The following is a 72,089-nucleotide window of genomic DNA, read 5'->3' as shown; positions in this document are numbered from 1 at the left end:
TGCATCATGAAAAGCACTAAGTTTGGCAGGAGGCAAGAAGTGCCAGGTCCACAAACTCATGCATATTTGGGTCTGTGAGCATCTGCCAGCACAAATAATTTACAGCACCCCCCCCCCCCCACCCCCCCCGTCTTTTCTTCTCCAAGCCCCCCCAGCCCTTCCCCTTTTGTTTAAAAGGCCTCCTTGACAAGTTGGTTCCAAGATGTGAGAGGAGGCTTGCCACTTGTCCTCACGGACACACACACACACATTAAAGGACTATACATCCACATTTATACAAACAAAATCATATCTTCAAAAAAACAGAAATTTGAAACACATACACCCACCCGTGCGCGCGCGCGTTCGCACACACGCACACACACACACACACACACATTAAAAACACTCCTGTACATAAAACCATAAATAGCAATAGCATGCAGAAGAGCCTACTATTCCATCCAAACGGGTGCTGACACATGTTCCCATGGCAGATGTGTCTTTGAGGTGATGGATTGTCGTCTGGGAAGCTCCCAGTCAGTTCCTCTTCTCTCCCATAGGCCCCTGACTTCCTGCTCTACATGCTAGGAGAGGTTGGCACAGTGCGTCAGGTCACATACATTCTGCAGAACAAATGGGATTTGAGACTAGAGAATGAATGCTATTGCAGACCAGGTAGTCCACAGAGGCACAGAAACCTATTCACCTCAGAACCCATGTACAAAACAACGAGATGAAGAGGGAAATATAAAAACACCCTCAGGGACTGTAGGTATCTCAGTTCTTTTTATGCAAAGGTATCAGAGGATTAAATGTTTTGGGGTGTACAAGTTATCCCTGGGTTTGGGGGGTGGGGGGATGGTGTTGAGTGCGATTCTGCGGGTTTCGGCTAACAGATGGTACTTATAAATCATTAATGCTCTCTATCCAAATACACACTGGTTCATTCAGATCACACTCTGCCAGCACAGGAACATCATAAGAACCGCTCTGACGCACGTGCAGCGTGGTAGTGTGCAGCATGGCTTACTGATTAGCAAACGCTAATGGGAACATACCAGAACAATACCTTTTAAAAACCACCAACCTTATGATCCGTTTTTAAAGCAGGCTAGTTATTCTCCATGTTCATTTAAATCTGGATACCTGGGCGAGTCTCGAAGGTGATAGGCCGTACCAGAGGAACAGTGTACTCAAGGGCACCTTCTCTGCCGCGGCTACGCCTGGGTCTGTTATTAGAAACATCTGGACGATCCAATCCAATCCAATCCATCTGCTGAATTTACTGCTGATTTTTCAGCAATAAATTCAGCAGATGTTGCCGACAAGAGTAAATATTTGTAAAGATATTGGTGTGTTTTCCAATACACTCATCTCATGATCCGTGGGGAGGAGGGAACATTCCGGATTATTGGCCTCTTGCTTACGAGCCTCCAATCCAGCTGAAAACTATTCAGTGAATCCACTGACTATAACTATTCCACAGCTTGTAAGCACATATCCATGGAATTTAAATGTAACGTTGTGGAACAAAAAAGATAAAGATAAAAAAGGGGGGAAGGCGAGAGCGAAACACTTTTAATTTAATATCCTTGAATATAAAAGTACTTGTAATACTTGGAGTCCGACAGATGTTTGCTCTCTCTTTGCCAACCACACGCTTATTAATTTGTTCTTATGCAGAGAACATATTCATTAGATCCCAGCTGTAACCTTTAAGAGGCTCGGTGGAAATGTGTGGGAGGAAAACCTCGGAGTCTCTCTCTCTCTTTCTCTCTCTCTCTGCAATATGGAGCGCTTGGCTAACACACACTTCTATCCACACCACATGGTTAGCCAGCTCGCTAACTCTGTTTCCCCTGTACACCCCCCAGGCGATGGGTCAAATCCAGGCCACCTTCAGCTAAAGCCATCGTCAAGCGCTAGCCTGTCGAAGTGCAAACTGACAGCGCTGAGGTCTGCGGTTTAAAGCAAGGTCATTCTACTCACTTATTCCCCCAGATTCCCAGTCTCAACCGAATCTCGGCCACTTTGACCATATTACAAACTCAATTGTGCTCGCAAGGCCATGGAATCGTGGGCTAGTCATGCGAGAAATTGTTTTTAGGACTATTGCATTTTAATCAACGTGTTTTGAATGATTGTAATGCCCACATTCTGGCCTGTGCATGAGTCTTCCTGACAGTTATGCCTAATTTGTCATGTCTTTTTTTTTGCTGTGCATGACAGATCGCTGTGATATAATGAAGAAATTCATCTTATCTTTTCCAAGTTCAGTAAACTGCTTTATAGACTGAATATTATTTTCTCTATATACAAATATGATTAAGCTTCTGTATGTCATTTTAAACTGGGTCTTTGTTAAGAGCAGCCTCTGCAAGGCACCATCTGTCCTAGTCATGAGTCTCACTCCGTTCATAATCGAACGCCTGTAATGGATTCTAATGCTATGCAAGGCTGCCCTCTGCAGGACACTATGTGTAAAAGTGCCATGCAGTAGCTGTGAAGTTATGAAAGCAGCATGTTTCCAAAGCATTCAGGTGTACTGAAGGAGAAAAGCACAGATTTTGATTCTCTAAAATAATCACTTCTACAAACATGTTACGAGAGCAAGACCCAGCCAAATATCATCTGTCTATCACTCACAATACGGAATTAACATATCACATTAAACAGTACTCTTTTAAGTAGTTCACTGCAATATGCACTAACCCCCCCGCCCCCTCCCCACCCCCTCCCAACCTCTGGAGGCAGTTATGGAAAATGTATTACAATAAAGCTTGTTTCACTTCTGTGGCGCCAATGAACAGTAAACAAATCAAAAATAAAATGTTCCTACTGTTGTCATAATTAATAATTCTCTTCCAAGCCACAGTTACTCTGTTATTATCTGGATTATTTCATTCAGACATTGTGAGCAAATGGAATTCCACTTACATCCTAAGTCCTGATTGCAACACAGAGCATGTGACAAAACATGCTTAGTGCTTTAAGAAAAAACTTTTTGAGTCATTCTTACTTCACTGTAGTCAGCATTTGCACCCTATAAATATGGTGCGTTTCTTTCTGCCTTTAACCCAGTGAAGGATACACAGACGCACGCACACACACACACACACGCACACACGCACACACGCATACACACACAAACACCTAGTACGTCCAACTGAAGATCATTCCAAGCTGATGGATAATCACAAATCCATTTTTCCCCCTCAAGGTATGTTTTAGGATGTTCCTGATCAGGGAATCTGCATTTGAATTCACACACAAATTTGAAGCACAAAGGTGCAATCAGAGACAGAGGTTTGGAGGGAAAGGATCAAAGTGATGAAAACCTGTGGAAGAGAGTGGATGAAAGAGGGCAGATGAGCCTGCCTCCAAAAGACACATTACTGGCTATTTTAACTCTCTATTCACACTAATGAGGAAGAGAGAGAGAGAGAGAGAGAGAGAGAGAGAGAGAGACCCAGCAGAGTTTTTCTTTCTCTTCAGATATTCACACCTCCCTTCACACATCAAAAGGCGCAATCCCTTGTTCAGATAAAGAGGAGAGCATGCTTATTTTTAGCACCAGCCTCAATGGGTTCAATTAAACGGCCGTGACGTTTCATCCAACCTGCCCTTTCAGGGTGCTTTTCACTGTGGAGCAGACTTTCCCTTACACAGACAAGCCGCCCAATAGGCACTGGGTCTCTGAGCCTCCCAAACACAACATAGCCACTCGTTACTCTACATGGCTGCCGTTTTGTTAACCTGGGTGGGGGCCCACTCCGAAAAGTGTCCCGGAGCATTCTGCGGACGTTTGTTTCATTTGAATCCGAGTCAAATTCAGTGTCAAATATACATGATCCATCCAAGAGTATAGGCCAAGTGGTTTTATGCCTGTTCTCACATTTAATTCTTAGTATCACTACATTATTTTTTCCCCTATAGATGTTTGGAATAACCGTTGAATCGTGTGTATTCTGTTATTTTTGGCGGGACTGGTGCATTTAACATATGGATGTGTTAAAGAATGGACTGATTAAGTGTTGAATCTTGAACCAGTATTCCTGGTTACTCTGTGGATCTTACATTTCACGCTGCTGTCTTTTACATAATAATTCCCCCTTTCATGGAGTAAGTCCTGGGAACATATGGTTTGAAGAGAAGATTGCAGTGGCTGCCACTGAGTTCCAGTACAACATACTTGGTGCTGACAGGAATGCAGAATTCAAGCAAGGCCAGTTTGAGCCTACTGAGAGTAAATTTTACTTATATACTCAGGAGGAATGGACCACAGTGGACCAGTGAATCATGACATCATCAGCTTTCTTATGGACATAAGTAAAATAAATGAATAAATTAATAAATAAAAAGTCTGTCTGACAGTGAGCACAGTTACCAAGGCCAAAGTCAGGGAGAAAAAAAACCCACTGTTATTTTCACTTTAGTCTAATTTGTCCGTGTTCCGTGCGTCTTTTGTTTGGATACCCCGAGATACTGAGTGAAAGAATAATGTGTCCAACACTGAAAAATCTGTATGGATTTGGTCCAGTCCACAGGCACTTCTCAAAATACATTATAAAAACACGAAGGGAAGAGAGAAGTGATGGTAAGCTGATGAGAGCTTAAACATATATGAAGTGCAAGGGGCCTCAACTTCCACTTCTCAACACCCTCCCACTGTGGATGGATCCTCTGCTCCTAACCACTACTGAGGACTGCAGGAAACAGATGGGTGAAACTGCTCCTTTTTTTTCTCTCTCTCTCTCTCTCTCTCTCTCTCTCTCTCTCCACTTGCTGACTGATCTCCACGATTGGAAGGAATTTTCAGTAAGGATTACCAAATGTGGCCATCTCTCGCAGAAACAAATGAACACAGATGTAGTTTTCCACTTAACAGGCTGTTTATGTCTTGTGAATTCCTCTCTGCAGAAAAAGAGGGTATGTTCTTTCAAGTTTTAATGGATGGGAGAGACCGCAGACCGATGGATTTTCCAATACTAATGATCAACAGTCTCACACACACACACACACACACACACACACACACACTAATAAAAACACAGAACTCTAAGCTGGCTGAAAAACTTGGGCTGAGTGCCCACTGAATAATTACACTTCCACTAAGTCCTGCTCTGGGGAAACATTGACAACCACATTAAATCTGCTAACGCTTTTCTAACCCCAGTGTGGCCTACCAGCTGCCACTCCTCTTGAGAAGGCGTTTAAAGGAAGTGTACAAACTGGGGTGATCAGAGAACTGGGTGTGTTCAACAGTTGAGGCCCTGCTCAATCTTTCCTGTAGGGTGGGGTGAGGTGGGGTGGGGGGTCAGGGAGGAAGGAGTGGATGTTTTGAATGAGCCTGACAGGTTTTGAGGTTTGGATTGTTCTAGAGAATGTGTCAAGACATCTCACATGCTCTCTGTTCGTACGACCCCTATGGTCCGTCTGTTTGGCACCACATTGTTTTGTTTTATTCAAGTTCACTTTGTCTGATGGAGGTGTTAAACATCTACTGTTTAATTTTCCATTTTACCCTCCTGTTTAATTTGTATCCAGACATTGAACTGAATTAAGTTGTGGAGTGGTAGAAGAGTACTCAGAGGGGACAGCTAGTTTTTTGGCAGTCTTTAAATGAAGAGACATCTTGGGGAATGAGAGGTTCCCAGTTAGTTAACGGCTGTGTGGTCAACGTTAGGAAAGCGCCCCAGACACAACAGCCTTGAGACTCGTGATCATGGTGCTAAAACTACTGTTGTTTCCACACAAGAGGAGAAAGTGTAACTGTGGCTCAGAGTCAAACAGCCACTTACATTAGCTGCTATTGAATCAAAACACTTAAACTAAAACCACTTCAATCCAAGCAAACAACACAATCACTGTTTAAAAAAAAATACACAAAAATTATACGTCAAGTACATCAAAATTGATTTACTTCTTGGGCAGAAATGTTGTGTGATGGAAAAAGCATGTGCTAGTGTTTTTTTTAATAGAATTGCAACATAAATAGCAGTTCTGTGGCAATATGATTAAGAAAGGCCCTAAGCATCAAAGCATTTTTTAGAAAGACATTGCAAGAAAGATGAGTTCCTCTAATAGCGCTGTACATCCAGCACCACTTGACTATGTGGTTTTATGAGTCTCCATGGGTTAAATGAGAAGGAGAAGTAACACCAAGTGACTGAAATAAACTGCAAATCATATTGTGATGTTAAAAGCCTCTATGATATTCCATTGTCTCAAAAGAGCACAGACAGTGTGGAATAGGCAAGGAAACGAAAAATACGTCTGAAATCCTGAGGAAGCTTTTTCCACGATAGCAGAAGGTGAGTATGGTCCCATCAGATCCATTTCATAAAAGACACACCACAGCATGTCAATGCTATTAAAGGCCTTTGTTTAAGCACTTGTCATTTGCGTTGGGCGGAGACGGGATGGAGAAACGGATGAATGGGAACCTGATGTAGTGGTGGTTAACCACATCCTAATGAGGGAGAAAAACAGTAATACAACTCTGCACTAGTATTACCACAAAAGCTTTTTAACTGACATTTCAGACAAGCTATGAAATCCCCATTGAAAAAACAGCTCCCGCCATAGATGACATCACAACGGAGGGAGAATTCCGAACAAATCCGACATTCCGGTTACTACGCTGACCCTGCATTTGCTGGTGTGTGGGAGCTGCCGTGTGATTGGATTAGTGAATTAAGGTGAATGAAGTGGTTTTCCTGCAGGCTTGCAGATTACAAAAGACTTGGATTTATGTAGAGTAAGATAATGGCTTTTCCTCCTGTTTTCTCTATGCTGGACAGTGCGTTACGCATCTCTAGGGAGTGAGAAGCTGTTTCAAGTGTGCAGGAGTCACAAGGCCATTTCTAACATTCTCAGAGAGAGAGAGAGAGAGAGAGAGGAAAGGAGACATGAGGAAGCCATCCAATTCAAACCATGTGTTCAAACTCTACTCACTCCAAAATAACGCTCTCAGAAAAACATCCAATCCCTAAGCTACTGATGACAATTCCTCTGTTTGGCATTAAATTGTCACCTGGAAAAAATGCAGTTCCAAGAGCCAAAAGATAAAACAAAGACAGGGATTTAAAAAGAGAAAAAAATCTCCAATTTCATGTGTTTCAAATCAGAGCACAGAGTCAATTTAATGCTGCTCAAGTGAATTTGACCTGTGTGAGAGACATAGGCGGAGTTACAGCCAAGTGAGGTCACCGCGCCTCAAAATCTTTGGGGAGAAGGAAAAGGGGGCCGTGGACAGGCGGTATTTGTTGGAAGGCGTTTTAAACATGATCATGGTGTTGTGATCTTTACGCACGCTTGGTAATTCGAGCGAAACCAAAGCAAAAGCAGACATCTGGTACTGGTTACCGCACTGGAAATCTGATTAAAGGCAAGTCTCCAGGCACAGTGAAATGCATTCACCATAATTACCGAGAACAGCTTAGACAGATCAGACCACAAATAACTAAACTCAAAACCAATGTTGTGGTTTGCTCTCCTATTAAATATGAGACAAGCACTACAATAATGGCAAAGTGGGGAAGTGGGACCGAACAGAACAAATTGAGGCGAATGGCGCAGAGTGAACAGAGAGGGAGAATGTGGTTGGACGGGCTTCAAAGTTAATGGCGTATTAAGTTTCTTTCCAGTTCAAAATCCCCAGACTTCACTAAACAGAGCCCAAAATGTGACATAAAACATGTCGTCTCTCTGCCAACGAACTCTACTCAATATCGCACGCTTTGATGGAGTCCAACTGCACTGGAACCGCCCAGGCCAAAACAAAGAGTAAAACCCACAATGACCACAATAACTCTGTTACCCAAGACATTAGAACACACACAAGTATATGCGTGTTTGTATAACTGCCGGGCTTAGTACAACCCACTGCAGAGTTGAATATGAATCTTAGGTGCAGAAATGAAGTCTCTGATGAGGATCTGGGTTGAGGGTAAAGAAAGCCAGTGGGTTTTGGTCTTTCCTGTGCATGTGTTTAAATTAAAGCCATGTGTCAAGAGTTTTATGGGCGCTCTGTCAGAGGGTTAAATAAGACAGCTCTAAGTGAAAAATACACGCTTATCTGATCAGAACTTTCGAGACATTTTTTTTCTGAGGCGGTGACAGAATTCAGTGACTCTGCAAATTTAGTGTTCCTCCTTGTGCAGATTAATTCTTCTGTGCCGTTATAATACAAACACAGAGAAAGCCCAGTGGGTTATTTCATAGAAATTAGGTTTCTGAACCACCCCCTGGATAAAATGAGTAAACATGCTGTCAAACTTCCGCCCAATCGAGGAAAAACAAAAATAATGTTAAAGTCTCCACAGATTTTAAATATTATCCTTCATCAAATCAGAGACAGTAACAGTCAAACTGTTGAAGCAACACATTTACGTAAAAGGCAAAAAAAACAAAAACCCTTATGTCAGACATACTCATGTTAAACTTGCCACACACTCATGAAAAAGCAACTGATTTGAACACACCACTAGGGGGCAGCCAAACCCCAGCAATTTTACAGAACACATCCTCGAGCAATTGGATTGCTGAAATGAATGGAAAGACCTGTTGATTGGATAACAGAAGAACCTTACGAGATAGATTTCAAAGAGGCCTTTGAGGTCAGTAAAACATGACTGGCTTGTGAGCAGTGGCTGTAATGAACTGACTCTGTGAAATTTCCAGGCTGGCTGGGAGTGGCATTAAGGGACAGCACCCACATAGCTATATCCATAATGACTGCGACACATATCAGTAGAGATTTATTAAGTTCTTATACAATTCATATAACACTGATTATTTAACATTGTTATGTTGTACAAATGAAAGCCTTATTGAGTGTTAATGTCTCTTTTTCATAAATATTATTAAAAGCACTTCATTTTACACGTCATTCACTTTTTGATGAAAAGGACATTCTGTTCTTTGAGCATTTGTTCGGGAGGAAATGAGTAGAGGCATGGAAATGTCCGCCAAGAGTCCCAGTCAGGCTGGCTAACGTAAGCTTAAAGAATGAACCAAGTCAAATCCGACTCGTTAGTCAAATCTGACAGGGTGTTGAGGTGAAGTGTGTGCTGCAGTCCTATCCGACGTTCAGCACCAGTCTTCTGAAGCACCTCACTCTCAGGTCCATATCAGTCAAGTGAAGCACATGTAAAGAGCACAGGCCGTTCCAAACGGGCGTGTGTGATCAGTACACGTACTCTTGTCGCATCTGGGCAATCTGAAGCAGAGCCACTCTGGCCTCTTCATCCATGTAGCCCTGTAAAACGAACACTTATCAGCACTACACTGCATTGACACTTTAGTGCCTTTAGGGCCTGGCTTTAGCCGTCAGCACCTGCTCTCCTCTCAGATGCTTTCAGCTTGAACCACTCAACATCTTGTCCCAACTATAGCACATAAACAAGACTAACGCGACCCCAAAAACACATGGATAACTTAACTACCGACAAAGTTACCCACAGCACGAAGACAAAAAGCCATACTAATTAGTGTAAAACCTCTTCAAACTTGCTCTATTTCATTTACTGACTTTGGTTTTGGTTATATACTATACACCAATCTTTCACTTAGTACACGAGTCTGGCATGTTAATTTATCATTTCAAGCTTGTCTGGAAAAAAAAGCTGCATATATCCAACTACAAGTGACAGAGAAAGCAGTACCTGGGCAGCGTTGAGAAGACGTGTCCTATACATGGAAACAATTTCTTTGTAGTGCTTTTCGGTGTCCTGCCAATGATAGAAAAGTCACAATCAACCAATAAATCAATCAGTAAATCAAGAAAGAAAGAAAGAAAGAAAGAAAGAAGAAAAAAAGAGGTTTGTATCAGCCATGGCAAAATAAATTAAAAATGTATCTGTTCCAAAAGCAACAAAAAAAAAAGTTCAGCAAATGGCAAATCGTAAGAGATGAATGTATGCTTTGAGAAAGTGAAAAGAGAGGTAATATTTTGTACAGAATACAGTAGGAGAAATAAGAAATCTCCAAGGAGGTCAGAGGAGGTCTTTTTTGCCCCAGTCTGAGTAATTTCATCTCAACAGGCACTTCAGAATGTAATTTGCCATCCGCCGTCTCATGTCGTTTGCTGCCTCTCACCACACTACGAGGCAATTTCACGCTTCACACCAACAGGTGGCTTAAACGTCGGCCTGGCACACCTCCACATTGTCTGTGTTAAATGAACTCAGGTGAGGGTGTCGCTGCTGCTATTACCATCTCACGTGTTACATGCATGTGTGGAGCAGTCAAGTAATTCTGCTCATGCCCTCATGTGTCATGGTGCAGAGCAACGTGCACTCTCATAACACAGCACAGAACAACATGCACACTCATAGACTACAGCACAGAGCAACGTGCACGCTCATAGACTACAGCACGGAGCAATGTGCACGCTCATGTACTACAGCACAGAGCAACGTGCACGCTCATGTACTACAGCACAGAGCAAAGTGTATTCTCATATACCACAGCACAGAGCAACGTGCACGCTCACATACTATAGCACAGAGCAACGTGCACTCTCATAACACAGCACAGAGCAACGTGGACTCTCATAACACAGCACAGAGCAATGTGGACTCTCATAACACAGCACAGAACAACGTGGACTCTCATAACACAGCACAGAGCAATGTGGACTCTCATAACACAGCACAGAGCAACGTGGACTCTCATAACACAGCACAGAGCAACGTGCACTCTCATAACACAGCACAGAGCAATGTGCACTCTCATAACACAGCACAGAACAACGTGCACTCTCATAACACAGCACAGAACGATGTGCACTCTCATAACACAGCACAGAGCAATGTGAACGCTCATACACTACAGCACAGAACAACGTGAACGCTCATACACTACAGCACAGAACAACGTGAACGCTCATACACTACAGCACAGAACAACGTGAACCCTCATACACTACAGCACAGAACAACATGAACGCTCATACACTACAGCACAGAGCAACATGAACGCTCATACACTACAGCACAGAGCAACATGAACGCTCATACACTACAGCACAAAGCAACATGAACGCTCATACACTACAGCACAGAACAACATGAACGCTCATACACCACAGCACAGAACAACATGAACGCTCATACACTACAGCACAGAACAACATGAACGCTCATACACTACAGCACAGAGCAACATGAACGCTCATACACTACAGCACAAAGCAACATGAACGCTCATACACTACAGCACAGAACAACATGAACGCTCATACACCACAGCACAGAACAACATGAACGCTCATACACCACAGCACAGAACAACATGAACGCTCATACACCACAGCACAGAACAACATGAACGCTCATACACTACAGCACAGAACAACATGAATGCTCATACACCACAGCACAGAACAACATGAACGCTCATATACTACAGCACAGAACAACATGAACGCTCATACACTACAGCACAGAGCAACATGAACGCTCATACACTACAGCACAGAACAACATGAACGCTCATACACCACAGCACAGAACAACATGAACGCTCATACACTACAGCACAGAGCAACATGAACGCTCATACACTACAGCACAGAACAACATGAACGCTCATATACTACAGCACAGAACAACATGAACGCTCATACACTACAGCACAGAGCAACATGAACGCTCATACACTACAGCACAGAGCAACATGAACGCTCATACACTACAGCACAGAACAACATGAACGCTCATATACTACAGCACAGAACAACATGAACGCTCATACACTACAGCACAGAGCAACATGAACGCTCATACACTACAGCACAGAGCAACATGAACGCTCATACACTACAGCACAGAACAACATGAACGCTCATACACTACAGCACAGAGCAACATGAACGCTCATATCCTCTGGCATAGAGTGAAACAAAACAGTGCAGGATCCCAAGTCCTCATCAACAAACAGCCTTAGAGTGGCCTTTCCGTTTCCTTCAACTCTCTCTGCTTGGGAGTGAAACGTTCAGACTTCCACAAAGAAATGTTCAATATCCATTTGATGAAAAGGGCAATTTTCACAGATGCCAAAGAAGACCCATGAACAATAACTACAGATGCAGACTGGTGTAGGAAGGAACTGATTGTCTTTTTGTGTATGAGAGAATGGCTCAAACTGTAGCCTGCTGCACTATAAATCAGCTTTGACTTAAGAAGGCTATTAATTATAAATTTAATAAAGACAAATGTTCAAAAAAATACACATGAAAGTTCATTTCCAAAATTCAGTCTGCTTCGTTTAGACTATGAGATTCTGTGGATACAAATAATTGACGCATATATTTAGAGAAGAGGAATGCTGAAACAGTTGCCCAGTGCCATGGCCATAGAAAGTAGCACCATAAGAACTGAGAGAATTATCCAGTGAGTTTTGACCATATAAGGTAAACAGTGCCATATAAAGCAGTGTTTAACAGATATGGGGCACTCACGTGCTGCTAACCTTGAGTTGCTGCTGCAGGTTTTGGATGTGAGCCTGGAGAGAGCTGTCTGTTTGGAGCGGTCCACAAATCACCTCAGACTCAGCTGCCACCAGCGGGGACCCACTACCCTTGACCTGTGTCCCTAACACCTGGTCGGTAAAACACAGTGGATAAGACATACAAAGCCCTGGACACATCTGAAAGGGGAGCTGATGTTGATGTCATGGCTGTGGGCTGCTTTACAGTACAATATTATTAAGTAGACACACCTGAGGGAGATTGATATACTAGTATAGTGTTGATATACTAGTCTAGTGTTTCGAAGGCGGCCATTGTGAGGTTATGTGGGACAGCATCTGACCTTATGTAAAAGGACATGAAAGAGAACATGAAACTACATTTTCCATATTTATGCTGAGAAGGGGCTTCTGTCATATTGTGTTTATTGAACTGTCACTTCAAACACTTTCACTGCAGTTCAGTCTTGTTCCTGTATCAAATATATTGTCACTATGTAATGATCCCCAGTAAAATAGTCCTGAACCCATTGGGAAATATTCTTCCCATCATTTTCATATGTGGCTCGTTTCTCACTGTTGAATTTGCACCTGCCTATAGAACTCTCTCTCTCTCTCTTTTTTGAAAGATTGGGACTGTCACGCCCCTTGTCTATTTCCATCTTTCCTTTCTGCAGCACTAGCCGTGGAGTAAGCTCTGGTCTGCTGAGTTTAAAACACAGGTATACACAAGGTGCATTTTGTGAAAGCTCCTTTTATTTTAGGCATTTTATATGGTCTATTGATGAAGTAGCATTAATCTACAATGGAGCATTAATAATTTTTAGGAAAATATATTACCAGCAATCAACAAACGGGCGACAGTCAATGGCAACCTGAGCCTGCTTTTGGCAACTGCTGTCTGTCTGATACTTAAGATAATGTGGTGCTGATGTGCCAAAAGATTAAATATTTCATTATTTGTCAAACCTATACTAAAATATAACTTCACAAGAGGCTCCATGTTCCTCATTTTAACGCGGGAGGCAGGCTGCTCTTCTGATACTTTGCCTCTAAAATAACAAGTAGGCTAAAATTACGACTTTGTTCTCCTAACATTATGATTTTTCTTGTAAAATTATGAATTTATTCTCGTAATATTACGCTGCCTTTTTACAACACAATTACGACTATATTCTCGAAATCTCAGAATTTATTTTCCCTCAATGTGGCCCTTATACTCCATAGCATTAATCACCATGAGAGGGGATAAATTATGTTCCCACCGGGGATAAAAATAATTCAGCAAGGGCAGGAATACATAGACCAGAGGAGGGAAATCCCCTCCCCCAGGCAAATCGCACAGTGGGTTTACAGGTTTGGGTCTTGAGGCGACAGGGAAACAGATGGTGATGCAGAATCACTGACCTCAACTGAATGTTCCTCTGAGACTCCTCTAGAGTCATGTCTGGTCTGTAGCTTTGATTCCTCTGTCTCCCCAGCCTGGGCTACGTCACTGGATTGTAACTCACTCAGACTTTGGGGACCGGATGTCTGGTTCTCCCGTGGTTTGAGCTGTAGAGCGCCTTCCTCACTGACACACGTCTTGTCCAGGTGGGACAGGGCTTGAAGATCTGCGTTCTTCTGCTCCATCTCCACCAGTGCTAGCCTGAGCTGGGCCAGCTCTTTCTCTTTTTCTTCCACCTCAGCCACGGGGACAAACTTGGCGTGAAGGGCTTTCTGGATGGTGTCCAGCTCAGTCTTTTGCTCCCGGAGCTCTCTCAGTAAATTTTCATTTTCCTCCTGAATGTACTGGTGCTTCATCAATGCTTCTTGGGCTTTGGCTTCGGCTTGCCTGAGTGCACTGCTCAATGAGGTCTTCAGCGCCTCGTGATCTGCGATGCTGATATAATTCCCTTTCTCCACGCTCTGCTGACGACCGTTGGCTCTGAGGCCTGGCTCTGTGCCTTTGATTTTCAGGCTTGGGCTCTCAGAGGTGGTCTGGGTTTCTTGGCTGACCGTCTGAACCTCTTTATCTTTTGGACTGGTCTCTAGAGCTGTCAGCTTCTCCCTCATCGTTTTCTTCTCCAGCTTTGTGTTGATTAGCTCCTCATTTAGCCTTTGCACCTCCTGTATCAGTATGCCCTGACCTTCTTTGTGCTCCTGGACCTCCCTCCTGCTGTGACTCAGGTCTCTCTGCAGCCGGCTCAGCTCCATCACAGCTGCTTCACGCTGCCCTTTGGCCTCCTGGAGCTGAGCTCGCAGCTCCTCCACCAAGTGCTCCCTGACAGCCATCAGGTGAGCCTGCATCTGCCGAACCCGAGTCTCCGAATCAGCCATCCTCCTCTGCACCTCCCCCAGGGCCTCCTCGAGCTCCCAGGACCGAGCATGGGACTCGTGGAGGGCTCTCTCGCTGTTTCTCCTCAGCTCCTCATACTCCCTCACTCGTAGGACTAACTCTGCCTCTAGTCTATGCACCTCCCCCTCCGCAGCCTCCTGCCTCCTCCGAACTTCTCTAAGCTCCCTCCTCAGGGCATCCATTTCTCCTGAGCATGGCTCGACTGGTCTGGGGACAGCTCTGGCAACAGGAGCTGACGGAGAGGAGAGCTGCTGGGCCTGATGGAGGGCAATCAACACAAACTGAGCTGGGATGAGCTCAGACATTTAAGTGTGCTCAGTCACACACACACACACACACACACGCACACACACACCTCTGGTATTTCTGACGAAGTCAGAAAATCTTACAGTGAGGGTTAAATGAAGACTAAATAGACAGCTCAACTGAAATAGCGTGTTATGATTGCAAATGAAATTAGCTGTAATAAAAAAGCTTAAATGTCTTTATAATGTGCCCATGGGCAGAAATGAAGGGGAGGATTTAAATGCCAATCTTTTGTCAGGAGCTGTGAGCTTAGAGCAAGCCTGCAAAGACTGTGCTTACAGAGAAAAAGTTTATTTACAGACCTTCATATGAAGGTGTCATACATATAGTGATGCCCTTACAAACTACATTTGTAATATAATACAAATATGTGTTCAAACTTTTCAAAATACCAAAAAGTCTATGGAGGCCAGGGAAAATTCTTTCAAATAAAAAACCTGAAACATAACTTCGGTATTGATCTTACAAAATCAATATCACAATTAAAACCAGCACATATGAAAGAAAAAGTATCAGGCAGGCATTTGAAACTACAAAAGAAGAAGAAGAAGGAGGAGAAGAACAAGAACAAGAAGAAAAAGGACTACCTGGATGGAATCCAAGTTATGTGTCAGATTCAGAGGGGGGGCATCTTTACCTTGGGAAAAGAATAATGTATTACACAATCAGAACAATGCATCCACCCACCAAACCTTAAAAAGACCATTCTTATTCCATTCAGCTGATTGTGATACTCAAACCTGACCATTTTTAACCTGGGGAAAAAAAAAAAAAACTAAACAAGAAATTCCTCTCTTACCTTCTGCAGGGCGGCTTCCGTGCTCCCTCTGTGATACAGACAAAAACCATTACAACATCAGTGAGAGCCTGGCAATCAGAGTCACATCCCGTTTGTATGAATAAAATGATGGCCATGCTGAAGTCACCTCATTTAAACTCCCCACCATCTGAGCACGCTCCCCGCTCCTTCCACTAAGACTCACTGATTCACTGCTCAGAACGTGCCCTCGCTGTTGTGAAGCTGGTGTCGGCACGGCCGATCAACAGGCTTCTCATTAAACACATCAGACGAGCTGAGGCTAAGCCAGGCCACGGGTCATTGGCCCTGGTGATGTAGATTTTATTTGTTTATTTCGTTTTGTTTTGTTGCTCCAGCTCTCATCCAGCTCAAACCTGACTTCTCAGGGTCTGGACTGGCAGGCTGGAGTAAAAGCTATCTTACACAGCGGAAATAAAGGTTACCTGCCCACGGTCTTCTGAGAGCATGCCCGGGGTACAGGGAACAGACAGACGTGCTCTGTCCCAATCCACTGATCAGTCGTGCTCACATTCTGTTCAGTCTCTCTAATGTCTCTGGTCATGCAGTATATACTGCTACACTGACAGAGAAAACAGATGGGCTATATATATCCAGAAATACTGAGGTAAACTGTTGGGGGAGAGACTTACCATATGCTGCTCCGTTTGAACTTTATCCATCTTTGACACCCCCCGGCCCCCACCCAGCATCAAGGATTTTGCCTGTGTCGTACGTCAAAAAAGAGAGGGAAAAAAACCACGAATTATGAGAAAGTTCAGTCAAGACCTTCTGATGTTTCATCAGAAAAACCAAAAAACCAAAAAAACGAAGCCAAAGACTTAAAAAAAAAAAAGATTTTGAAATTCACATGCACGTCTGCTTCTTTCTCCAGACTCTGGTTAATGAATCATGAATCGGGGCTTGTTTCTTTGGACATGAAACTCAGTGTTGAAAGCACAGACATTATCAAGTCTGCTAGATACAAGATTATCATTAAACATCGTCAATGATACACAAGCACACGAACTGTGGCAATGGCTTTCCCTGTAATCATATCTGACAGATCATTTCAGACCAAAAAATGAGTCTGTGACAAACAGACAGTGGACATCTCTTCCAGGTCTAATCTGTATGTATGAGTGAGCCCCAGTAACAGATCCACGTGAGCGTTCCAATAAGACATTAACATTTATGAACGTGCACACACATTATCATGCAAAATCCATAACTCTCAAGGACCAACGTGAAGCCTGGTCTTTTTTTGTGAAATTGGGCAAACCATCACGTACGATTCAACTTGCGTACATAACCAAGTCTATATATTAGTGCCCATTGATCTGTGCAGAAGAGATTTCATTTTCATTATTGATTTGAAGTAAGTGCACCAGCTGGGGAATTGGGGAAGACTGATCAGACCTTGGGATTATTAACAGTCTGGCCCCTAGATGGCAGTAAGACAAAGGAGGGGTTTTGTCTGGGGACTGATGCAAAAACAGCATGCAAGATCCGTGTTTCAGTCAACACTCATTATGTACTGACAAACGCTGACTTTAAATGCAGCAGACACAAATCAATGCCTTTGGCGGAGTAAATATTTGTTGTGTGTTTACCTGTTGTGATTTCTGTCCAGCCCTGGCAGCTTCCTTTGCTGTTAGCAGTAAGGGAAAGAAGGAAAGGATTACACAATTGTCACCTTATATTTAATGGTTTGCAGCAGATACAAGTAACTGTCAAAATACTAAACATCCACATAATTGCGGTGCTTGAGTTTACGAATCAGTTAAAATGCCACCCCTTTCATTGGCTCATGTATTAAAATGTTAGGCTGGGATGCCAACTGCCCCTTGTTTTGGCTATAGGAGGAGAGCTCAGTGACTTTGAGACTGCAGTTTTGTCTTTTACTCAAAGAATAGCCTGTACATGTTTGCTCTGGCTTTCAATGAGCTGCAATGCAGTCTGAAAGCTCACATGAAAGCTCTATTGCAGCAGTGAATGTAAGAAACCACACAGATATTGAATGCAACAAGCGAAAGAGTCTTTTCACGCATTTCATCAGGATCCTGAGCAAGGGGCGTGGGGGGGGGCTGAGAAAGACAAATAACACTGCACTGGTAAAACTGTAATCAGAATGAACCTGGTCTCAGCTTATATGAGCGCCTGTCTCATGTTTTACAATTCCCAGCAGTCTATGTGTTTCTGCTTTTCCAATGTAAGGTAATTCTCAAAGGTAGGAACAGAAGCCTGCTTTCATATGAGCGTATGACGCACGTCATAAAAAAAAAAGGCAGCGAAAATAGATCAAGCAGTGAAGACGTAGTGTGCAAATCACTTCTCTGGGACCGGAGTGTTCCATCCATCCCCTGCCACAAAACACTCCTGAATTTCCAGGCTTTTTCCTCACGTTGAGAGGGAGCTAGGAGTGAAGCCACAGTCTTCCTCTAATAGTCCATTTGTTGCTATTTTTGTCTTTTTTGTTAGTGTAGTAATGTCTCTTCTTTGTTTTCCTCACGTTTTACATCTTACTGTGATGGGGTAAAGGAGGAATTTTACATAAGGGATGTTGCAGTTAGAGAAAGCGAGAGCCAGGAAGTGTGATGTCATTTTTAGGTACCTACTAGAGACAGCTGAAAAGAAAGGGCTGTTTTGTTCAACACCTGTTTGCATGGGGGGTGCTCTTCACAGATTATTGCAATTCTTTCAAAGTCTCACGCATGTCCTGGGAGACTGTAAATTATGATTTTGTATTTTCTTTTGCTGTCTTTTTTTTTGTTGTTGCTGTTACTGTGGAGGTCTCTTTGCTGTGAAATACATTGCCAATCATTATTAAAAAATCCAGTGATTATTAATCAGTACATGGCTGCTAGTCTATGAAAGGCCCTGCCCAATAACAGCATTCCTTTTGTTTGATGTGTTTTGCATGGCTTAGTCCTCATTGATAGCTAACCACATGCTTAACGGGTCCATCTATCACATGTTTCCTGCTCTTTTCATCCCAATGTCAAGCTGGGGTTAAAGGTTCGAGGGTGAAGAGGCTGGGTCGCACCATCACTAAAACTGGACCGAGGTGGCACCACATGCTTACAGTTTTAAAAGTGGATCTGAGGCTCTAAGGAGTTTGGCAGCAGGTTTAGTTTCCAAGGTCTAGCAGCCTTTGCCTTGGACAGGGTTTATAAACTGACCTGACAACTGTTACATCAAATCACTGAAAACAAAGATTTCATTCTAAATAAGTATATGGGCTTAAATAGTGTGGACTGGTTGGTTCTTTTCTCTAGTGCCACTGGAAAGTGTCTGATGTTATCTCTTCTAAAGTAGCAAAGTGCACAAGTTTTATGACAGAATGTGGAGCTAAATACTGACACCTCCTCTGTTTAAATGGTAGAGAGTCTAATGCTTGTTTTTTGAGGGGCTTTACCTTTAGTGGCAGACTCAAGAGCATTTTTAACCAGTTTGATCAGCTCCGGGTCCTGACTGTGTCGAGCGTAGTGGAACGCGTCATGTCCATATATGTCCACAGCTGTGACGTCAGCCTTACTCTTCAGCAAAACATCCACTGCCCCCTTACAGCCGCGCTCACATGCCACAATAAGGGCGGTTCTGTCCGGAACACACACACACACACACACACACACACACAGAGTCATTTGGGGTCAGCAGGAACCCTGAACAATAGAGGGGATATTGAAACTGATGAACTGATAATTTCACCTCAGAGTGAATTTTTAAACCTCATATGCAGAGTTAAAGCTTCAAACTATGTACATCTCCCAAGCCCACAGCTCACATAAAAACTTCAGCACAAGTATTTCATTGTTTTAATGAGGACAAAACCAACTGCAATTACACATATAGAAGCAAGAAAGACCAAGGGCAAAATAAAAATGTGTTCAATTGAAGACACATCCTTCCAGCTCTCCAAATAACCCACGGAGAGAGCTGACATTGCTGCATTCCACACACGTGAAAGAACACTGAGAGGAAAAAAACCTTGACAAGACAATCTTGTCTTGAACTGATCTCTACATCACTGTACAGAAGGGATTTTTCTGTGAGCTAAGACACTTCATAAACTTTGTTTGAGTGGTTTATATGAGTGTGAGTGGACCTTGACTCTTTGGATGCATGTATCCAATCTGTGAAAAGGCAATGCTGTCAGGACAATGAGATGTGTCCCAGCAAACAGTCAATGTCCGGGAAACGCTATGTGAAAGTTTCGACAGCTCGAAAACACACTCTCCGTCTTTCAAACGAGTCACAGATCGTGAAATGCAAAGCAGAGGTCAGGAGTAATATCCAGCCTCATCTAGCAATGTGACAGCTTTAGTCCCAAACTGAACTTCTTATTTCAGTTATGAATAAATCCTTCACACTGTTAATTATTTATTGACAATAATTTGTAGTTCTTCTGCATATAGAAAGATCCCATTCAGTCAAGGCTTGTACTAATAAAAGATGGCATTCACTGAAAGCAACTATGAATGATTAAGCATAGGAACATTCCTGTGTAACATCCCAGCCATGAATGCAGCTACCTACCGAAATGCTAACCACTCATGACAAGGCCACTAGATGAAGATTCAGCTGAGGTTAGGGGAGGAACATAGTTACGGTAATAGATGAATTACATGAGTTAATGACAGTAATTAGCATTAGCTCCAGAATTTGGCACGCGGCCCCAAATGAAAACCAGGGTTAGACCAGCAGGCCGTGGATGTCTGGTGGGTAACATTTTTGATTCTGTCAGAAACTTCATTAAAAACTAAGACTTTTCAAAGAATGGAACAAAAATGACAACTCTCTGCAACAATTTTGCTGCCGTGTACTTTTCTGTTGTTGTCTTGACCTCCAAGAGTGAGAGTCTGAGGGATTTTGTATAAAAAGGGTAGTTGCCTCATGGTGTGTTTTTGCTGGTTATGTATCTGTGTTCACTCCGCACTGGAAACTGTGACTGCTTTCAGAAAAGTGTATCAAGGAATCCATCTCTGCAAAATGGATACTGTGATACATGACGGTTTGGCTGGGAATTTCAAAAAACACACTAAAATGCCCCGCCCTCTGTTGGGACTCACTGTTTTTCTCCCCCCACCACATGTGCTTTACCACATGTACTTAATGTAGAATACAAACAGAAACAGAATCCATAATTATATGAGAGAATAAATATGTCTGAGTGGAGAGTGAGTGTTTACTTGTTGTGTTTGTCGCGGTGAGCAGTGATGGCCCCACACAGCAGCAGCTGCTCACAGGTTCCTGCATGATCCATCTGAGCCGCCAGTATCAAAGGCGTCCGCCCCTCCTAACAACGGTCATACACAGAGTAATCACAACACAGCACACACACATAACACACCACTGAATCACTCCTTCCCTTTCTCTCTCTGTGTGTGTGTCTCTCTTGTTCACACACACACATGCACACAAGCACATTCATTCAAAAGCACACACACATACACACACACACAAGCACACACAGACACACACACACATGAAGGCATGACAAAGATATGAAAACTTGTATCAGACTACAAACACCTGTTTCTTTCTCATAATGTACTCACCATATCCATGGCAAAGACAGAGGCACCGCTGTCACACAGATATTTGACCCCTGTCGTGCAGCCTCCGTACGCTGGGAAAACACGAAAGGTCACACATATATATGTAAGAAACACACTTCCTGCTGATCACAACCAAGCCTCAGGCAGACAGAAGCATTTAACTGATTTATGACAAGAATGAAAAATGCCCTATGGAACAATGACATTCAGTTATGACACAATGAAACATACGCACAAATACAGTCCCACACAGACGCACAAACATATACACACAAAACAGATTTCTCTCCATCTGAGGTATTCTCAAGGTACCGTGAAAGGAATATAAATGAAAGTAACTACATATTTTGGTTAAGTTTTCCATTAAAGTATCTGGACTTCATATCAATTAATATAAACAGATTCAATGACAACACACACACAAAACTAGAAGTGATCTACATTTAAAGCAATCACCATATGTGTGTGTGTCAAGCAACGCCAAGTTATAAAAAAAATGGTTTGATTTGGTATGAGGATTAGATAAAACTGAGAAATCCCCTAATCACAATGAATGAACAGAATACACATATCTATTCTCAAGGAAGTAAGAACCCTTCATGAAAAATTTAAAGGGCTAAAAACACCCGTAACCATAACAACCTACATGTCACTCTCATTCCAAGTATTCCACTGACAATCCGTGACAGAAGTCCAAGTCTGTTCTCATGGTTTTAACATGAGCAGAAGGCTAATGAGCAGATGCAGTCATAGAAGAGATGATTTCCTGCTTGTCCTCTTGTACATAATGGCCATTTCAACATAAACATAACTGAAAATTATACAGTGGCCATCTCTGCAAAACTATACATGTAACCATGGTGATGTCTATACTTGCATCTGTAATGTATTTTTTAAAAATTCATTTCCTCATTGAAAGCACTCTTCCTGATCAATAAAGGAGAGTCCATGGGTATGAAAGCAACTGGAGAGGTTCTGAAGTACATCAGAAGAGCCATTTGCCCTCCCTAACAGTAATCTACAGGACGTCTGGTCTAGAGCAAGGAGGACACCACATTTAACAAACTAACAAACAAATAAAATGATATACTAATATTATGTGACTGCTTTGTGAAGGTCTCCAACTGGATCAGGTACAACAATCTAACTAATGTCTGAAAAAACAAGAACAGAAATAAAACAAACAAACAAACAAACAAAAAACAATGGCTTGTAATTTGACTATCCACTGAAGAAAAGAGGTTTGATTTGTTAAGCTAATCAAATGAAGTCATGAAAATGGTCAAAAAAGATGGTAACGTTCTATCCAAACCTATTTCACCTCAAAAGTATTTCTGTAATGTAACGTGTAAAAGCAGATAGTTAAGATCAGAAAAAACATCTGTTGCATTTATGACACGGTGCTCGGATATATATCAATTATATATGTATATATAACTTTATATATATATATATATATATATATATATAAATTACCTTCATACTCCCTATATCAGTGAAGCTACAATGAGTTGTGATGCAGTAAAAAATGACATAAGAGTGTATTACTAATACTGTCCACATTGTTATTTGAATATTCAGCAGATGGAGACGTGAATGTTGGAGATGAGCCAGAGAGTCTTGAAGAGGGAATGAGGTACAGAAGTAGAATTCTGAAGCACTCATAGTCGGAAGAAGCATTAAAATCCATCTACGCAGCAAAGTCCCCATGCGTAACTTAACATTTAAGCTCAAATGTACTCTATCAGCTCCCATTAATAATGGACTGTCCATTCAAATGGACTGGTGCTCTGAATTAAAAATGGACTGTCCATTCAAATGGACTGGTCCTCTGAATTAAAAATGGACTGTCCATTCAAATGGACTGGTCCTCTGAATTAAAAATGGACTGTCCATTCAAATGGACTGGTGCTCTGAATTAAAAACGGACTGTCCACTCAAATGGTGACTGGAATATGAATAAACAGGAGTGTTAACTAACTGATCATTTTTTCACGTATAACACTATTTACAGTGTTAATAGATGTAAAATAATTCTGGAATGACCTTTTTACAGGTCCAGGACTTTTTACACTGTCAGCACTGTCAGACAGTGCAGAATTCACAAGTCAACACATGCTGTTAAAAGAGATCTCTCCAAGGAATAACATGATGGTGAAAAGACAAAAAAAAAAACATATACTGTATGAACAGATGCTTTTAAATACACATGGTATATAAAGCACATCAAACCTGCTTCATGCAAAGGTGTCCATCCCTGATGATCTGTACAGTCAACAGGGCAATTACACTGTGAAGCAAACAGACATGTGCACACACGCACACACGCACACACACACAGACACACACACACACAGAGAGAGAGAAAAAATATTTCTTTCACTTTTAAAAGCATGTTAATCAACACTTGAATGTGGAGCTTCAATCATGATTCCACATTTCATTTGTTTTATCCATGCAAATAACCATCCATATTAAAATTCAAAACATGCTTTCTGATTATCAGTCTAGTTTGCTATCAGTCTGTTTAAACCACCATCATCAGGTGCTGAACCTGGTATTTCCTAACAACCAACCAATGCAAAAACACAAGTCAAAATAGATTTGTATCCCCATCAGAGACTGATAAATGATAAAAGGATGGTGCTGGCAGTTTTTTACATAATGTCACGGTGCTAAATATATATTTCTCACAGTCATGGTGGCTTGACTGAACAAAACCTTGAGCTTTTGGACACTCTTCATGATTCTTGACTGAGTACCTGCAGTAGTCTCTGTAAACATGAGGAGTGTCCATTTCCTACAGCGAGGTGCAGAGCGGTTTTACCTACACAGGTGGGGGGGGGGGGGGGGGGGGGGGGGAGGCAAAATACATTGAATACACCTGTGAAAGGCCATGTAACATATGGACAGGGCAGTCTTTATCTGCAGAAACACTCACTGACATTCAAGTCACTGTAAATGACTGGCTTTAATGAGTAGACGATGACTAGATGGAATATCATTTTGGCGTCACACAGGGGTCAGGCACTTTATGAAATATTTGACAGACTGTCAGTTCATGTCCTTGAGAGTCAAAGGATGGTGATCAAAGCGTGTGTCTTACCTTTGGAATCTGCTGCCTTTACATCAACACTGTGACCAAGGAAAATGTTCAGGCATTTTAGCAGCCCTTTGCTTGCAGCTAGGTGAAAGCTGCATGACAAAAAAGCAGGAGTGAGTGGTTCTGTTTGATTAATAGCAATGGGAGTCCACCTTGATCACAACACGCTGACTTTTGCTCTTTTGCTAAAAGCAAGTTTTTAAAATTGGGCATCTGCATGTAAAGAAATAGGGAAAAAAAACGAGTTTAAACAAAGAGACATAGAAATAGCCATGACTAAACTGATCGTGTACAGATGCACGTATGTTTTTTTTTAAACTTTCAGTATTTGTTTAAATAAGGAGTGGAAAAGAAAAAAGAATATGCTGATCTCTGGCTCACGAGATTAATCTGGTCTCCTATTTTATGAACCATGTAAATAAAACCCAAAGAGAGCTGCAAAGAGAGAGAATGTGTCTAGGGTCTATAGCAATCATACACTGTAAAGCTATCGTACACAATAGCATACATTAACATACACATACATGATGACATAACGCTGCCAACAAATGACATCACAGGTAAAGTTACTTTTCACAGAATCAAGCATAAGAGTAATTACCATGCAGCTTTCCATAGCACAGACTAACACCCCAACACAAGTCCTCAACACATATGTCTATGTGTCTGAAAGTTTAGCCCTATTTCACGCTTATTATTTTTTCACCCTTTTTGGACTAAATATAAGAAAGTGAGCTGAGGAAATGTTCCATTTTTTTCATGCTATTTCATTTTTAAGATCCTTCCTATATTCAGGGTATTGTGAATCTAATGTGTTTAATTCCCGCAGAGTGTGTGTCTCATATCATGTGAATAATAGTATTCTGAAGATTACAAGGCCAATCACTTATGTATCATTTACCTTATTGAGTGTCTACTATTTCTATTAATAAATTATGAAATATTTCTCCCAGGGATATATTCTGGTTCAAGTTCAACTGGAATCTGACATGATCTAATTTATCAGGGATATATCACAAGGATTTGCCTCTGGAATTTCAAATCATTTTGCAATCCTTTAAAAAAACAAACAAACAAACAAAAAAAACCCATTTGTGCAACTGTGCATTCAGGCAGGTTTTGCTGAGCTTGTGGTGTACGTGCTGTGACCTGCATGGTGTAGCATACACAGAAAAAAAAAAGAGAAGAGATATACATTGGCTCAGTAATTTCCTCCTCTCTGGCTTCCTTTATCTAATAGATGAGAGGGGGCCTTCCATCATGAATGCATGAGTTTCCTTCCCATATGTTTTTAAAGTGAGATTGTAAATGAAAGCTATTTTGAATGCAACTGGGTTGGCACGACAAGGATAGTGTGCTTATCAAAGGGCTGCATTTCATGTGCTTGTTTTCGAATTTGAGGAAAATTATAATCTTAGTTTGTTTAAGAGCTGATTGGCATGAGGACACAGAGGAGATTCTGTCCAAGGAGGAAAACACAGGGAAGACATTTAAGTACCATGAAACAGGCAAAAAGAGATGTATCTCTTCACACAAGTTTGAGTGGTGTTGTAAGGCCAGCAAATGAAATCTACAGTTTTTGATTAACAGAATGACTTGAATGTTCATTTTCAACTTCAGCAATTCAGTGGTAACTGGAAGGCAATTTAGCTCTGAGAAAACATCATTTGAATGAAAAAAAAAGAGATTAAAATGAAACTATAGTTCAAACTAAGATAGAAGCAAAGAGTATAGGGATGTCTTCAAAGGGAAAAGTCTGCTTTTTTTACCGTGTAATCTGCCCTGGAAGCTTTTCTGCATAAAACTGTGACCTGACTGCAATCAGCAGTCATTTCCTCTCTGATTTCTAAAATGGTGAGAGAACCTTGCAGTAGTATTAGAGCTTAACTGGAGTAGACACTGATTTAGCCTTGTTTTTTTTAAAACTGTAGGCTTTTTTCTCTCTAGAAATTTAGATGTCTAAAGATCAAACACGACTGTTTGATGTCAAACACTAAAAAATGTCCTAAATTTTTATCTCTCTGTAACAAACATAGATTAATGAGTCATGATACTGTTAGTACATCCAAATCAGTCAGACACTACAGTTACACAGCCATTAAGCAATATGTACATGTTTGTGCACAATGAAAAAGATAACTGACGCCACATGCTCCTTCTTGGTCACATAAGGCCGCCGCTACACGGTCGATTGACTGACAGTAAAGTTCCTATCATTGGTAACACAACAGGATCTTAACAAAATGAATAATCCTTCTATATTTTGGGCTGTAGTGCCCAGATAATCAGATAATGATGGTTGGAATCAATGTGAGTCATATGGAATTCATGAAATTCCGTAATAGTTTTATGTTCTATATCTATGTTCATATTAGTATGTTCTTCTATTAGTCATATTAAACTAGAGTTTCATATGTAAATGACTGATTGCTAATGGCCTCAGGCAAGGAAGGTAAATCAAGGGTTTGGGTTTATGCATAAAGGGTTTCCGTTTGAAGCTCCACATTAACTTGTGTCAAGAAAAAACAATGCGTTCTTCAAAAGGAGACTTTGTGACAACTGGAGCATATCCAGATATTTGTTTTATCATCCAACAGTACTGCTGAAAATGTTATAAAAAGTAGGAGTGTAATCTTGGTAACTGATGAGAAATGTCATTTTTTTTTTCTCTCAAAGTGTTTGATACAGCTGCAAAAATGCTGGAGAAATATACAATTTTTCACACTGTTTTTAAAGCTGTTTCTATATTCTTAACACTATTGTTATTGTATGAGCTTCGTTGAGACCACAGTCCAAAAATGTACCCAGAATCAATCTTCTTCTTAAGTCAGATACTTTTGAATTGTGCTTTTACAATTCATCATTCATGTTCACAATGCTTCGAAAGCTAGTCTGATAAAAAATGAAGGACAGATGAGTATCAGAAACACTAAGGCAGAAAAATCATATGGCCTGCCCAAAGACCAGCGCTTGTTTTCTGGAACACTCCACTCCGTTGGTAGAACATGCATTCACCTTAGTCAACACTGGCACACACACTGGCATTTGTCAATATGCTTAGATTAACAGGACCATACTGGAATGTTTCTTACTCAAAACCTCATTTATTGTTTGTGAAAAAGACACGATCGATGAGGTTTGCCTTTGAAAGTCACTTTACTTCTTTTTTTTACGTGGGAACTTGAACAGCTTTGCAAACTCTCTTCAATTATCTGAGCTTTTTAAGCTCAGTCAATTATCTGCCTTGATGGAACTCACTGCTGGACACAGCTGAGTTAGCATTCTGAGGGGTAGGCATTCCAAAAAGAGATAAGGGAGCAATCAGCATGCTCTCCATAACAGGCAAAAAAAAAAACCCTAAAAAAAACAGAGAGAGGGATTTAAATTGCGTGGCTGCTGAGATTACTCTTTATTTTGTTTTCCAGCGGTTCGGGCTGGGGTTTATGACAACAACTGCCAATCATCATCTCAGTGTAAGGAATACATGAGGAGAAAATTGTTGGGGAAATTGACAGCTAAGACAAACTCCCTGCTTCCTATTCCACAAGAGTTTTAGAGCTTACAGAGCTGAGTGTAAAAGGACAAGGGGACATCTGCATTGCAGGTTAAAGGATAAGGGAGAAAAAAAAACATATTTGTCTCACAGGACATTTGCACTTGTATGAAAAAGTATACTACGGTGATGGGAAGCAAATGAAAAAAATACACAGAGGGGAGATTGTGCACGAGTTAAATGGGAAACAGGGGGAAGCTTTTACAGGATCTTAATGGCAAATCAGAAGTTTCCAGACCTATGTTGACATGCAGTCTCCTAAGCATAAAATATGAATGTTCAGTCTCCACACACAGACATAATGACAATGGCATCATTTTGGTTTGTTTGGTACTGATAAATTCTAAATGGCTTTGAATGGTGTACCTTCTAGTTTTTATCCTCAAGTACTTCCAGTCCCTTCATTTTCCCCTCTCCCAACCTAGCAGCTTGGCCACTACTATTGAAGGGACTGGTAATATTTTTACAAAACCCATTAAGAACATAGTAGCCTGAACAGAGAACATACGTACAACATGAAGAGGCAGCTGTTCACATAGAGGTTTGAAAAAGAGAACATTATAGATCAAATGACTCATCTTTTCCAATGCCAGTACCTCTGTGGGACTTTATTCCAGTTTGAAATGAACAAAGTTTCAGACTCTCACAAGAACCTTCATCAGCTTGAACAACTGTGTTTGTGTAGAGATGGAGCATTAGTCTGTTTGTTCTCCTGCGTTACAGGACATGGGCTGCCATTTGCTGCTCTAGCTCATCAGCTTGAGAGAATACTATTCAGGGATGTTCTTTTGGAGACGTGGGCAGTGGCTGGACAGTAATACTCACGCAGAGTGGCCATCTGCATCCAGCTTGGTGGGGACGGCCCCTTTCTTTAGTATGGAGGTGACCTTGTCCACGTCTCCGCATTCCACAGCCTTCAACAGCTTCTCGTCATATTTGGTCCATTCAGTGCTCTAAGTAACACCAAAGGACGACAGGATGTCAAAACGACATCAACAACAACAGCAACAAAACACCCTAAATGGCATATGAATAAATCAGAAAGTGTGTTTATACAGTTCCACTCTCACATAAACAACATAAGTGTGATGATGTAAAACCAGAGTTGCTTTAACTCTGGTTAAATTTGGCACCAGTGAACTGGCCTTGTAGAATGTGCGTATATACTGTATATGCACATTCTACACAGTCAATTCACTGGTGCCAGTGTGTCCGTGTAGAGTGTGTGCATGTATGTGCATAACATTTATTTTGTTGTTTCTAATGTTTCCTCACATGACCAGAAGAAGTGACCATGAGCTTTGACAGCTAGATCCCATTTACAGTCATGCACAATTCGTTTCAACATGCAGAGTTAGAGTTGGAATCATCCAGAGAGGAGCCTTTTCTCTCCTGCATGATTTCTCAAGTGTTACAACACCAATCACACCCCAGAATAATAATAAAAAATAAAAAAAAAATCATGTGCCAGCAACTGCATAACGTGTAGAAATAACTCTCGCACCAAGACTGGCAGTGAATGCTTAAAGTACTTAAACATAACCTTATATTACCTCATACAGAAATGAATGAACTGAAACTTCGCAACCAAGGACTTTTTCATTGCAGTGTAAAACTTTCTTTTCACTGTCTACAAACACGAGGCTCTCTACCGCTCAGAGCAATCTGCCAGCCCAGTCTTTGAACAGTCAATCCTGCCCATTATAAAAACGCTCCCTGCTCTTTGGGCGGGGGTGAGGGTGCAGTGTTGTTGGTTACGTTTAAGAAATCATGACCTGCTCAACACAGTCTCTGGGCAACTCCTGTACAAAAACTGTGAGCATCTCAATCATTAATTTGCCCCAACATTTTTGGGTTCACAAAGACCACTCTGGGAGGTCATAGTTCAAATAGAGTGCAATCAATTGATGGTACTGATGAAACCATAAACCAGCAAAAAGCAGAGCAGTCAGATAACACAGATGCAGCCAATCTGTGTTCTGCTCAGTTGCTGTACAAACAGTTTAAGTGTGTTCCCAATTCATCACTGCAGCTCATCAACGTTTGGCTGGACTATATTTTCTTGTGTTCTATAGGCTTCCCGCTGAAATTTGTTTTGACTCCAAAACGAGACCAGAGTAAAATGTATGGGATATTACCGTTTGAGCAGCCAAGCCCCTCCTGTTACACTCTGGCTGCGAATGCTTAATTCTTATTCAAAGTGTTTGACTTATGTCGACATCAAACTAATTAACGTATAACCAGTAAAATTAATGTTTACTAAATACAGGTTATACAGCAGATATGACGGATTAGCCTACGTTTACGGGACAGCAGGCTCTTTGTTTTGGATTTAAGCGGATAAATGGTTCGAAGAGGTGTGAAGTGACAACAACAACCACACGCACGCACGCACATACGCGCGCACGCACACACACCACGTCTTGCACTAAACTTTCAATGTATTTACTGTATTTAAGAGTGAGAATAAACATTCGTTGAAAACTATACTTCGGGGTACTTTAACATGTTAAACTGTTTAGCTGCGTTAAAACATTTTATTACGACCCATCAGTTAAGAGGTGGAACTTACAGAAACGATTAATAGATAATTTGATAATCGTAGGTAATTTAAAGAGATTACCAAAAGCCTTAAACACCGTTAAACACTGTTCAATCCTTTCACCTCGAACTTCTGTTTACTTTTTCAAGTGCTTTTTTCAAGTGCAACTCTCTCCATTACTCTATATAAACTTTTTATAGCTTGCTCGTCTCTTCCAACCCTACAAAAACCCAGACCCACCCCTGAACTAGTTAGCAAGTAGCCTAGGCTAATAAACGTGTTATGAACTACATGACGTCCGCTGTTCAACTTAATAAGAGGTTCTAGTTTAACTTACACTAACTGAGTCGTTTCTCTTCAGTCGGTGTTTAAAACTTTTCATTGTCACTTTATGAAATTAATGTACGTAAGTCCAGCGCACTTGTCCAAGAGACTCCGGGTTCGGCGTCTTTCCTGCTATGAGCTCTTGACATTCCCACCCAGTAACAAGTTCCGAAACTGACGTATCTGTGCAAACCAATAATGAGGGGAACACTACAATAACTTGAGAATAGTGTCCAATCATGGGACTCTGAACGAAGGTCATGCTTTACCGTTGAAAAGCTGGTTCACATGATTGGCGCACCACACATTCCTGAAGCGCACTGTATACACACCACAATAGCTTTACTGTTTGTCGTCAATACACACGAACACAATAACGCCGGCGGTCCAGCCCTACAAGTGACTGGTTTTGTCACGCCCTAAGTGTAAAATCATCTGTGCGATGAGTTGCAGGCTCAATTCAGCCCCAGAACCATATTCTCCGAGTCATAAACTATAGAAATACACATCATTATCAAAGGACTTGTCCCCCTTAAAAAAAAACCTCGGTTTAACTGTTTCAGCATTTTATTCTAACCTGAAATGTTTCTGTCATCTGTAGCCATGGTCAAAGATGTAGCCGTGAACCAACTTGTCGGCCAAATTTCATTTAAAAAGTATAATCAAGGCAGACGTAAGATATAGCAGCTTCCGAGGCTAAATTACACGCACTTAAGACTAGCTGGCACTCTCATGGGTATTCCATTCTGGACTGTGGAGAGAGCACAGTTAAGTACACTTTATTTTCGGCCTTATGCCAAATGACTAAATTAAAGAAATGGACTGAAATGAAGTCTCATCCTTTTAAATATGCAGTCGCACTGGGAGTAACGACAAAGACTCCGCATCATAACTAGTTGCACAAATATACCTTAGAGGAGCTCAGCTCTGTCACACACGATGTCCAAAGAGGAGTGTTTTGCCTGAGATATATGTTTGTTATCCGTTGGAAGACAGCTTCGCTGAAAAATGTGCAGGCATTCTCTAAATGTTGTATGCCCAACGGATGCCTCTCCATCTCACAAAAGGTAATTGGAGAAAATTGTTTTCTTAACACAATCTCAAGATAGGTCTTTCATTTTCCTTTTCAGGACGTTGTGCTTCTAGTGTTCTCTACAATATCAAAAACATTAAATCCAGGAATGTTATTAGAATTTGTAAAATATTACAAAACAATTTCATGAATTACAAGGGACTGTAAATATCACTATATTCTTAAAAGGATCTGTAAATAACATCTTGAACAGTCTGTGTGTACTGAAAAAGAGTCCCCTCTGAAACACTTTTCTCAGATTCCAAAAACAACTGTCCAGTGCCAGAGGTGATTTCAAAAGCTGGTTTGCCATGTTATTCCAACATCTCTAGTAATTATTCAGTTACATCAGCACAACACTGTGGATATGGGACCTCAAGATTTGACAACAGAGAGTGAAGTTGCTGTAGTTGTTATCTATGCACTTAATGTATGGACATAATTACGAATGTATCTTAATATGATTAAGTATGCAAAGATATTGAAATACAGTGTATTTAAAAGTAACTACAATGTTTCAGGAAAAAAATACAATGCTATTAAATCTGTTTTGCATACATAATATATATTACTGACTTTGTGCCTCCACATGCTGACATTTGTGGAAAGCTCAATTCTGAAAGGTAAAATGTCAGCATAGCTCAATGAGACAAACATGCAGTGCTCAAGAGTGAATGAAAACAAGATTTTATTACAAAATACCATCCGACAGTTAACAAATGATTGACATTTCAATATAACATATTGAAATGGCCTTTATCCAAGATCTGGTTTCACACTATTACTTGAACTGGAAACATGTCTTTATGAGAGTAGGGGTGTGGTTCTTGTGGCTTAACATCAAGTGTTAAAAAAATGTATTTCAAAGCCAAGAGACCACAATATAAATGTTTCGCAAGACTTCAGGGGTCCCTTTCCCTGCCCTGAAACAAGTTGTTTTCTTAAAAGAAAAAAAGGGGGAAAAGTTTTTTCAGTGAATCAGTGTGTAACACCCTTTATCCAAACAGGCTCTGTGGTCAAACCGCCTTGCGGTGGTACTCAGGAGGTGCTACTTCATAGTCACTTGCACTGAACAGAGAAGATGAGTTCTTCACCAAATACCTGAAAAACAAAACAGTTCCAATACATATAATTAAACCTGACAATTTTCCACTCAAATGCTCAAATCAAGCCTAACACTCTCTCATTCAGCTGTTCATTACAAATTCATTTTAAGCCTATAACTAGACTACCTTTTTCCCCCCTCTTTTCAATTTTTGGCCCTAATTTGGAATTCTAAATTACCAATGATCTCCTGAGCTATCATCTTCTCGTGTGGCAGTTGAGATGAAAGAAGCTAACGCATGCTGCCTCCGACATGCAGGAATCCAATCCCTCATTTATCCACTCCATGAGCTGTTTGATATCAAGGAAGCTGTCACTCCACACTGAGAGGAGAGGTCTACTCACATGACTATCTGTGATTATAGAGGTAAAGACCTTTAATAGCCAATCCAAACAGAGACAGCTGTAAGCTGTTTCTTCTTGGATTTCGAGTCAGCGCCGCACAGGTGGGATTCGAACCAAAGACCTCAGATGTTGGACCTATACCTCTTTTTATCTGGCTGTTGATTTACTGTATACAGGGAGGCAAGCAGCAGTTGTCCTGTGCTATGTGCGGAATAAGTGGATACTCACTTCAAAAAGTCCTGCAGATAGCTGAGCAGCAGGGCTAGACTCTTCTCATCAAGAGGTGTGTAGGCTAACATAGCTCCAATTCTCACTGTCAAAGGCAAACAACTGTTAGAACTGGCGCAGTTTATTGAACTGCCACAGAACTGACAAAGCAGTCAAAACAGCCGAGTACTTAAGCATAAAACCAGGATGGATGGATGAGGTTCATCAACTGAATTGGTGTATGTCGCAGAGATTAATAGCACACACAGTGTACAGCCTGGCCAAGAAGGACAAAGGAAGGAGAAATGTGCCACTATAATCTGACTTTGGATTTTGTGAATCTGAATTTTATTGCTTAATTTCAGATTCTTTATTAAGTTTTGAAACTGAACTCAAATTGAATGTGTTCTGTAATTTGAAATCAGTTAAGAAAAAAAAAAAAAAAGACTTACAAAACTTAAACTCAAATAATAGTGGTACATTTCTTATTCCTTACAGGACACGCATTGTGTCTTTCATGACAAAACACTTCAAAAAATTTTTTTCAGAATAAGCTTAAGGAGCTAGAGAAGGCTTCAACAGAGGCAGTGCTTTTGAACACCATCATCAATAACTCAAGCATCAACATTTACTTCTGCTCCTCAACTTTGAAAGGCCTTTTATTTCATCTCAAATTACAATATGCAGGTACTTGAGGCTGCCCTGGTACCTCCGCATTTCATATCTCAACTATACAAGTCTGTTTTTTTTTGTTTTTTTTTAAATCCATTATACAATCTGAACTGTGTAAGTGCACTCAGAAGTTCTGTTATATGCCTGAGTGCACTCCATCATTTTGTTTTAACTGTTTCTAAGGATGAAATTACATTCAGAAGCATTATACAACAGGAGTCTGAGAAGGAGAGACATTAATTGCAGAAGCTTAGACACCTGTGGATCCAACACTTCTTTACAAGGGTTTTCATTTTCAGCCAGTGACCGGCAATATCTCCGGCTGAAATAAGATTTTGACCAGCCTGCTCAGTTCGTATTAGTCATTAATTCTGTAAGCACGTTTAAATAAACAGGCTACTGAACCATGTCACGTTTTCATTTAATTTTCTTCTGTTTCCATGAACCTTTATGTCAACTTATCGGTAGTGAATGGAAAGTGGTAGGGGCAGGGGGCACAACAACATAATGAAACTGTGACAAGCCAAGTATGCTGAAGAGAGTGCTAGCCTTTCATATCGTGGTGAGGGAATACAAGCTAATTAAATTAGCTACATTTTCTAGTTCTGTCCTACATGCCAAAATGTCACTTGACAGTTTAGGTATTTCTTGTTTTTGAATTTGTAATGTGTGTGATATTGCTGATTCATCTCAGTGACTAATAGTTAGGTGGCAAATCTTTTGCGTTGCATAGTGAAAGATTTTATTTGATAACTAACACGCCGATCAAAAAAACCCGCCTCTGGTGCTTTTTGCCATTTCTCTGGAAAGTTCCTTTGAAAATGGAAACCCTGTTCACACTGAGGTGTAAAGTGACGAATCGCCTGCGTCAAGATTAGTTTGAGTTTATTTATCCAAATTGTATTCAATGATGCAAACTCATCAAATCCCATTTCACGACTAACACATTCCCCAAAAAACTTAAATAATGAGACAGTCAGCAGACTGTAACATAGACAGCAGATAGAGAGGACATCTTCTTTTCTCTTACCAAAGAGCCTGAGCAGGTGAGGAGCTCCGTAGATCTGGGACATGGGGGTGTCTGGGTGGTTTGCCAGGACGTCGGCGTACTGGGGTCTCTCAAACTTGTAGAGGAGTTGAGTACCCAGCATAACATTGAAGTACTCTCTGATACCAGCAACCACCTCATTCACGGCGTATTCCCTGAGTTAAAAACACATCGGGAACAGCTGAACATTGAAAAACATGAATCTTATCAACTAATTTGAGAATAGGTGGCTAAGAACGTAAAAAAAAGAGAAAAAAAAAAGTACCACAGGTTTTCCAACGACTAACTTCACAAATGTACACCTACGTACTTGTTGTCAGAGTTTCCTCTTGACTTTTTGTAATTTGCATAGTCCTCCAGGACGGCATCCACATTCTTTTTTGCAGGCAGATGGAACAGCTGGGCACAGAAAACAACGAACGATCAGGGCTAAAGGTGCTACCCTCTTGAAGGTCAATGGTTTTGGGAACTTTTTTAATGGAAAAGTGGTCATAATTACTGGGTTTTTTTTGGCAATATTACGCCTTACGTTTGCAGAAAGCAGGCTTAAGTCCTTCTCTTATTCCTTCTCTTATTTTTGGATAGGAAGCAGTCTCCTATGCTTTATTTGTTTCAGTACAACTACACTATATATACAGCAAAACAAACCAAATTTATGAGGGATAGAGCTTGAGATATGAACCAGACAAATGTTCACAATGATTAATGTAAGCTTCAAAAAAATTGATGTAGAACAGGTCAAGCTAAACAGTGCACTTTGCTTGCAGTAGTAATATACTTCAACTGTTGAAGATCCCCATTGCTCTACACTGCCTTTTAATTGCTAACAAATGTTAGCAAATGTTGGTGATGAACACAAACCGTTTTCTAAACTCAACACTTGCCATTTCAAGCTTCTTTTGGTAAGACTAATGACCTAGGATCAGCTCCCCTTCTTCTTAATAGTTCTGTTTTTTTTTTTTACACTTATGAAAAGCCAGAAACGTATCCTAGTAAAGCACGCTTACTGAATTCTACAGATACCAAATCAGGTTTTACCTGCTTCTGTCTGGTAATGAGATCCCAGTCATCCACCAACCATGGCTTCAGCTCTTCTGGAATCTTCACCTTCACCTCCACTCGGTTTATAAAAGTCTCCTCCTATATAGGAACCGGTGTTGAGTTAACAGTCAGATACAATCCCACTCAATACATATTTAGCAAATACTGTAACATACTGTATGAAGCTAAAGTCATCTGGTACGAGTTCTAAGTGCAGGGACTCAGTAAAGCAGCTCTTATCAGTTCAGACGATCAAAATCAATGAACCACGTGTTGTCGCTAGGCAGTCAGATTTAGATCAATGTTTCTAAACGTACACTTTCCACAGTGGGGTCGACACGTGCCCGCTTCTTACGTGGGGGGTGGGGCATTTCTCCTGTACTCGTTCCTTCTCCTGCCCCTGGGGCTGAAAGACACAAATCATTACAGTGCAATTATCATAAATCAATCATTATGATTGTTTTCATCTGCCTAGACACACACCTTCTACGTCGGCCAAAAGAGAGCTTTACCAGCCATCAAGGTCTATGTCACAGTGCAGTGTTGTCTATAATGCAAACTATCTCTCAATTCTTGTTAAAATTTTACTCAGAGGTCTTTGCGGCTTTGTTCTGACAACCGAAACCTTGAAATCAAAGGACATTTGTGCTTCAATCAACCCAAAGGGTGATACAGCTAACAATCCAAAAACAATTTGACTGAGGCTTAAATCGTTTGTTCCACCCAGAACTGGAGCGTCCATCACAAGAGAACAATAAGTAAGGTCAATTACAGTGGTATTTCAACAATAATCTGGTCAAAAACTAATTTCCCTCCCAACTAAATCACTGTTGCAATAAGCATTAGGCAATATAACTTTGTGATGTAAAGCAATAAAACAGTGAGAGAACATTCCCCTGGAATGAACTAAGACGATAAAAGGAAAATGGTACTTACTCTTCTGTTTGTTCTTTTTTGTTTTCCTAATTGAAAGATAAAACAAAACAGTTACAAAACAGAGCAAAGTGGGAATTATATCACTTGTACTTCAAATTAATTTAAATTACATTTTTAAAGTTGAACAAAATGCATAGTTAAAGTGACTGGTGATATTGTATGCTCTGTCAGTCAAAAACCAAAACTAAGGGAAGCTTTTCATTTGTGTATTTCTTTATGAATATAGTTATCCAGTGTGTTTGGGGCATCTGGTACGACTGCGAGGTAGAGAAAAGAACAATGCCAGTTCAGAACAAAGGAGGACACAGATGAAGAAAGGAATGATAGCCTCGAAACAGCTTATGAAAAAAAGAGTCAGGTAACAACAGAGTCGTGAGTTCAAATGTTGGAGCTCTGCTAGTGTGCCCTTGAGGAAGACTGTAAGATCCATTTTCAGAAAACAGAATTTAATTTGTTTTGCAATTACAAAAGCTTGTACTTCAGTACTAAGACTTACCTTTATTCAGAAATGACTGGAAAACTTGTTAATAAATTATTTAAGTTCACATTGTGAATTTTCTAATTGTTTTCTGTTAGGAATTTGAGTAAGAATGCATGAGCATGAGGCAGTTTGCACAAGCAGCCCTTTTACAGTCAGAAATCATTAGAAACTGTTTTAGAAACTGTTGGAATTTTTTGGAGAGTAAATAAGTCTTTTGACTGACACCGACACCGTCACCATCACTATCATTTACATTTAAAATGCAAATGGAGGAGGAGGACACTCACACATCAACGTTTTTTTGCTGCACTGCAGCAATCTTCTTGCTTGGTGCTACTCCCCTCATCCTTCCCTCAACATAATGGTCTCTGAAAACAAAACAAAACAAACACAGGAGACGTGACATTCATTTTTTAAATGACAGTTGTAAAAACAGAATGAAACATTACAGAAGCCCACGCAGATCTCTTTATTTCATAGAGGAAGCTGTAGATGTTCAGAACATCTTGAAAACGGTTCTAAACATCTAGCAGCTTCCAGACTGATCTACCAGCTCCAAAGACCAAAGACGCTGCACAAAGTCAGCCACCTTCGATCAGAAAACTGCTCAGCCGGTTCTGCAGTTTTTATGCGATTTTTAAATTCAGAGAGAGACCAATATAAGCTTTTATCGTAACTAAGAGACTATCGAGAAGAACTCACTGGTTTGCCTTCTGAAGCTCTTTCTGTTTCTGCAGATTACTGTCCACATATTTGAGCACACGGCTTTCAGGAACCCATTCGTCCCAGCTGGAGACAGGACACAAACATTAAATCTGAACTTTATGTTGTTCCCTAACAATATCAGAGATGTGCCACCTTTAAAATATGTCACACTCAAAAGACAGATTGAAATGATTGCGTAAACTGAGTTAGAATGACTATCAAATTATACGCACTTACTTCTTATTCCATCCACTGTAATGAATGAAGTATTTCACTTGTTTGTCCTTGATATTGATTTTAACACACTGCAAAGACAAAAATAACAAATGTCTACACACTACAAAGGCACGCTTTATTTTGAACAATGTTTTTGAATAGAGGTGATGTTTAATGGGAATAATACCTTAGCTTCGTATAGCAATGGCCCATGGAAACACAGCACTCGTTCACCTGAAATAACAGACAAATCTTAATTTGTACCCAGAACTGTTATAAACTTGTCTTGTGATGTGAAGTAGTTGCTGCCATCAAAGGACATCGTTTCTGTTTTACTTATTTATTGGATGTATACAATCGTGTTTGCCAGGGTGGTAAAAAAAAATTAAGATAAGAAATAAGCGCAACTCTGTCATAAAGTAACACACCACGAATGAGAATGTCAAAAAAAGCTTTTTACTTTTTTTTTTTTTTGTTAAGTGTTTGATAATACTGAAGGTGTTCACTGCAAACACACAATCAAGAGTAAGGCAGTGGTTAACAGACTACTTAGAACGAAGCGGTATATTCAATGGCAATGCTGTCGCACTTCAGCAACGATGCTCTTAGGGCTGTATTTTGCTTAAGGCATTATTACAGGATCTCTCGAGCTCGTGTTCTGTATGCAGGAATATTCAAGAAACAAGGCAACAGGTAAACAATCTGCTTTGACAACGCGCCATATGACACAGTTCGGCAGGGATGGAGGAGGATGGGAACGCGAATCTTCTTTACTATCTACACTGTCAGTAGGTGGTACAATGTCTGTGACACATTTTAGACTTTATCACCAAACTGCATAGCTAACCATGACTTAGCCTATACGAAAGGCCCACCTTCAGTCCAATACCCTGGACTCCCAGCAAGCTCATGCATGCGCTGAGTCTGTGAAGCATACGCGCGTATTTTGCGATGCGAAGGAAGCAGAGTTTGCTCAAGTTAACGTCACCAAGGTATATGAACTTTGCACGGCCTAAGATGTTTTATATTGAGTAACTGTTATGTATACTGTTCGTCTCCAGGAAGATGTAACTTAGCTCGTTAGCTAACACAATGTGAGGGGAAATGAGCCATCGTATACGATCTAGGAGAACCGCTGCATTAGCAGTCTGCAATGAAGTGAATTTTGCGTGTAAATAAAGTGTATAAGATTTGTAAACATGTAGAACATTAAGATAAATTATATCGCTTTCACATTTCCTTGCGGATACTGTATGCGCCATTGTGTTAGTGGCAGCGCCCACTTGTGCACAGGCAAGAACATGATCCGATATGAACAATAGCGCCTAAAATTTGACAAGATTTTAGAGCTTCTGGGATTCCTTACCTTCTTGAAATTTAGGTTTAGGGTCCTGTTTAGGCGCCATTCACAGATTAAACAATTAAAATATCTGGAAAATCAAATCCAGGCATCGCCAGCTCCGATTTCTTTCAGACACGGTGAAGGCGCCGCACAACGTTTCTCACATGACGTAATATCTTTGCGCCCTGGTCACGTGTCGACAAAATAGGCTGAAGGGAAAGCAAGGGGCGTTGAAGTGTCAGTGCCGATTATAATACTGCGTTTCGTCCCCGCATCAAACATGTTTCCTAATGTTAAAAAAAAAATGAAATGAGGAATCTGATGTCAATTTGTGAGTAATTTTGTCTTAGCATATGTTGTGCAATTTGACGAAACTCTACTGTGAGTTAAACATAGCATAACTACTCATAATTATGAAGGGTAACAGAAGCATCCATATAAATGTTTAATTCCTCAACTTGATTCCATAATGGTTTATTGACGCCACAATAGTATGTTTACGCGACTTCATCCCCAATGGTTGTGCATTTACACAGGATTACAACTCCTTTAAATTTACTCCGACAATGCTGTCCGGTACTAACTTAGGTCATTCAATGTATTGATCCCTGGACTTTAAAGGTTATCCATTCATTCATTTTCTGAACCACCGATATTCGTCTTTTTGTTTTGATGTGCTCGTCGTGAATGAGAGTGTGCAGACAAAGACAAGTGGAACATGGACAGAAAATGAATATCAGACTTATACGTTTTGGATCAAAGCTTTATTTAGTCACTCAGATTCTGTAGAGGTTAACTGTCCCTATAATTATTCCTAGTGTGCACCAGCTGTAAGTGAAGGTTCAAATGACGTCCCAGGTTAACAAATGAGCCCTCCCCACAATGTAGTGAGTTTGATACGTTAGGATTTATACATGCATGCAAACACTTAAAATTGTAAGCTCATATATATCTAATGATCACTATGGTGCTTGGACGTACAGTTTGGCACTGGTGTTTAAGAGACATAGCAATGAACTGCAGTAGTTTGCATTTCCTAAGTCTGTTGCATCGGTTTTAGACAATCCCTCTCATATTTCTCGACCGAATGGAACCCTTAGATGAATGAGGAACAAAGCTAAACATGCACATCTTCAGTTTCTTCCTAAATTCTCTTCGCGTTAAGCAGTAAATAAATGGGTTTAAACAGCTATTGGTGTGCGCTAAGCATACAGTGGCGGGGAAGACATACGTGTGCACTATGTAGTAGCTCTCATCCCAATAAACAACATTAAATTTGACCAAGACACCCCATAATGTAATAGCGTGGTTTGGCATCCAGCAGAGAAAAAATGAAAGAACAACGATGGTCACGGATTTTGTCACATTAAGCTTTCGTCTTGACTTGTTGTTATTCATGCTTCGTTTTCTTACAAATCTCAAAAGTAGCAAATAACTGACCGAGAGGATTAACATTGGTAAAACAAAACCGACTAAGATTTTTTGAAGATGATAAATAGCCAACCAGTCCTGTCCAGCAGGGAACTTCAAAAGACAAAGCTTTTCCCCAGCAACGTTTGTCACAGTTGAAAAGATAGACGTAGGAGCTGTGACCACAGTTGCAATAATCCACAGAAATGCGCACACCCAACGCACGGAGCACGGAGGTTGACGGAACCTGCTCTTCGCAGCCGTGGCGACTGACCAGTAGCGCGTAATACTCATTGCTGTGAGAAAAAAGACGCTTGCGTACATGTTCATAACGGTGACCGACAGAATTATTTTACACATGGCGTTTCCAAACGGCCAGCTGAAGTCCAGAGCGGTATCCACTGCCCAAAAAGGCAGTGTCAGCACAAACTGAAAGTCTGTTACGGCCAGGTTAAATATAAAAAAGTTAATTGTTGAGCTTTTTCTGCCCTTTTTAACTTTCATCAGAAAAAATACCAGCAAGTTCCCCACCAGACCAATGGCGCACACGACTGAGTACACAATGGAGATTATTATCCTGAGGACTGGACTTCTATCCGCGGAGACATCGATGTCCTCAAGATTTCCAAATCTCTCGTGGTCCAGAACAGTGCTATTAAACATTTCGGTGAAGTTGACAAAGTTGGTCATCTTTTCTGAGATGATCAATGATATCTGTGCACCTTTTGAACAACTTCCAAGCTCATGTGCATAAATGCGTTCCTTTGCTGTTGGTCCAGGTACGATGCGCACATATCTTCATTTGAGTGTTTTACGATGTGCGAAAGGTATTTAAGAAGAGCGCCTGAGTAAAGCCCGCCCAACACTTAGGAGGATTGGTCAGACTTTTTTGACAGATATGACCAGGGATCAAACAGCTCAAGAATAGTAAAGATGTTATCTTCTCCATCAGCCATACAAAGCCTTTCAGAGAAAGGCAGCACGAAACCGCACTTGTGGTTCTGAATGTTAATATATTATTAAGTCTAAAGGCGCTTTCTGAAATAAAGGCCCGCTTTGGAAAACTGCGTAATGTCCAGATATTTTCAGCACGGTTCTTATGCTGAGTTAATCCTTAAAAATAAATAATATCAAAACTCTGTTGGAGCATTAAGATCCTTGAGTGGAGAGCATTTTATGTCTCCGTAAATATTGACAGTAACTCTTATGCTGTGAGACCAAGGGGCTTCCCTCATAAGAACGTTACCATCTATACTGCATATATTGACCGTAAATAAGAAAGACAAAACATGAACATAGATGTATTTGTTTTATTACACCTAAACCTCGCTACATAAACAAGTAACATTCATTAGGTAAACAATTTATTCCAAAGCAAATAATAAATAATTTACTTCATAGTTTATACAAAGTGAAATTAGTCTGGAATAAATCATGTCTCCCGTCACTGGTTGAAAGAAAAACGCCTTAGCATGCCACAGTTAATAAATGAATTTAAGGCAGAGTGTGTCCATGGGTGCCAGACGTACTGGTAGAGCCATAATAATGGTTGTGTTTGTTTAATGATAGCATTTACTTTCCCTCATGTATAGATATTAAAGAAAAGAGAATGGCCAGTGGGAATGCCCTGTTGCATTCACATTACTCAATGTGCCTGACATTTTCCTGTAAAAATGAGTCATCTCAATTTTCATGCTTAACGACAATCAGGGAGAGAGAAAGAGAGAGATTGAGAGGGAAGTCAGTTACTGTGCAATGCTGTTTTTCTTTTCTGGGGGGGTGTATATTAAACTCCAGTCTCACTCCATCCAATTACATCTTGGTAAAAAAAAAAAAAAAATTCTAGCACACCCATTTCAAAGAAAGAGATACTTAATGGTTTGTCCTCCAGTTAAAGTTGGTTCAAGATGAACTGTGTAAGGCGCTAAAGAAAACTATTATCTGGGGGGTCAGAGCAAAGGTTCTTTTAGTCAGTGTTTTGTGATTCTAAGACGTTTTAGGCAGCTACCCTCTCTCAATACAAAATACAAGTTCCCTCAGTAATCTCATATGTCTTAAGATATTTCCTTAAGGCCGTAGTGGTGCCTTGTTACTTTGGCCTAGTGGTTCTCCAAACTGTCCAAAGGGCTCTATTTATTGTGCATATTACGAGGCCCGAGGATATCCACACTCAACTTGCTTTTTTTTTTTTTTTTTTTTTTTAAGATTTAAGTATTTAATTTAATTGTGTTTAATTATATGGTTAACAAAATAGTCAAATCTGAAACATGATGACAGACTATGGTGATGTAAAATAATGCCTTAAGCCTTTGAAGTAGCAACTGACAGAAAGAAGCAACTCAAAGAAGAAGGAAGAAAAGATACTTATTCAACAATGCAAAGCAAAACGTCAGAACTCTTTAAATAAAATCACTTATATAATTATGAAATGAATTTATGCCAACTGTAATGCGTAAATGTCAAAGAAATTGTAAAAATATAGATAAAATAAATAATTTTTTTTGTTTGTTTTCGTCTTCTTTTGAACAAAGCGGGCAGGGGAAGGAGGGGTAGTTGTAGAGCCAGCACAGAGATTTAGTTGCAACTTCACCAGCAAGCACACTTTGCTGAACTCAAAGAGCTAATCAGACGAGCTGTCGCAGATGATTATCTTGGTCAGAGACTCATTAAGTTCTTTAGCATATGGTGATTGCTGCCTGAGCTACACAGACCTTGAGAACAATTAAAAACTGTGTTGCACAGTTATTTCACCTTTGAAAGAGGTTGTATGAGGACACAGTGGGGCAACTATGCCAAATATGATGCATGTCATCAACAACAACAGCAACAACAACAGCAACAACAACAACAGAAAAATAATTTATAACATTTCACACAACCATGTCTCAACCCTTCAATTATAACTGAGCCAATGATGGGAGTTCTGTTGTCATTCATGCATGTTAAACTCAACTCATATTTAGCCAACGTGAATGACAGTAGAGCTAAACAGCACTGATTTGATCGACTATAACAGACTCCGGTTGAAGAATGTGGTGGTTCGTGACGGCCCAGAAGCTGCTGCACTCACCAAATTAAGAGAGGCTGTCTAGCTGTCCTCTTTATCATTCAGTGCTTCCTGCTCCCCGCCGGAGAGGGAGTAAAAACACATGACCGTGTTTTCCAGCGGAGAGCTGAGGTTCACGGAAGTGTTTCCACCAAGCCCAGTGAGCTGCATTAGCCTGTCGACCCCTTTAAAATGAGGCTGATGATGAAAGCGCATAAGGACACTACAAATTAGGATCTCATTTGACAGTCCCTGAAGACATGCTGCAGTGCATTTCTGCACTGTTATTAGTCCCCAGACAGGAAACTCTAATCACTTCTCACAGTGGAGGGAGGGAGGGAAGGAGGGGCGGAGTGAGTGAGAGAGAGAGAGAGAGAGAGAGAGCAGAGCTGTGTCCCCACCACACCATTATTCCCTAACCTGCTCTGTGGGTTTTTCATTCCTGTGGTCTGTCAAGAAAGACATGGCTTTAAAATGCTCTTCTTCTGTTTGAAGCTTTAGGTTAGGATTTTTTTCCTCCCCAATCTGAAGAATCACAATTGTCTTGGAAGTGTAGCATCACAAACCACTTAAGTTTTTAACATCGAAAACTTATTGTAAATCTATACAAAGCACCCTGATACGCCCGTGGATTTGCACAAAGGAAAAAAACAAAAAAACAAAAATGAAACCGACTGTTTGTTTCTACTCCTTCCACTGAATAAGAAGCAAAGCTGGATGATGGTGAATGTGGACCTGGGATAAGACATGAACTCTTTGACTGTCTGTTCAAACACGGCCCATGGCTAGATCCTGTAATGGCATAAGGGAATGCATTCATACAGCAAACATTTCACATAACTTAACAGACTCATAAATTACCTCAACAGACCTTTTCCTTTAAATAAAAAATGTACTGATCCCTCTAAAGCTTTGAACAGTTTTTGAGGGGAAAAGTCCTGTAATGTTGCGAATGGAAAGACAAAAAAAAACAACAGAAGAACCAAAACAGAGATCAGGCAGAAGTTGATTCTGTTATTCTGAGCGACATGATGTTGTCAAGCCGAAGCAAAATGAAGGGGAAAAAAAAGAAAAAAAAACACGAAGTAGAAAAGATACGGAGAGTAAACAAGAGACGACACGTAGAGCTGTGAAAAAATGTCTTCAGTATCCACAGAAAAAATATCAACTGAAGAGCCACTCACTGGCTTGGCAGCGTCCTGTGGTTATATACAAAAGTAAAACTGAAAATAGATTCTCTTTTCTGTACACAGCGTTTTTTTTTTTTCTTCATCCTCTCTTCTTTTGTACAAAAGTCTTTGTTCTTATTTTTTTTTGTCCTCTCCTACGTTTTTTTTTGTTTGTTTGTTTTTTAATCTAAAAATCTTCTCTGAGTGCACTTTTTTTTTGTTTTCCCTCTTTCCTTCCACTGTCCATGTATAAGGGCAAGTCTGTGTTTACAAAGTTCTGGCTCCCCCCGGTGGTCAGTCCAGGGATATGACGTCAGGTATGGAGCCGTATATGACAGAGGCAGCGGCGTCTGCGCTGGATCGCGAGGCGCTGACGTGGGCGTGGCTGTCCCTCAGGCTGCTGGAGGAGACCAGGCTGCTACTGCTCCCGCTGCTGCTCCCTCCGCTGCTGTTGGCTGGGGCCAGCACACTGCTCACTGGGGTCCCCGACTGATCCAGGAACAGCTGGGAGGTGCCGTACGGCATGAAGCGGTTGAGCAGGAGCTCGTGCTCTTCTGATGTGGTCGCGGAGGCTGATGCGGCGGCGGCCGCAGCCATGACCATGTTAAAATGCTGCAGGGAGAGATGGAGACAGACGGGGAGACACTCACATCAAACCGTATCAGCGTGAAATATTTTCTTTAACGTCTTGCCTCCACATAGGAAGTGCTGTCAACACTCTTCTATTTATTTAAACTGTCTCAGGCCCTGTCCCTTTAGCCTTCAGCAGATAAATCATTAGCAGGCACTTTAAGGTTGTTCACTTTGGATCTTAAAATTCACTGGGGTAACAAATCAATCATTCATAAAACTTAGGTTATTAATGAGACCATTAACAGAGATATTTAATTAACTTAGTTTTCCATATTGCCTAAAGACCTAAGAATAAGATGCGTGACCTGAAGGACTTTATCTTACAAGGAGAACAAGCATTCACACTCCACTTTCATTTACACAGATGTTTAAACATGTTTGTTGTTGCTTGTGATCTGTCACACTGTCCTAAGACAGAGTATCAGTGTATTAGAGTAAGGCTTTGAAATCTTACCTGATTGTCTCCTTGTAAAAATGGGAAGTAACCCAAATCTACGGAGATAAAACAAACCGTAAGATTGTTACAAACAGATAAAATGCAGGCTGAAGATACAACCCTAACATTCCTGCCTTCATAACATTGATTCCACACCCACTGCTGTCATGACAACCATAACACAGTTATGGGCAGAGGAGACATGTCATGTGAAAACTGGACTGCCTCCTGTAGTTATCCTGCCTTATCTCGCCTGACTCATAAGGTAGGCGTGTTCATGACTTAAGGAGTTAGTAATGACAGTGCACATGTTAAAAAGGCATTGTGAAAACCACATCCCACACTCCCTCATACAAAATGCTTCACAGGGTCCAGACCACCTCTCTGTCTGTGGTATGAGGACTGTACCTGTCAGGTCGTTTGGCGTGTGGTAATAGTGGGTTCGGTAATCCTGGATGAGGGGTGGGGGCGGGGGGATGTAGCTGGTGTCTACAGCAGGCATGCTGGGGGCACGTGTCACCGGAGAACCCTGATGGTGCAGATTCAACACGCTGCTGTGGAGACAACAGCCATGTTACTTTTCACGCATCACAAAACACCTCTGGGTCTCTACCGATCTGTATAAACCCACCCATCATTGCTTAATCTCAGTTTACTATGATAATTATCGGGATTCTGCTCAATTTTATTATTTTTATTAACATAAGAAAAAATATGCAGCGAAAACCAAGACAAATAATAAAACTCTTTTCTAAAACTCTCTCCTGGACATGTATAACTCATAAGCTTCTTTGCTTGAAGACCTGGGACATTCTCTCTTTTTAATTCTCTCTCGGCCTTACCCTTTGCTGACGGGTGGAGAGGTCGGGGAGAGAGACGGACAGCTTCTCTTGGCGGGCGGCTGCTCGTCGTTCTCATCCTCTGAGGAGCTGTCCAACGTCAGGTCGATGATCTCCACCTTCTTACTGTTACTGCCGCCGCCCGACTGAGACGAGCTGTTTCTGTGCTCAGACGAGACTGGCCGACAGGACCCTTCAAAACGCAGGCGAAATAAACACACACATCTCTGCTTGCTGAAATAATACGCTTGTGTATTTAAATATTTTTATTTAGCACAACATCAATTGGACAGCTACAGAGATTTTTTTAGATTTTTTTGTCACATGGTTTTAAATGTAGGTTAATGCTTTTAAAAAAAATAGACTCTAAAAAAATTAGCACAGCCAAAAACAAGCTCGGTGTAATTACACGGTTTGTGCAGCAGAGGGCAGAGACAGGTCTTATACAGACACATCTGTTGTAGAGAAAAAGTTTGAGTGAACACTAGAGTGGAATATAGGCTTTCTATGTCAGAACCGTGTGACTTTTAAATACGAAACAAACTGAGATTATATATCTCCACTGATGATGCCAGGTGCCTCTCACTATGTTAAAGATCTTAGTAAATGTAGTTGTCACTCACTGCAAGCGATATAAAATTGCCCTGTCTTACCGTCTAGTCCATTTGAAGAGGCAGAGACCTCTTGTACCACCTTCTTAGACCTCATAGGTGCCCAGTTGCCATCCTCTTTAAACTGGATTTCATCACAGTCCACACAGCTGCTCAGAATCTCCATAAACAACCTGCAATGCACACACACAGATGCACACACGTGCACACACGCAGGACAATACAGCAGTTTTCAGCGGGTGCTCGAAAGTCCCTCCAAATACACCTTCTAGAAAATATCGAAAATGTTCCAGCAAAATGCACTGTACTGAGACAAGGAGGGGAAAAAAGAGAGACAGGGCTCAGATGACATGTCCAGTCACAGGTGTGAGGAGATGGTGGCACTGACCCGTCAATGATGAGGTGCTCGTAAGGGGCCTTTTTGTCACAGACGGGACACACCCAGGTGGGCTTCTTTTCATTCATTTGGATATAGAGTGTAGCATCAAAGCACTGCAGGTGTGAACAGGTCAGCGCTCTGCACGGAACCATCAGCCGCATCTTACCCAGCTGCCATTCCACACACAGAGAGGGGGGGAGAGGGAGAGAGAGAGAGAGAGAGAGAAAGAGAAAGAGAGAGAGAGAGAGGGAGAAGGAGAGAGACAGAGAGAGAGAGAGAGAGAAGGGGGAGAGAGAGAGGGAGAAGGGGGGAGAGAAAGAGAGAGAGAGAGAAGGAGAAGGGGAGAGAGAAAGAGAGGGGGGATTCAGAGCATTACTCATTGTGTATATTTTAGAATGTAACCTTCAGTGAAAGAACAGAGAAATAAATCCAAACAGAGGCCTGCGCAGTCCTCTTTGTGTGTGTGTGTGCATGTGTGTGCGTACACGCATGAGTCCAGAGCAGATTACTGTGCTGTGTTATCCAACCAGCGAAATATGACACCATGTAAACACTGCTCTGAGAGGGAGTGAGGCTGACTCCAGATGAGAGGCCTACACAGGGGATGTGTGACTTAACAGGCTCTGAGGAACAAACCAGAATACCAGAGCCCAGTGGCACTGGTTTATGACAGAATTGTCCCAGAGCAGGGGAGGAGAGTGTACAGTGTTTTGGTAAAGTGTCAGATTCCTAAACCCACGTGAAACCAGCCAAGGAGAAAACTAGTCCTCCGCAGTTAAAGGCCAGCCTCTGTATAATCCAACACACCTTTTTAATCGACAAGAAAAAAAAATCACTAAAAAATAAAGGAAATAACAACACTACAACATAACAGTCATTCTTACTCAGGCCATGTAATGACATTTATGGTGATTTGACTGAATCAGGGAGCTGTCACAGGTCTGAACAGACACACACACACATACACACTTACAAACATACATGCACACACACATACCGGGCAGAGCAGGGACACACGCAGACTGGTGGTGGCAATCTCGCTGTCTGGGTCAGCTGTTAGCTTCTCTTTGACTGTTCAGAGAGAAGAAGAAACAGATAACTCATCAGCATGATCAAACACACTGTGCTGAAGGACTAGCCCAGTTCTTCCAAAAGCTCATGATTCTGTGGTGACGTGTCAGAAAAAATCATCTAGATATAAGTGAAACAAAGTCTTAAAAGCCTGGCATTGAGGCTATGAACTGACTGCTTGTCCACATTAGACTGTAATGGGCTACAGAGTACAGCCTCCAACTGTGTCGATGGTACATGATTAACCTTTATACTGAAGATAAAAAAAAAAGATATCAAAGACCCCCCAAAAAAAAGCAGAAAAAAGGAAAGTCAAAGGAGGGCAGGAGATCAGAAGCTGTTCCTCCTGCTGGACATGTGTGTGTGGCTTTTCCTCCTGCTGGAGCGTGTGTGTGTGTGTGTGTGTGTGTGTGTGTGTGAGTGAGGAGCACTCACTGAGAGCCCTGGAGTGGTCTGGATTCCTGATGCCTTTGGCTCGCAGCCTCTGCAGTAGCACTGACGACGACTGCTGTCGCACCAGGTACACTGCCATAGAGTAACTCTACAGAAACACACACACAGGCAGCTTTGGGTCAGAGTGCCGACTATAAATAACACAGGTAGAGGAATCATAAGAATAATGAAGCTTTATTTAACTTAGGGGTCAGGGAGTGCATTGTGTCAGGATTTTCTTTTTAATCGTAATGTGAGTGGATATGAACACAAACTGATTGAGTATGAGAAATTGATTTCCCTTTGAATTAAGAAATGAACAAGCGGAGCTCACTCTCACCCGTCCGATTTCCGACGTCCACGACACCACGATGGTGTTGGGAACTGTGGTGGATAACCTGACCAGAGAGGTAATGTTGATAGGTCTGCTTGGACGCTTTGGCTCCACTCCGTTTTTGGTTGGAGGAAGGTAGCCCTGGAGACACATAAAGAGAGACATTTGACAACTGCTACCCAACAAAAGCCATAAATCATCAGCAAAATATGCAATATGTATAACACAAGTAATTCATACGCCTCACTATCACTATATAGACCCAAGACACAGAGTACTAAACTATGACAAGAGTTAGTCATGGTAACTACACAGTGACTCATTTCTGATCGTTGAGTATGGTTACGCACACAGCTAAATGATACATCACTCCTTGGTTCTTTATCCACTGTGAACCATTTTTTTTAAAACCACTGGCACAACATGAAACACCAGAGATTTGTTCATTTCATTATAGCCACGTCCCAGAGGACAAAGGACGGCTTTAATCAGACCAGCATCCTTTCCTCGGGCTCTCTCAACCCTGTAAAGTCACTGGAGGTAAACTCACCGGCAGGTTGCAGGGCTTCCCGTTCACTTTCACACACAGGTTGGGTGGGAAATGGTCTTCCTGAGGACAGCTGGTCTCTGATAAACAGAACCTAAAGGGAAGGAGGAGAGCAAACTGTCCGTCATTAGGCTGGGATTCGAGAGGAATGCGTGGGAAAGATTCTTTTATCGCCCTCCTTCAAAACCCAGACTGAAAAGGAAAGGAAAGGAGACGGCTTCTGGGATGAAGGCTTAGAGAACCCAAACAGTCAAACATCTGGGCAGGAGGACAAAACATCAAACATCACTAGCTTTCAAAAAACGGATTGGCATGTTCTGTTCTCAAGAAGAGCTGACATTCTGCAAAGTTAAAACAAACAAACAAAAGTTACGTGGGTAATTTGAGGGGGGGGGGGCATTTTGTAAAATACCACAACGAGCAGCACGTGAACAGCTGTAAGGAACACAATATAAAGTGTGGTATCTTTACACTGTCAGACGTGTCTGGACAAGTTCTCATACCTTAGCTGAACCTGCACTGAAAAGTCACACTTGGTCCCAGAGATGTCCCTGTGGAAACAGGAAGGGGTGGGGGAGGGTTTGACAGAGTGAATGAGTGTGTGAGTCACGGCATGCGTTATAACCTATGTCGTATTTATAGGACATGTATGGACAAAGCCAATGCTACCGTGGCAACTACAGTTTTCCCAGAATTACCACTTCATTTTCAGCAGACAGCAAAGTCAAGGGGACTTAAGTTTCATAACTTCATTTTTTTATGGAAAACTCTCTCAGACCTACAGGAAAATGCGGCTATTTCATATCACACTGATTGTACCGATCAGACAAAAAGGTTTGGATATTGTAAATGTGTGACCTCTGACCTTATCACTGTTCCCCAGTCATACTCACATTGAGCTGCTGATCTGTTGTACTTGCTGAGGTGTCAGTGCAAATGCAAAACAAGTCTCCTGAAACCTCTGATTGTTGTCTGAAGCTGAAAAAGAAAAAAAAAAAGAACACACACACACACATCAGTATATTTCTCCAGAAAAGCCATCAACCATGACTATCTGTCTGATGCCTACACAGTTGGCCAAAGATAAAACATACAGATAGTTCTAATGGAAAGTGGCACTCTGTGGGAGGACGTTACTGATCTAATACTTTGCAGTAAGGCACGTCACTATCCGCAGAATCAGCGCAGAATCTGAAATGTGTGGTGGAAGGAAAATGAAAATAGACACAACGCACACCTGCCCACTTCTTCCTTTGGAAAACAAAAAAAGAAAGAAAAGAAAGAAAGGCAACATCACCTTCACTAAATAAGACATTCTAGATCCTGGAATATGAGTTTAAACACTCATGCTTTCTGATCCTAGCCAAACTGTACAACAGGTCCAAAAATAACCCAGGCTTATGCAATCCAATCTCCTTAAATGAGGGCTGGTCTACTAGAGTGAAACAGAGAGATAAAAAAAAAGTGGTCTATCTGCTGTGAGGCACTAACTCAACAGGCAGAACATTCATCACTGCAGCTTAAACCTCTCACAGGATGATAAACACCCCCCCCCCCAAATATCACAGAGGAACCAGCCAAAATGAGGGCCAGGCCTCCACACCTTTCCTTCAGAGTTACCACCCCTGAGTTGTAGAGTGAAATGGTCTACTGATATTTTTAAAAAAGTAAGAAAGTTTTAACAGGGGGAGTCAATTGGTGAGTGACAATATAATTGCTTTTAGCTTATGAGAGTACTCAACACCAATCATCTAAAATACTCACTTGGCTCTCACTCCCTCGTACTCTCCCTCTCTCTCTTTCTCTCTCTCATTAACATAGATTATGACTCCACTAACATTTTCATCTTTGAGGAAGTCCATCTCTGCTTGGCTGGTTCACTGCATTTCTCAATGAGATCAATACCGAGAGACGACGGCTTCACCTAATGTCGAGCGGTTGAAAAAACGGCAATGATGTGACCCAGGTCTTGTCTTGCACTTTGACTCACTCAGTACGTGTGAAACATAAAACGGAAGCAATGAAGCAGGAGGCTCTGCAACTCCCACGTGCATGCTGTACTTAGCTATGGTTATAAAGAACAGACTACAACAACAGTGACGCACTTTCAAATATTAACAACACAATAAAACAAACAAGAAAAGTCTTTGCTTTATTAGGCTAGGCGTTTCACCCCCAGAGATTAGAAACATGGATTTGATTGAGAAAAGACTCCAGAGATGCCCTGCAGGTAGTCCACTCTCAGAAATAAAACAAAGTAATGAAAGTGTAACTATTTAGGCTTGAAGCAAACAATGGGAGTATACAATGAGGGTCAGACAGAAGACACGAGACACGGTACTTTGCATGGGCGATAATGATGATTCAAAGACAGACGTGACGCATCTTTTCCACTGACATTCCTTCCATATCCTTAGCGCCACATCTAAATATAGCGCAGCCATATCCGACGTAATAAGCCATAAATCACATCACATGACGAGGACTTTGATGACAGCCAGTGGTTTCTAAATCCAATCACACAGGCCTACTGCCCATTAGGTCTGTATACTGTACAAGTCGATTAATTATAGCGAGTACAGCTGGACAGAATTGGTCTAATCAGACTGCTGGTGTCTGAGGAAAACACAGAGAGAGAGAGAGAGAGAGAGAGAGAGAGAGAGAGAGAGAGAGAGAGAGAGAGAGAGAGAGAGAGAGCAAGCGAGAGAGAAAGAGAAAAAGAGAGAGAGAAGGAGAAAAAGAGAGTGAGAAAGAGAGAAGGATAGAGAGTGAGAGAGAGGGACAAAAAAAGGGGGGGGGGGGGAGAGAGAGAGAGAGTGAGAGATAGAGCTGAGAAAAACAGCAGAGCAGTGACTTCTCAGTGGCTGGATTTGGGAGACACCAGGGCTGTATGGTGTTTTGTATTTTTATAGTCACTACAATATGAATTTCCATGGTAACTACATAGCAAAGGGCTGCAAATCAGAATGGCCAGGACTGATAAAACCCGGAAAGCCGACGGAGAGGCATAAAGAAGAGGAAAAGTCCTACTCTAGCATTACCCTTACTCAAATCCAGTCAGTCCTGAAGAAACAACCCAGACTCAGACCCAGAGTCTGCAGGTGGAACTGCAGCAGAAAGTTTGGTTCTGAAAAAAGGGGAGGTACATCCGTCATGTGGCAACACTTCAGAAACAGAAGGGACGACCACTCACGTGAGCAAGCTTTGAGAAAAATGTGTTGAGCTGTATTGAATACTAAAAAGAGGGGTACAACAAAGCTGTACCATCATTTAAAACACAACCAAACATAATCTCTTCAATCTCAGGGTCTACACCTGCAACACGCCCAGTCAGAGCCACACTGAAACCATACACTATAATCTTAAGTCTTATTGCATCTCATATTGCCAATGCAACCTCCTACAAGTTTACAGCTCATTGCATTTTTTCTCCAAATCTAGCAGCCCAAGAAAACACTGATTTGCTGGTCACATAGTGAATGATGTGTGAAGAGACAACACACAGAGACCAGTGAATGGTGCATGGAGAGGCCAAGCACAGAGGCCAGTGAACAGTGCATGGAGAGGCCAAGCACAGAGGCCAGTGAATAGTGCATGGAGAGGCCAAGCACAGAGACCAGTGAATGGTGCATGGAGAGTCCAAGCACAGAGACCTGGATCACTCACCCAGACTGGTGGGCTTGATGAGCTCGTCCAGTACGTCGTAGAAGGGCAGCCGCTGGAGCTTGACGTCGGGATGGACAGGGTGCAGGGCGCTGGACAGGTGTGGCAGTCCCAGTTCGTGTTTCGGTCCGAGCAGGGAGACGGGCAGCAGGGGCGAAGGGGTGCCGTGCCCGTCGAAGCCCAGCTGGGTCAGACCGGCCGGGAGGCCACCTGGACCCCCGCCGGATGTGGAGTGTACCCCGGGCAGGGTGAGGTCCGCCGAGGACACCATTTTGGTGGGGAAGCGGCGACGGTAGAGTTCTTTGATCTTCATCTGGACGGCAGGGCTGCAGCCGGCCTTCAGCAGGAGGAGTGCTTTGCTCAACAGTTCGTGTTTACGTCCGTGTTTGTTGCGTCCCGCGTATCCCAGGAGTACTTGAAGCTCCGAGACACGAAGGCTCATCACCATTTGCTGTTTGATAGACCACAGAGTAGAGGGGGAGAAGACATATGATTCTTCACATCATTAGGGAGAGACATTGAACCCAGATACAAATAAAAATACTGAGCTTAAATTTAGAGATATAGAAAAAAAATGGAATATTTCACTAATTTCATTTCATACTTGACCCATTAAAAATGCAGGATCTGTGCAAATTACCTCATACATGTATTACATATTTATTTAGATACAGTCCGACACAGAGATCTCTTCACACAGGCCTGGGTCTGCAGTTGAATGGGTGGAACATAATAACACAGTTGAACTTATTCAGATTAAGTCAAGCCCTGCAGACATCAGCAATTATCTCTGTGCGCTAACAGCCACCTCCACAACTGATGCTGATCCAGCACCCTGATTCACTGATAAGAGTTGCTTAAGCGTTGGGTAATTAGCATGTGATAACTGGATTTGAGAACTTTCTATTTTCATCGCTTTAAAGTTTTAAGTTTACATAACAGCACTTGTCTCATTTGTGTGTTGATATCACTTGTAAGCTATAGGCTACAGATTGTGTTATGTAATTGTTCCCAGACGACCAAATTACTCCTTTTTTTCCCCTATGTCTGTTGGGCGAGAGACAAGACTCCAGATTGTTCGTCAAGAGCTGGTGTAGGTTGTTTATGGTCTATGTTTGTATTGAGTCAGCATGACAAACATGTATGAGTCAGCGAAAAATAATCATTTCCTCCAACCACGGTCACAGAATGGAAAGAAAGTCGGACTTATTTGTGAGCCGCGGGGTTTTCTTCGGATGACGCCCCGACAGAATGCTGATGAGCTGAAGAAATGACACTACAGATGACTTTTTTCAGAGTCTGTTCGCCTGTTTGTGCGGCCGGGCTCATCTGTCCACAATCCTCTACTGCTGCCTTCACCGTGAACCCTCTCCACATTCTCATACTATTGTTTTAAGATGAAGTTTCATACGTCCGTTCTTCAGAAGTCGCTTTGTTTTGGAGCCTCAAGGAGGCTTGTGTTGGTTGGTACCCAACATTTGGTTTCCATTACATTCTATAGCCCAGAGGAGAAGGCAGAGAGAGGGTGAGAGATTTTTTTAGATTTTTTGGTGGGGGGGGGGGGGGGGGTGTCTGGCCCACGCCTGGACTAACAAGCTTTCCAAACAAAAGCGTTGGAGCACAGCTCCAGGGAAAACACGAGAACCGCAGACAAGAGCGGCTCACATTGCTCTATCAATACGAAAACTTTTAACCTCACACGGCAAAAGCAAATTCCCATATTCAAATCATCAGACCGCCAGAAAGACAGTGAGCTTTGGTGGTGTATATATTCTCTACACACCGGTGCAATGCTCCTTCTCAGATCAATAAACGATGAGCAAACTCAAAACTGTGCACTTCCTGCTCTCCTTCACACTGCAGGCTTCTACCAGCATACATGCCACAGAATACGTCACATTACCATACATACAGTAAAGAAGTTTACCTGCTACAGTCTCGGGAATGGCACATTTAAAAAGGAAGAGAGAGGTGTTTTTTTTTTTCTTTAAATAAATCACTGCCCTAGTGGCCAGTATATGTCAGGAAATGTGTGTGATGACTAAACCGACACACTTTCACTGACTGCCTACTGCACTCCTTTTTTCTTTTCTTTTTTTAACTACTGTGCTTTTCTATCCATACAGTTTTCAGTTACCTCACTCAAAGGAACACATGTGTGCAGCTGTGTCTGAATAGGACACAGAGGACGGGGAGGAGAGGATGGATGACATCTTATCACGCTAACATGGCTACAGGTACAGGGGGGTTATGATGTAGCCTAACTTCCATGCCTCAATCTCTGGCTAAGTTTATTAACCATCAATATTTATTAACATGAAGAGAAAAAAAACGTTACTTTACCACAACTGATGTAGAAATACGTTTAGAGCCTACCATCCAAGCCAATCATTAAGTTCTTGGGGTGACGTGTGGTGTGGTCTCCTAGACAACGAGACTGTATCATTGCGGTCCAGGCCAGCTGAAACACACCTAAATGGCTTCAGGGTTCACTGACAGGCTGAGTCAGGTGTACTTCTGCTGGAACCAGGAAGAGTGTTTGTGTGGAAATCCCCAGTCTTCAATTGGGAAACACTATCTGCAGTCACCAAAGTCAGCTGTCACAGAGCTGGGCAGATACACACGCATTGTGAGTACTCTAGGAGACCACAATGCAACTCAACCAAACACCACATCTGATAAAGTTAGAGACAACATCACTTGGTTGAAGCAGCTCTGGTAGTTCCTTCAAATATCAGTAAAGTTGTCTGTTTACGTCAGCCTTGGGCATCTTTTCAAATGTGTCATTTATCAAAGAGAACATTGCAAATAATACACTTAAGACAAGACCCCAAGGCTTTGTAATTAGTACAGGTTGTCTTGACCCTTACTGCAATTGCAATATTTGTGTTAAAAATATGAGACTGGTTAACAGCTTTCATTTCTCCAACATCAAGTGCCAATCTATAACTACAAACTCCAAGCCAAACTTGGTCAGCAGCCTGACAATTTGACATGATATTTGATGAAGACCAAAACAAATGCTTTTTGCATTACATGTAAACATACAGTGGGGGAAGCAACACATAGTATTTTAACATGAAAAACCCAACACATCACCTGAAAACCCATCACCACAGAAAGGTAAAGCCACACTTACCCTGCAAGCAACACTGACAGGAGATCAGAAATCTCAGACTGACAGCTAAAGGAATGATGGATAAACTGACCGGCTTCATAATGCCTGTCACACTGCCATTTCTAAGAAGGATTACAGTGACTGACACCACATGTCAAAGCGCACCATGTTATCCCAACTGACGACTCTAAGAAACCTGCATTACAACTGAAGCACCAAAAACATTAGCAGCAGATCCCTCAAGTCCTGTAAGTTACGAGGTGGAGCCGCCGTAGATCGGACTTGTCCGTCCAGCACATCCTACAGATGCTCAATCGGATTGAGATCCGGAGAATTTGGAGGCCAGGGCAACACCTCGAACACTTCATCATGTTCCTCAAACCATTTCCGAACCACGTGTGCAGTGAGGCAGGGTACATTATCCTGCTGAAAGAGGCCACTACCATCAGGGAACACCATTGCCATGAACAGGACTTGAAGGATCTGCTGCTAATGTTTTGGTGCCAGATACCACAGGAAACCTTATGGGGTCTTGTAGAGTCCATGTCTTGGCGGGTCAGACAGCATATTAGGCAGGTGGTCATAATGTTTTGGCTCATCAGTGTATATACCCTTTGAAAGTAAAACTTTGTTGCTGCATTAGACTAAGCTTGATATTAAACAGTCTTCAGTGTGTCAACCCTCAGTTTTGACTTTGCATCAGCCAATCCAGGTGACAGAAAAACCAGCAATCATTAACAACTTAAAAATCTAAAATTTAAGATTGGCCCCTGACAAGAATCTATGCTGGATTCTATCAACATCATTTCCTCAGCACACACACACATCTCAAACACAAATTCCATAGCTTTCATTCAGCTGTTTTAAGTACTCCAATTGAACAACAAAAACGCAGAGCCCACATAAACACTGGATTGCCTCTGGACAGGAAAAAAGCTCTAACATTCAACCAAGCCAACAAAACATTACATTGTGCACTTTCAGCTTAGACGGAGAAAGCACTCAGGAATTCCACAGCACTACTTCCAGAGAGAGATCAAAGCAGGACAACTGAGTAGGCATGCTACACAAAAAAAACAGGCCTACACTCCCCTCTCTTTGAGCTACCAAGAGATGGATTAATGAATGGATTCACAAAACTCATATCCTATACTAGCCTGTCCAAGAGATGAACTGAAAACGCTGCACTTGACCCGCTCTGTTCCATAATACGAGGCCCTGGAGAACAGTAAGTTTTAGACAATAAAATTACTAATGGAATCTTAAAGGATCCCAAAACAGTTTGCATCTTGGTTATAGTGTGAAGCACTTAAAGACACCACGAAGTTTGTTTTGCCGACATCCTTTTGTGAGGAGATGAGAGTGTGATGCTTCCTCTCTGAGCAAAACCACAACCACTGAACTGCTTCACACACACACACACACACACACACACACACACACACACACACACAGAATGACTGATCAGCTGTGTGACACTTCTGTTCTTGTGGTTTGAAAATTTATATGAAGTGGCTACAATCTGATATGTTTTTAAATACTGATGAGATAGCCCTGAGCTCTCCAATGACAACAATACCAGGAGACTGGGCTGCACATCAGAGTGAAAAGAGACTCTGTTTCTTATGTTAAGTCACAAACACAGTGACCCCTCCGTAACATTATCCAGTGTTTTTCCATCTGACAGCTGCCTTAATAAAGAATGAATGACACGGAGAAACACATTACATTTCATTTTATGTCATTCTACTGAACTATCCCCTAGTTATCTCCTACTTTTAAATTTCAGTCTCTGAGTCCTTATTGATGTAGTGTAGCTTTTGCCCATAGCAAACAGTCTTAAGAGGCTTCCTGAGTACCATATGCATCACCACACATTTATGTTAAATTTATTATGTGTATTTCGTTTGCGGCAAAAGCCTAAAGCCAGATATGTATTTTCACCATCAGCCCTGGTCTTTCAGCCTTAACACTCGCAATCAGCCATAACCTGCTCACAAGTTAAAGCTGTATGTGTCTTTTGGAACATTTAAAAAAAATAAATACACAAACTGGTCCATTCAAGCCTAACAAGCTGATGGAGCCAAGACTTGATTCTGCCACCATACAAGAGACGCAAGCACTGATCATTAAATGGAATATACATAATGCTCTAAAATACTACAGAAAAAAAGCAAAACCAACCAATACTGAATTTGCGGGGTTGCGACATGAGATAAGATGTAATGTAACTCGAGGCATCCTCATGATGTGAACGACAGTCCTTTGTGTCTAAAGGATCCAGGGCACAAGCCTACTGATATGTACACAACACAAGTTTGACGTTACGTGTAGCAGATGTACAATTGGTTTCTGAGATTTTCATAGACGGCGGCATTCCTGCGGATGCAGTAGTCAGCAAACAATGTAGCATAATAATCTGACATGCATTAGTTTCAACAAAAATGACTACGCGTGGCACAGCCAATCAAAACTCTGCAACATATAAATCAGTGGCTTGCCGGGTACAGGAGTCGGAATTGTCAGAAGTATCTTGACGTTAGCTAGTTAGCCAGTTAGCTAATGCGCTACACACATAATCACTTCCTTAGTATCTTATGGACAACATGGTATAGCACGCAGTCGCCACCATAAAACAAAATTACCTTGACCTTGACATCACAGCATGAAAAAAATAAAAATAAAACAAGGAATCACTGACAGTACGTCTTGGTTGAGTTACTATCAAGGTTAGACAACAAACTTGAACAGGGCTCATACATATATTGACAGACGAAACTTCAAAATGTTTCGATCCGTTTTCCGAAACATTTGATGAACTTTGACTAATTTTGTTCAGAAACTGTACATTATCATGCGTTAAAAAAGAAAATGTGAAACCATATGGAAGAATTAAGAGACAGAGTTACCTAAATGAACAAAACATCGGAGTTTAATCCATTTAGGCACAGACTAAGCGGAAGGGCAACATCAAAAGTCTAATAAATTAAAAGGTGCACTTAATTGCTTCTTCAGTTACGACTGGTCGTTACGGATATGGTTGCAGCAGCCACATTTTAAAGCCAAGAAATATTAACATTGACTTCGCACATGAATTACTACCGCGAAGAGAGTACATAATGATTAGACGGGTTTTCGCGGCTTCATACAATCCTTTCCGATACTAATTGTTATCCAGAAAACTTTCCAAGGCCAAAAACACCTTTCCAACATTCCACTACTTTTCCAGGATTTTCATGACCGTAGGAATCCTACTAGAAGCTTCTCAGACTGGTTACATAGTTAGCATAGTAGCCTGCTAGCCGGCTGTATGGTTTAACAGCCTACGCACCACCCAACACACTCACTAGTACACTCTTCTCTCTTATACATGATCCATGGCGTTAAGCTATACTGTAGATTTAATATTAAAGAGGTCAATCACGCTTAAAGAAAGATGCTGAAAAGTAGAGACAGGTAACTCAAGATTTGAGGAAGTATGTAGATTAGGCTGACTGGTTAGCTCGCTAGCTAATAGTTTACCCAGCCAAGTCTCACCATCACAACAATAACAACGTTCTGCCATATTATCACTGCAACTACTACTATTGTACTTCTGAAGCAACTCCAATGTGTTAGTTCGTCGAACTAAATCCTTTCAACAACACATCTTTCGTAGTTAAGGAGAATATTTTATAATAAGATTGCATCAACAGAAAAAATTACGGGCTGCGCTTTACCTTCAGTTCCGCACTCTCCGCCATCTTGTTTCATCTTGGCGCACGCGTGATCAACCCCCCTCCCTGCACGTGAAAGGGCCGCTAGCTCTGTGCTAACATCTTGTTGCAGATTCAAATGTAGCGCCCTTAGGATCTGATTAACACGTTCGTCTTTATTTTACGAAAGCAGTATAAAAGAACATTTTTCTGGCAGTCGTTCAAGGGGAACGAGAATGGCTTTCACGACACGCCAGAGGCTATGTATCCTTGCGCCTTACAAGTGTGCCAGCACTTGGATATGATAGAATAAAATACAACATTTCTATTATCAGAGTACGTATGGATAACAAAACAATCAGGAGATGATCGCGCTGATTATTTAAATTTAAGCCATATTTCACATTTAACCCTTTGAAATTCACCCTGAAATTCAGAATGCAAATGTTACCCACTCCGAACACAGGTGTCAAATCTTGTGTAATTTTTGCTGTTGATTAAACAATACCACGTGATGCTACTTGTTCTCTGAAAGGTTTGTACCCCGTTGTCATCTGCATACGTAACACAAAATTGAAGGAAGGGTTGTACATCTGAAATGGGTAAAGTGAACGTCCTTAGGGACATTTATGCCTCATTTAGATCAAATGTTACGCGTCAAACTAACGGTTTGACAACTAACACACAAAGTTAAACAGAAGTCTAATTTAAGGTAAACTAAAATTAATCCGAAGCAAAGAAAAGAGGTGTCCTCATTGGACACAAAGTTCAATGTAAAAATGTTCACATTTTCCTTAAAATAATTTCAGATCTGTAGTGGATGAAACTGTGCTTGCAGTTACAAATTTCACACGTAGAGTAAGAATTAGTCACTTTTAAGGAGACAGTTTAAAGGACTTTGGTATCAACAAGTATACTAACAACGGAAAATGAAGAGAAATTTATAAGTATGTGCACTTCAATGACACTTCGATTACGGCTGGTGGTTTTGGATACAAACAAGCGAGCACGTTTCTAGCAAGCTGCAGTTGGTTTTTACCGGACACAGCTTTGGGTAACTCTCTCCTAAACTGTTTCAGTTGTCATGAGGGAAAAACGCTGATTTGACAAATCAGGATCACAAAATAAGGGCTCTGCGAAAATCCTTCATTACGATCACTTGTGGGTTTGTGTGATTTATGCTTTACTGCCCTTCAGTGTTTTCTGTCTGACATTGCAAAACCTGGTCAAGTGTAAGCAACAATGTATATCTCAGGAGTTTTAACTGAATGGAGCATGCTTTCAGTCCTCATTAAGATTTTTAACTAATATAACATTTTAATCTCGGTGACAGCAATTTAATGAATGGGAGCAGATTGATAAGTAGGACCGCCCCCCCCCACTCTTGCAAGAAATGCATATAAATGCTAAGAATTTGTACGCTGTATGATCAGATTGATTCATGCAAAAAAAAAAAAAAAAACACCCAAAACCAACACTAAAATTGCAATATCATGCAATGAAAACTGGATTTTGAAAACACTTGTATATAATGATCATAATGAGCTTTTATTTCCTTCATATGTTGTGTTTTAGATTGATGTCAGTTTACAAGACAAATACACTGTTAAGAAACAAATAATTAACTGCACACATTATTTAGATTTGGAACTAGCCAATTTTCCAGTTTGCACTGAGATCTGGAAATTGAAAGGTATTTTCAAATAGAAGTCTGTGTGGACTTTGGATTGTAAGGGCAGCCACGTGGATGTAAATACACTGGTACATTTTGTAACACTACACTGTACTGGGTGTAAGTTAGGGTTAGCTTAGACTGAACAATGGTTATTGTGTATACAGTAATGCCTAGTTTATGTGTTCCTGCCTTTGCTCAAGCCTGCAGAAAGACCAGTCTGGACAGTTTCCCTGGCTGCTGTATCATAGATTCTCCAGTAGGTGTCAGACTAAGACAGACCAGAACAACTTTCCATGGCTGGTCTACCTACCTTGTTGTCTTACTAATACAGTTGTTATGAAACATTTAACATGCTAAATGTAAGGTGATCTTGAAAAGAAATTTACAGAATTCTTCTGCAGCTGTGCAATTGTTTATTCTTCTTCACTGTGCTCTATTACTTCAGACTCTGATAAAAGTTAGCACTACTTATTAACATACTAAACAATTAAGTACTGCGTAACCAAAATATGTCAGGTGAGTTATTGTAACCGTTCATAATTGACATTTCCTGCTTAGAAAACATTCCCTTTAGTTGTTTCCTTTCTAGAACCCAAACAAATGTAATTCAAGATAGTACGGTTGATTTGACCTTAAAATGAAACGTTATATCTGTAGATATTCCACCATACCCAAGAACATTATATGATTATTGATTAAGATTTTATATTTTATCTTAACCTAAATCTAGCACCAGGATAAAACAGAAATGTCTGAAGGACAGACAGAGAGCTGTTGACACATTTGGACCTACTGTACATCAATATTTAGGCTAAGGGTAAAATTGGCCCAGGAAATGTTGGATTTTCATTATTATTTCAGAGAGACCCAATATGGGGTCAGTACTAAAATATGTCTGTCTCACACAAATGCATTAGCTTGTCCTGAATGGGGATTTTGAATGGGAGCTTTTAATAAGATTTTTCATCAAGGTTCTGGCAAATCAAACAATGTCCCCCTTGCCTCCAGTTTCTGTACTTTAAAAAGAAGGATGCATTGTAAATGACCATTAGTGACCCGCTGAAAAACTAAACTTTGGCAAAACTTTACCCAAAACCATAACAAAAGCTTGTCACACCAAAGTCACAAAATGGCATTTTTACAAAGTTTGAATAAATTGGTAGACTTTATCGCTCTATCCCTGACCCTTCAAGCTTCAAACTAAGCATTTTATAACAACACTGTATAAGCATCAGAATAATTTTTACCGCTTAACTATTATTTTATTTCTTTTTCATTGTCTTGGGGAAGCCTTCTCCACGGCAGTGAGTTGCATTATTCAGCTTAATCACAATAACGTAGCATCACAGTGGTAACTGTTCACTTTATGTAAATGTCTGTCTAATGAAGCGTATATATCAGTATGTCAGATGTGAAAGGCTTTGATTACCAAAAGGAGAAGGTCAGAGCAGTGATAAACCAATCTTTGCATATGCCCTCCAACGACAGAATGGCTCAAAAGCTGTTCTCTATTCACATCATAAATACATCTGCCAAATGGACACAAAAAATACTCTCGTGGTAAATATGAGTGTGAGTCCAATATGAAACTTTTAACATACACTGAAACACTAAAAAAAAAAAGAAACCAAAAAACCCTAACAAACTGAAAAAAGGTTAGGTTTTCAGAGCATCTGAGAGCATCAGAGAGTAAGTGTTGGACATAATGTTACTATTTACGTTGTCCAAAAAGGCGGCCATGAATTTGACAAATCTACAATTGAAAGCACTAGAACTGAGAATGGGATTACACATAATTTGGTATTCATATTCATGTTCTCATTTCCCTGCATAATCACTGTCCTTGAGCAATTGAAACATTCTGCCTGATTTGCATGTACTGGACCACGAAACCAATAATAAAAATAATAAAAACACCTTTATCTCTCTCTCTACATATACTTTTGTTCCAGATATTCTCATTTCACTTCCATGGACTCCTGCTACAGTAAATAATCAATTCAATGATAATTATGATACATTATAATTGAAAAGGTCATGGCAGCAAATTACTTCCAAACATGATGATTTAATCCACATTTAAAATTTTTAGGAGTTGCCTGTTTAAAGTGCTTTACATCAATAATTTACAAAGTTTCCAGATGGGAACAAACAACAGACATGAACATCACAGATAAATAAAAACATAAAAATACACAAATTAATTATTGTCATTTCTAATGGAACAGAATTTACTTACAACTCACCAACAAAAAAGTGGTCACAGTATACATGAATGTATATTATGCATTGCACATAGCCACTTTATTATGTTCTAGAGCCATGATATTTCAAAGTGTTTTGTATTTTCAGAGGACCATGTAAAATTCCTTTCATGTGCTCCTCTATAACATTATACAAATTATACAGTGCATACAGTGAGTCTGAAAACACTCCTTTCTACCTTTTAAATCAATGTAACTTAATTACAGGTTGAGAGCTATCGTAGTACCATACGCAGTTGCTGAATTGCAGTCATTGGATGGAGGACAGCACAGTTCAGTTGAGGTTAGAATATAAAGTTGGTTTTGTTGTTGCAGTAGTGATCTTGTCCAGAACCTTCTTGTGTTGGGTGTGACTCCGTCTGACTTAAGGAGGCAGTAATGGAGGTTTGAAAGTACAGGTCCCGGTGCAATGACGGGGGGTCAGCATCTTACATGAGAAATGGTGTAGCGCGTCGTGAGCTTCTGGGAAGAAAGTGGATGGATTACTTAAAAGAAACATAAAAATATTGTGTTTGTGTGTGTGTGTGTGTGTGTGTGTGTGTGTGTGTGCGTGTGTGTGTGTGTGTGTGTGTGAGTGCAACATCTGCATATGGTTTATGGGATTCAAAGGAGGCACTGACGTTACTGAGAATATTTCAGGTTTGAAACACAATATTATTAATAAGAACAATATCACAGCAAATGTAATTATAGTAACCATGCCTAATCTTGACCAATGGCAGTTTGAAACAGTATGAAGAAATAGGATTCTGTCAACTGCACTGATATGTGTCCTTTATTTGACAAATTCCTGTTTGAATTCTATGAATAGGATTCATATGGCTGTCCTCAGAAAAAGAAAAAAAAAGAAAAGAAAAAGAAAAAAAGGCCAATTTCACTATTCTCCTGTGCTGGCATTATCAATTACCTTTTAACTTCTGCTGAATAGCATAACGCGCCTTTCTCTCATGGTCCAACTCGCTGCATAAAGTATCTAAGCAGAAGAGACAGAGGATGGCTCAGGAATGAGTGACTCCATTATCTCAGCTCCTCTATCAATCTCAGAAACTCTGCTTTTGAAAGCCTCTCTAAAGTAATTCAATCAGGTAATCAATGGAGTACATTCCTTTTTTTTAAACAAACACAAAAAAGGGAAAAAAAAAACAAAACAGGACAACCAGTATGCTCCCTTTCACAAGAGTATTTCACCAATTTTTGGAACATTTTTATTATTTCTCTCAGCAATGTCAGAGCGTTATTTGAAGTTACTTAAAGGTACTTAATCGGTTTTGAGTGTGTTTTACTGTCTTTTTTAAATGATGAGCTCACCTCGAACAATTTGTAATTGTTGGACCATCTCTTCTCTGTATGACAGTTCCCTTTTCATCTGATCTTGAAAATTGTCTAAGAAGCAAAAATAATTTATCTGTTTAAATCTCACTACATAAGATGTAGTTGCAGGGAAAATTATTGAATCATGTTTCCTATGTAAAAGTAAAATGCTGTGGTAGTCATGGTCAATAGACAATATCAGTAATTTAAATTTGTTATTGAGTGCTGTAACAAAATGTTTGACATGCTAATTGTCCTAAAACAGGTGTCTCGGCAAATCACCATAAGGTATGATGAACATATTATACACATCATAAATCAGAACATGAAATAAAAATTGAACACTCGAACACATTCACATCTTCAGATAAGAAAAGTAGTAGCCACTAGCTTAATTTTTTTTTTTTAACTTGCCCCGGTAAATTTTGGGGAAAAAAGAGGGAGAGAGAGAAACCCACCTTTCAAACTTTGGAATTCACGCTCCAACTTCTTTCTTAGTTCCACTTGTTCTACCAGCTGTTTCTGCAATTCTTCTGTTAAAATGAGAAGAAAAATCTAATTACTATCTGGAAAATAGTGCTATCACGAGTCATTACTATGCGTTAATTTGTCAGTATATTTTATTTGTCTATAATAAAACACTCCTGGTTTTATGGGTCAGTAGACGCGCTGGTTTACCCCATTGAAAGCAATAGCTACAAAATCAGTCTTTCATCACTTTTCACGGATAGACCTATATATAATATTATTTAATCCATTCGTATTCTTTTTGGATTCTTTTTCACTGAAATGAATCATATATTTCGTTGTATATTTTGGTAGCTTATATCAGTCGTTGGCGATCTCGACGACATGAGTCCACCTTCTATTACAAACAATTTTCACTAGTCAGTCAAGAAAAGGGAAAATGGAAAAACAACAACAAAAAAGCAAACAAAACAAAAAAACAAAAACAAACAAACAACAACAACAAAAAAACCCAGACAAACAAAAAACCCTCAGATCCTGTCGTAGAATACCCCCAACAACCTTGTAATCCCGTAATTGGAGATCTGTTGTACTGCCATCTATGGCTATTGCTTTGGTTCCGATCCTCAGTCAAATCGGATAATCTGCGCCAAAGCAAGAGCTAGCCCACAGCTGATAAGCAGACTTTTACAGTGAAGTGAGGAATCATCGCTGATTGAGCGCATTAGCAAGGGATGTGACGGATCAACCGACAACCACTTGAGCGCCACCACACCTCTTGTAGATGACCTCAACTCACCCTAGTATATGAATACATGAGTCTCAACACCAAACTCTGCGGTGCGCAACAACAACAACAATGATTACGTTTTACTGTTGTTAAACCTAACATTATTTTGTCATTTTCTTATTTGGGTCACCTGCTCTGACGCTCCTTCTCTCAAATTGTTTGATTATATGACGTTACCTAGACAACTGGATGCAAGAATTCGTATAATAGGACTGCACGTAAAGTTGTCGACTGCTATCATTACATTTAAATTGAATGACGCAAATATTTCCTCTGGAATGAAATACAGCCGTAGTTACTCAAGCGTCTTACCTTTAGCCATGTTCTCTATGTCTTTCTCAATTAGTGGAGCTCTGCTTCCGTCATTACGCATGGTATCCTCTGTAAGACATACATAAAACACAATTAGCCTACACACCCCGAAGTATTATATGGTACTTTTCGGACCTCAGTTTATTCCTTGTATATTTATTTACAAGTAGACGAGCAAAGAATTGCGTTTTTCTCCTGTTCGCGAGATAAACTATTCAAGAGTAGGATACATACACACTGACTCACCTCCATCAAGATCCCCCGAGCCCTCCTTGGATAAACTTCCATGTTCATGATTAACTTTTGGCTCCACTTCCTCCACGGTTGAGGATGGCTCCTCTTCATGCGCATCTAAATAATACATAAACAACTTTAAGTGCAATGATATTATTGTCATCTTTTATATTTAATTTAGCATTGATAAAAAACGATACTTTCAATTTCAAAACATCTTTCTTTTATAGGCTATTTAAGCGACTGAATGAAATATTGAGCTAATACCGTTCGACTCTCGCAGGTCGCGCTGGTAAATGGTTGCTGATCCGAAACAAGCAGCGCTTATTTGTTGCATATGCTCATCCCTTTCATGTGCATACACCTGTAAAATTAACCAGACAATTATTTGCAATTATCCTCAATTTTCCTGTAACCAACATTTCTCCCTGAAGCAGCCAGTAGGCTATAAGAATACTGTTCAGGTAGTGTCTGAATATTTAAATCCCTTTTCAGTATCGTCGCACCCTCAGCTATTCGGACTTAATTCAGACAGTTTGAAGACTAGGTTTGAAAGAACCATAATTAAAACCATTCAGATCAGAATAACTGAATTACCAATTAGTTAACTGAACCCGCTCCAAGTAATAGCAGTGTCGCCTGTCTATTGTGCGTGCTCGCACTGTACCCAGCGTTTGTTTGTATCATTAACATAACAATAAAATAACCGCGTCTGCTACCGGTATCATGAACCGTTACTGTACACATATTAACAGGCCTAGATACCATTTAAATGTAATTACTAATTGGCAAGCATTTGTAATATCAGATGGAGTGCTGGAGTATCCAGATTTATTGTGATGTTCTGTGTAATAATGTGGATATTTAAAAAAGTACGATGTGTTGTCATAAACTGTACTACTGAATTTATTAACCTCACTGACTTCTTTGAAAAATTGTAATAGTGCTACATTATTCAAAAGAGAGCGGTGATCTCCATTTTAGCACTTTCTCTTCACAGATAAAGGGCAACACCTGTGTTACTGATAACCAATAAAAATGTATTCACCTCAAATCGCGTGGTGTTTTTGCTGCTCTCAAATATTTGTTTGCTGTGTCTCTCTCCTTCCGCTGACCGGGCCTCACTTGGGTTGGTCCGATGTGGGTCACCCATGGTGGACATTTTAACAGACTCCTGTTCCTGGCCCTTTAACTCTCCACTTTGCCCTATAGCAACATTAGGCGGACTCCGGCGGCTGTCCACAGAGATCTGGGAGCATTCTTCGTCCTCTTGCACTTTATTTGATTCTACGTCCACATCTGGATCGTCCACGCTGTCTACATCCGGCGATACAGACCTATAGCTGGAACTTTCGCTTAAGAAATCAGGTGACAGGTAGCCAGATCGGCCCCCGGGATAGGGGCCCCTATTGCCGTAAAGTTTGGCTATGCTTTCTGCGTCCTTAACCACTGGTCTGAACGCAGATATATAACTTGCTTTTCGAGGGGTAGAAGGCAACCCTTCCACCGACCTAGTTTCATCCCCAGATTTATCCTCTTCATTCCTGGTGGACTGAGTGCTTGAGCACCGTTCATTGTCCAGGAGACTGTCTTTGGGTGTATTGGTGCTTCGGTCACTTTGCTCTGACACATCTAAGTCACTCGGTCGTGTGCAAAGCAGGTCTGAGGGTGGCTTAGACTGTGTTTGGTGATATGGTGGCATTGGGAGACTCCCTGCCGTGGGCCAAAACATTGGGAACGGAGGATAAGCGCTGTCCTTAGGATTTGGCCAGAACACACCGGACAGATTAGTTTTGTTTGGCTCTCCCATAACAACCCCGTCGTCCTTCTTTTGACACAAGCCAAAGGCTGGGAACCCATATGAATGTGGGAAGAGAGGCGGAGGGATCTTTTGCAGCATCCCAAAACTCTTGCTGGGCACTGGGATCACGGGGTAACTGCGTATGCTGCCCGGCATCGGTAGGTTACTTCTGTCATCCTCACAGCGGAGAGTTTTGTGGGGTACTTCGGGTGATTCTCTCTGGGGGTGGTTTCCAGAGCTTTGTGCTTTTAGAGGAGAGGAGCGCTCAGATCCACTGCCTGGTAGCGTCCTCTTGCGGCTGCCGCCGTTAAACATGGCCTTCACATCCTCCCAGGCGTGGGTAACTTCATCCGGTGAATTTTTATCAGTTAGTTTTAGGTGCCTCCTCCATGAGTTGAAGTTAGCGGCGTCAGGCTGCGTATACTTGGATTCTGGTGTGCGATGAGAGTGAAATATGAATTTGTTTGGAGAGAAATACATGTTGCAAAAAGAACATTTAATGCATTTAGCTCTTGAGCTGTTGTATCTGGCTGGTATGAAACTCCCACGGCTTCCCCAAGCACATTCGTGTGACACATCAAAGGCGAAATTTTCTGGTAATTTCGGAGGGTCGTGCTCTCCTAGGAATGATTTGCACAGCCTCTCGGCCTCGCGCTTAGTAATCATGCCGCAACGCCTGGACGAGATGGGCATTGCCCCAGCGCGCCTCAGAATTTCTAGCTGAACCGGGGTGCACTGGACACAGGTGATGCCCAACGCTACGCGCCTGTTGTGGATCTCGTTGTAGCTGTAGTTCTTCAACAGGGTATTTGATATCTGCGCTAAGCAAAGTCTCTCCTGCCCGTCAATTACTAATGAAACAATGGGAATTCCGTACAAAGAGGTCTCACTGACTTGGTTCGGTTTGAGCGTGTTGCTAGAGTAGGATTGCAACTCTTGTTTTGAGTTCGGAGAACAGCTGGAATCACGTCCCGCTGGCAGCTGCGTTGGAATAGATTCCATTCCTGGAAGTCTGTGGATAGCAACGACAAAATGATTGTCTGGAAGAGATTTTAAAATATTTAACAATTTAAAGATTTTACAAAAGTAACTCTTTAACGGGATGCTATAAACTTTTGCATAAACTAGGGCAGATTTCAAACCTTGTGATGGCTTGAGGCGTGAATTTTACAATAATCACCCGGTACTATAGAGAACTGCATTGCAAATAACAAGAACAACAACAATACCAATAATAATACTAACAATAGGCTAATAGTAGCAGCAGCAGTAGTAGTGGTAGTAATAGTAATAATAATAATAATAATACTAATAATAGCCTAATAATAACTAGAGAAAAGTCAAAAGGCCTCAGCTACGAAAAACCTACCTCTGCTGGTATTCTACATAATAGAAAATGAAAAAGAAATGTGCATGTAGACACCAACATGATCTGCGTACTTGGCTATTATTAGGATACTTTTCCAGATAGGATACTATTATTTGGATACTTTTAATTTCAACTGTGGAATATCAAAACTCATTATCGGGGTAGAAACGTTTTGATCTAATAAGAAATAGTGGTCCGTCAACAAAGAGGCTAAGGAGCAGACGGGAAATATACACTGAACCAAGCCAAAGAGTTTAAGCATAGGATAATAGTCTCTAAGCTGCTTTCTTTGTAATTACGGATTGCGTGTTGAACTGTTAGAAGTAAGATCTTC

General features: G+C 41.1%; 4 protein-coding genes across 7 annotated transcripts; all 4 read right to left on the bottom strand.

The window, feature by feature from the left end:
* Window positions 1-32,737: 32,737 nt before the first annotated feature.
* On the bottom strand, window positions 32,738-40,291 carry morf4l1 (mortality factor 4 like 1). 2 transcript variants are annotated; one of them, XM_030765867.1, is made up of 12 exons: window positions 40,173-40,291; window positions 38,994-39,040; window positions 38,828-38,895; window positions 38,588-38,674; window positions 38,173-38,253; window positions 37,405-37,430; window positions 36,786-36,874; window positions 36,466-36,567; window positions 35,738-35,826; window positions 35,410-35,582; window positions 33,729-33,813; window positions 32,738-33,152 (listed from the first exon to the last, which is right to left on the bottom strand). In XM_030765867.1, exons 1-12 carry the CDS (start codon window positions 40,210-40,212, stop codon window positions 33,068-33,070), a joined length of 972 nt encoding a protein of 323 aa, XP_030621727.1. In that variant the 5' UTR covers window positions 40,213-40,291; the 3' UTR covers window positions 32,738-33,067. The 2 variants fall into 2 exon arrangements, with proteins under 2 accessions (XP_030621727.1, XP_030621728.1); XM_030765868.1 differs by lacking the exon at window positions 40,173-40,291 and having other exon boundaries at window positions 38,824-38,895; window positions 38,994-39,012.
* Window positions 40,292-41,204: 913 nt separating this feature from the next.
* rxfp3.3a3 (relaxin family peptide receptor 3.3a3) lies at window positions 41,205-42,248 on the bottom strand. Its single transcript, XM_030765315.1, has one exon. The coding sequence runs from the start codon at window positions 42,246-42,248 to the stop codon at window positions 41,205-41,207; it is 1,044 nt and encodes a 347-aa protein (XP_030621175.1).
* A 3,786-nt stretch (window positions 42,249-46,034) lies between these two features.
* Window positions 46,035-61,579, bottom strand: pias1b (protein inhibitor of activated STAT, 1b). 3 transcript variants are annotated; one of them, XM_030794259.1, is made up of 14 exons: window positions 61,556-61,579; window positions 54,722-55,169; window positions 51,949-52,033; window positions 51,559-51,606; window positions 51,059-51,149; window positions 50,515-50,649; window positions 50,178-50,283; window positions 49,669-49,742; window positions 48,681-48,841; window positions 48,335-48,465; window positions 47,685-47,874; window positions 47,251-47,396; window positions 46,861-46,898; window positions 46,035-46,385 (listed from the first exon to the last, which is right to left on the bottom strand). In XM_030794259.1, the coding sequence occupies exons 1-14, from the start codon at window positions 61,577-61,579 to the stop codon at window positions 46,068-46,070; spliced, it is 1,995 nt and encodes a 664-aa protein (XP_030650119.1). In that variant the 3' UTR covers window positions 46,035-46,067. The 3 variants fall into 3 exon arrangements, with proteins under 3 accessions (XP_030650119.1, XP_030650120.1, XP_030650121.1); XM_030794260.1 differs by having other exon boundaries at window positions 47,251-47,393; XM_030794261.1 differs by having other exon boundaries at window positions 47,251-47,393; window positions 47,685-47,859.
* Window positions 61,580-65,834: 4,255 nt separating this feature from the next.
* Window positions 65,835-71,388, bottom strand: skor1b (SKI family transcriptional corepressor 1b). The gene is made up of 7 exons (XM_030766590.1): window positions 69,634-71,388; window positions 68,853-68,949; window positions 68,601-68,702; window positions 68,352-68,435; window positions 67,240-67,314; window positions 66,779-66,853; window positions 65,835-65,932 (listed from the first exon to the last, which is right to left on the bottom strand). Exons 1-7 carry the CDS (start codon window positions 71,386-71,388, stop codon window positions 65,835-65,837), a joined length of 2,286 nt encoding a protein of 761 aa, XP_030622450.1.
* Between the last annotated feature and the right edge of the window lie 701 nt (window positions 71,389-72,089).

The sequence above is a fragment of the Chanos chanos genome, chromosome 2 (assembly GCF_902362185.1).
Source record: "Chanos chanos chromosome 2, fChaCha1.1, whole genome shotgun sequence".
Classification (NCBI taxonomy): domain Eukaryota; kingdom Metazoa; phylum Chordata; class Actinopteri; order Gonorynchiformes; family Chanidae; genus Chanos; species Chanos chanos.
This window is presented reverse-complemented; position numbering and strand designations above follow the sequence as displayed.

Coding starts and splice junctions, on each gene's coding strand:
- skor1b (XM_030766590.1), bottom strand. CDS start 71,388: ATGGAATCTATTCCAACGCAGCTGCCAGCGGGACGTGATTCCAGCTGT. Junction 68,703..68,852: donor CGACCTGCGAGAGTCGAACG/GTATTAGCTCAA, acceptor TGTATTATTTAG/ATGCGCATGAAGAGGAGCCA. Junction 66,854..67,239: donor TGAATTCCAAAGTTTGAAAG/GTGGGTTTCTCT, acceptor TTTGCTTCTTAG/ACAATTTTCAAGATCAGATG.
- pias1b (XM_030794259.1), bottom strand. CDS start 61,579: ATGGCGGAGAGTGCGGAACTGAAG. Junction 52,034..54,721: donor CATCAAGCCCACCAGTCTGG/GTGAGTGATCCA, acceptor TTTCTTTTTCAG/CTTCAGACAACAATCAGAGG. Junction 50,284..50,514: donor GGACGTCGGAAATCGGACGG/GTGAGAGTGAGC, acceptor GTGTTTCTGTAG/AGTTACTCTATGGCAGTGTA.
- morf4l1 (XM_030765867.1), bottom strand. CDS start 40,212: ATGGCGCCTAAACAGGACCCTAAACCTAAATTTCAAGAAG. Junction 38,896..38,993: donor CATTGCTATACGAAGCTAAG/GTATTATTCCCA, acceptor TTGTCTTTGCAG/TGTGTTAAAATCAATATCAA. Junction 33,814..35,409: donor TCACCTGCTCAGGCTCTTTG/GTAAGAGAAAAG, acceptor TGCCTTTGACAG/TGAGAATTGGAGCTATGTTA.
- rxfp3.3a3 (XM_030765315.1), bottom strand. CDS start 42,248: ATGACCAACTTTGTCAACTTCACCGAAATGTTTAATAGCACTGTTCTG.